Genomic DNA, 72,089 nt, shown 5'->3' on the forward strand with positions numbered 1-72,089 from the left:
CCTGTCTCTGCTACTCTCTCTCTCTCTCTCTCTCTAAAATAAATAAACACTAAAAGAATCTAAATAAATAAATAAATAAATAAATAAATAAATAAATAAATGCTAGACCGAAGCCTTTCCTGGTATAGGATGTAGCATACCTCATTTCTATGGCAAGAGCTGCCTTAAGGGTAAACAATTCTCATTTTGTAAGTAAAGGCTTATTTATGTTTTACAGAAATGGGAGAACAGGGTCTCAAGAGATAGGCAGAATTTTTAGATTATGAGTTTGCAGTGACTCAGATCACCTTTTCTGCATCAGTTTTTCCAGTGGGGTTTGAGATGCAGTCCTGACTCCTGTGCTCTGTCTGCTTGTGTTTTGCTTTATGCGCCTCTGTTTCCCAGGTTGTCTGTTGAAGATGTTGTGAGGTCTTTGTGTCAGGGAACACAAATGTCCGTTTTGATATTGTGTGCAATACTTTCGTGCCGGGTGCAGCAGTTTTCACATTCTATTGCCCACGAAAGTCACCTGAGAAAATCATTACAAATGCGCATTCCAGGATTCCTCTCCAAGGTGCTGTGATTTAGTAATTCCAGGGTGGAGCCCCGGAACATATATATTTTTTTAAAGTTTATTTTGAGAGAGAGAGAGAGTGCATGTGCGAGCTCAAGCAGGGGAAGGCCAGAGAGGGACTGAGTGCATGCACACATGTGCGAGTGCACACAAGTGCACACAGGGGAGGTGCAGAGAGAGGGAGAGAGAGAGAGAGAGAGAGAGAGAGAGAGAGAGAGAGAGAGAATCCCAAGCAGGCTCCATGCTGTCAGCCTGAAGCTCGACTCAGGGTTCCATCTCATGTACCATGAGATCAAGACCTGAGCCAAAATCAAGAGTCAGATGCTTAACTGACTGAGCCACCCAGGCGCCCCAGAACATATCTTTTTTAAAACCAGTTCTCTCTGGGGATAGTGATTATACTTTGGAAAACACTAGAGTCATCAGTAAGAGCTCAAAAGACACATACCAAGTGATTACTGATGCCTGGGGAGTAAATAGAAGAAAGAGCAAAGAAATTCAAGAGATGTGATTTAATTTTGTTTCCTGTAATAATTACTGGCTCTCTTAGTTACACATGCTGTTGAATATTGCTTCTGAAGTGGTAAAGTTCAAAATGTTCGTCAGTGCAAAGTCACCCATTCGCACAGTTAATACACCTCTTCACTCCCACCCCCATTTGCTTTCTTCACTCTTTCTTCTCTTTCAAATTTTGGCCGAAATGTCATTTCCTCAGAGACTTTCCCTAATTTCTTTAAACACTTTAAGAACCCGGTCCTTTTCTCAGCCCTTACTATGTGGCAGCACTTACTGTAGCTGTAATTTTTGTAAATACATATACACACAATACACCTACACAAATGTATGTGTGTGTGTGTAGTCACTTATTGTCTGTCTAACTTTGTTTATTTAATCAGTAACTTACCTGCAATGTGTAATACCATTAGCATCTTGTAGGTTTTGGCAACATTTAAGAAACAGATAAAGGAATGAATGAGTGATCCATTTGGCCATCCATATGTTATATGGATAACTTTTTTTAAACATTGATTCTGAAAACCAAAGCTTTTGAGAATGCATGTTGTTGTGTAGTTTGTTTTGGTGCGTGCTATTTTATTTGGTTACTCTGTTGATAAGGTAGATATCATTATCCTTTTTTTTTAAGTTTATTTTTATTTTGAGAGAGAGAGAGTGAGAGAGAAAGTGTGCTGTCAGTGCAGAGCCTGACTCGGGGCTCGATTTCATGAACTGTGAGATCATGACCTGAGCCGAAATCAAGAGGCAAACGCCTAACAGAGTCAATTACAAGTAGCAAGTGGCAGTGTCTCACATTTTCTGTCTCCAAATCCAGTGTGAGCTCTTTTATAGTACATTCTAAATGCAAGGTAATCAACCCTGCTATTGCAGGATAGTCTCTATTTCTCTAGAATCAAGGAAAGCATCTCAGGATCATTATCTCACAAACTCCACATTTCTGGAACCATGCGTTGGGAAAATCCATAATGTATGCGTTGTGTCTACATTATGCATTTTGGTGCTGCCGACAGTAGGCTGCACAGTGTGGTGCTTCTGTTGACTCTCCGACAAAGCAGTGAAGGGAGACTCTTTCTGCTTTCCTTCTCCTATATACCTAGGATCATGTGGGCAGAGTTTAATCTTTGGTTAGAAAAGTAGAGCAGAATGAGAGGACATACTCAAATAGAATTAATGTTTCTATTAACTAGCAGGCTGTGAGAAGTACTTCTTACTGACACTACCCCAAGTCTACGCTAGGTACGTAGTAGTGTGGGTTTCTCATATTCACCTCTGGTGTATATGTGAACAAAATAATTGATTCATTCTTCACAACCGACAGAACAACATTCAGACGAAATTGTTAACCTCTGTCAACTTGTTTATCACAATACTCTATGCATGCACTGTGATGAGTTTTGAAACAGAGTAGTTTTCTAGGTCATTTGTGAACATCTCTAAGGGAACTAAAATTTCTAATTATGATAATTTCTGTATATTATATGGCCTCGAATAAGAATTCTTGATTAAAATATTTAACAAAACACAATGTTACCAAAGCCTCTATTAGTCTTTCTGTTTAGAGTTTTGTTTTGTAAATGTTATTTTTTAGAAAATTTTTTGTTTGGCATGGTCATGAGGAAACGAGTAGGGGTCTTTCAAGGTCTCTGATCTACTACAGTAGTCTACATTAAAGACAAGATTGAAAAGCAATACTACAAACTAATGTTACCTTATTACATATGGATTTCATTTCTCTTCCGATGGTTAAAGGTTGAATTTTATAGCCAAATAAATTTCATGTGATGCATCCATGTGATTTAATATTAAATCCAAGAAAGAGTATTCTGATCCCAGTTCAGCACATTGATTCTGAATATAAAGCACCATATAAAAGCACCCACTTTTTTAGCAGGTAAGAGTAAGAATTGAAGAAATTACTCCAGAGCAAACTTATGAAGTTCTGGACCAGTTCAGAAAAGATGACATACACTCAAATTTAACCCTGTCCCTGGGTGAATTAGGGTCTGTGATCATGCAAATATGAACTCTGGTGCATGGCCCCACCTGGTTTCTGACTAGATGTATGGCAATCATTTTAGAGCTATAAAAATGACTTTATGAAATCATACAGTTAAGAGGGAAAGTTTGGTTGATCTTAATCATAAACTAGTAAGGCAGCTACCTGGCTACCTATCTATGTGATATTGCAGTATCTATGTAATAAATAAAAATGAAGTGTCAGGGCGCCTGGGTGGCTCAGTCAGTTAAGCCTCCAACTTCGGCTCGGGTCATGATCCTGCATGAGTTCAAGCCCCACTTCGGGCTCTGTGCTGACAGCTCAGAGCCTGGAGCCTGCTTCGGATTCTGTGTCTCCCTCTCTCTCTGCCCCTCCTCCACTCTCTGTCAAAAATAAAAACAAACAAAATGAAGTGTCAGGTCACTGAGTTCTCCAATTTTCAGTTTCTCCAATTGGCAGAATGAATCTTGGTTTTACTCCTGCCAAAAGAGCCAATTCCAAGCATGGATATTGAACAAACTTGTCCTCACATTGATCCACCTTGGTTTGGTATTTTGATGAATTATACACAGGAAATGGCCCAGTGCAAAAAAAGCCACCCCACTAGCTCTGAAGCCAGTCAGCTGAGAGTCACTCTGGGGAGGCAGTTCAGTGCACTGATTCTGAATATAAAGCACCATATAGCACTATTTAATGGGGTACAAGATGGGCTTTATTGCCTACGTATTTAAACCCATGCCAAGAATGTTACAAGGAATCACAGAGGGAAACACAGTAAAACATGAATTCTGAAATATGAGAAACAATTGTTGATTTGAAAACCAGAAAATTCCCAAGCAGTGAAGATATTCTACTTAGTAAATGTAACAAATCTATTTTTAATATTAAGTGGCATATACTCTACCCTAATAGAAAGTTTCTTCACAGCTTACTAAATACATACTGAAAATATGACTTAAAGAATATATTCACTTGAAGAAATGCCATATTATGAACCAAATGGGGCTCTCACGCTTCTCCTAATATACCTGGTCTTAACTTGGACTCCTGGTTTTTACCCTAAACATAATTTCCAGGTTTATTATATCACTTCGTTGATGAAAAAAAAAATTCAATGGCTCAACATTACCATGGAAGGGGGCTTGAACTCCTTGGGTTTGCATTTATGTTCTGATTTCAACCTACATTCTCAGCCCTGGCTCCACTCTTCTCCCAGGCTATCTCTGCACAGCCAAGTGAATCCAACCCCTATTTCCTTAACTTCCCTAAAGTTTTCCTACTCTGTGCCTTTGTTCCACTTCTGGTTTTCTCTTACAACACCTCATTCTTCCATTTTATCCTTTCCAAAGCTCACACCAAGTACAATTTCTCTCTAGATTGCTTTACCTCAAAGATATTGTTATCTCACTGTATACATATCTCTGATTATCAACATCAGTCATTTAGCAATATATTGCGTGTTGCCTTGTTTGGCTGTTCCTTTTTGCACTTAAAGTTTCTTCCCCCAATTGGATTGCAAATTCCTGAGCATCAGAAGCATATTTTACATGTCTTTTAATCTCTACAGCATCTACGAGAGTGCCAAGCAAATAGCAGGTATTCAGAATATAATTTCTTCTATAATCATTTTGGAAGTTTAATTTAAATAAAAAATTGCTGAATCATTTCCCCCCACCTGCCATAAGATTGTAATTTTAGATCTGAGATTCCGTTTGAGCCCAACATCTTTGACTTTGTTCTAAACTTTAACGGGTAGAGTCTGTATAATCAGTCAACAGAAACATGTCCTAAATTAATGTGGGTGACCTAAGGTCCTTTGCTGTATCTTGTACAAGTTTTATGTGCTGCATCAAGAAAAGCAAATGACTGCTGAAATGAGTAATACAGCTTCACTGGTTAGTCAATCTTCCTATTCCGGAAGCGAAGACTTCCACGCAAGGCTCGGTTACATCCGCACCCTGCAAAGGGAAGTTTTGGGCAGCGTCTGCAGTCTGTGTTCAGCATGCGTGTCCCACACAACCACATGGTCCTTATAAAACCACCTATATCCGTTCTCATACACCATGTCTCGCCATTGTGTTAATCATTGGTGACAGCTGCACTTTTTTTTTAAACTGCTGTGCTCTTTTGTGGCAATGTGGACGTGGTGGGTAATGAGTAAAGAATGCCACTTTAAAGGGGATCATCTCCTATATCACTTTTATATACCATCAAAAAGAGTCACTTTGTTACATATCCACTTCCTTACTTTAGACTTGGAGTTCTTGGAAGGGAGGAATTGTTTATTTCTTTCTCATCTCCAGCACAGGGCCTGAAAAATTGCAGGTGTTCAGTGAATGTTTATTGATAAATGTTTGAGGAAGGAATAAAGGGATCGAGTTAGTGTCCATAGAAGGTGGAAGAAATTGATAGCAGCCCCACAGGCAGTGAATCAATTCACAAATGTTTGCCAAGCTCCTGTTTGTGAGCTGTGAACTTCAGAGTACAAAGGGAAATATGATAGAACAGTCATTAAAGCTCACTTTTTAGGGGCGCCTGGGTGGCTCAGTCGGTTAAGCGGCCAACTTCGGCTCAGGTCACTATCTCGCGGTCCGTGAGTTCGAGCCCCGCGTCGGGCTCTGGGCTGATGGCTCAGAGCCTGGAGCCGCTTCCGATTCTGTGTCTCCCGCTCTCTCTGACCCTCCCCCGTTCATGCTCTGTCTCTCTCTGTCTCAAAAATAAATAAACGTTTAAAAAAATTAAAAAAAAAAAAGCTCACTTTTTACCTAATTTAAAATGAAAGCAAGTGGAAAGAGGAAGTAGGAGGAAAAGAATTGTTTATTCTCCCCTAATTCCTTTACTGAGTGCAGACCTTGTATAGTAAGCTGTATGGAATGCTATGAATGCTTGTTTCTTCACTTTATGCGTTATTATAGAAAGCACAAACAGGTTTGTTTAGCCTTCTTACGTTTTAAAAAATAGAAAAACTTACATCAATATTGACACGTATGTCTATTCTTGAAAAGTATCGAGCAACAGGGAGGACTTCTGCACAGCCATGCTTGTCTCTGAATGGCTGCCACTGACAAACAGGACACACAGACACTATTGCGGTCAGTCACTGTATATGTATGTTTGAGACACGTAGAGCTATACAATTGGAGTTGGCATCGCACGTGGGCGTTTCAGAAGTACTGATTAAGTTAGGATGGGAGGGGGGCATAGACAGTAACACATTAGCTGATTTTTAAGTAAGTTATGTACTTTAGGTAGGTATAATGGAAAAGACATTGAATTAAGAATTTTTTGTAAACAAAATTTGTCCCTGCTTAGCTGTGTCTACGTCTTGACACATTCTGGAACTTATTCTCTTCATTTGTTTAATGATGTCACTTGGTGCTCACTAAAGCTGCTCTCAGTTTTACCATTTTCTGATACTTTAGTTAACTATCCAATGGAAGTAGAGTACAACACGTGTAGGGAGAGAAAGAAGTAGAACTTAGAGGAAGCAAACTGACATCTAGTCCCTATTTCCCAGCTACTGTTTTGCATTGTATCTTTTTTTTTTAATCGTTTAATGTTTGTTTATTTTTGAGAGAGAGACACACAGAATGCCAGCGGGGGAGGGGCAGAGAGAGAGGGAGACCCAGAATCCAAAGTAGGCTCCAGGCTCTGAGCTGTCAGCACAGAGACCGATGTGGGGCTTGAACCCACAAACCGTGAGACATGAGCTGAAGTAGGACGCTCAACCCACTGAGCCACCCACACGCCCCAATTGCATTGTCTCTTTTAATCTTCACTACCGTATCATGAGGTAGTTGTATTATCTCCATGATATGGGTAAAAAACAAGGATTTGGAGTTCAAGAGCACACTATAGAGGCAAAAAATGTGTCCTGGTTTCTTTGATCTTAAATTTTGGTTGCTTCCAACTGGCCCTGTTGATTTGGGTGCCTTTTCTTCCTTAGAAAACTGGATTGGTGATGTAAGAGCTTTACCCCAACTCTGAATTATATGGTTAGATTTAGAATGCTGTGAAATCTTAAATAATATGACAGATATAAAGTACCTGGCATGAAACCAGGTAAATAATACACAATAAATAGAAATCCCATCCCTTTTTGATTGCCTTAAAATATCATTATATTTGCATATTTGAGTGAATTCACAACCTTAAACACTTACAGATTGAAAAAGTTTATAGCAATAAAATATGAGTTCTTTTCTTTATAGATAGTAAAATGTTCACTTATAGCCATATGTATGTATCTACAAGAGTCGATCTATCTGTTCGATCTCAGTTGAACTGAGTTGGGAGCATAGCTTACTTAAGTAATATAGTTATTATTTCATAGTCATTGTCAGGAATCAACCTCGATCATATGTATATCAGAAGGAATTACCATAACAAAGAAAATCTAATGTAAATCTTGGCATGGTGGTTACTAAATGTATTTGTAAAGAGTAATATAACAAATCTCTTTTGTTTCCAAGGTGCTAACACAGACTGAAATAACAAACTTTTCTGTTCTTGGAAACCAGAAATGTCTTGGGAATCCTGGAAAAAAAAAAAAAAAAATCTCTGTAAGCTGATCAAGCCCAAACTGTTGCCAAATAAAATTAACTCAAATAACACCAGCTCAACCCTATCATTTAGCCTATTTTGGGAATCATGAAACACATATTTTATTTTATTCTGGCAGCCACATAGCCAAAGTGAATTAATTATTAGTGGTTAATAAAAATACTCAGAAACAGAAAAAAAAAGTTTCGTATTTCATGATAATGAATAAACTTGATGATAGGCTCTGGGATGAAATGGGAAGAAAAAGACAAGTAGAAAAGATTACTTTAATTGGTTTGATGTCGAGTGTGTGGTCCTACTTCCATATTGAGAAGGGTCTGAACCAGCCCAAGAGCCAAGCTCCCTGCTTTGTGGATGTTAGGAAGGAGCAGTATGGGAGTGGCAGTCAGCAGCTTACTTTATACTGAAAGCAGCCTGTACAGAATAAATTCAAAAACAAGAGGCCTCTTGTTGTCATCACCTGCTTCTATTTTTTTGTCCTATAACGTAAGAAGAGTTCTTAAAATTTATAAAGGACAAATATCAAGAAAATGAACTTTTTCTATAACTTTAAATAATTTAAAATTAGATAGCATCAAATTTGATAATACTTCACCTCTGTGCCTGTATGTTAATGCTTAGAGAGAAATGCATATGGCTTTATTTTTGTATTTCATTTAGCCTGAAAGTAAAATGAAGTTAGCTATATTTCTTCTTCCCTTTCTCCTTCTCCTCCTCCTCCTCCACCTTCTCCTTCCCCTTCTTCTTCTTCTTCTTCTTCTTCTTCTTCTTCTTCTTCTTCTTCTTCTTCTTCTTCTTCATCGTCATTTCTTAAATCTATTGAAGCCCCATGATCAATGCAAAACCACCCCTGTGCCCTCCACCCACCCACCAACACACATACATATATACAGACTTCTTTTTCCTTTTGGAAAATATGTGTGTTAACTGAACTAGAGATCTAAAATATTTTACTATTCAAACAAGAGTATTTCTCACACAGTATGGGTATCACAAAGCTTTTGAACAAATTTTTTTTCTCCTATAATTTCTATAATTCTTCACTTTATAAGCCTGATATGGTCACAAACTAGAGAACTGTAGAAGCTTATTGTAAACAGTGTCAAAGAGACTTAAAAAAAATGAATTTTGGCAGTTAATTGTTAGATTCACCCTCCCACACATCAACTCTGTGGCCGCGTTTGGTTGTCAGCTTTCCCATTCACAGTGTTCTAAGATAGGGAGACAAAAAAGCAGATTTCTCAAGTTCAGATAAGAAAGTTGATCCTGACAGCACAATGATGAATTCTGTTCAGAGAAAATGCTATTGCAAGTGGCTCTTTCTAGACTAACCATTAAGAAGTAGAGTTGTTCCCTCTACCTCCTCCATTCTTATCATTCAAGCAAAATACAAATTGAGAAAGTAGGAATATGGAGTGTAGAAGATTAATGTTCTTTATTTTGTAAAACGGTAAGATTTTACTTAAAAGTAATAGGTTACAGACAAATAATATGGAGAAGGGCTGAAGGCCTGTCCTGTTGAAAGAGCTATTAAATGCTCTCTTGGTAGAAAAGAGAGCCTCCAAGCCTGGCATGCTTCCTTTGGGAATTGTGATTATTCTGCAGCTTTGGAAATGAGGAAAGCCCCAGCTGTGGGAAGTGGTTTCTCTTCCTTTTCCCCATGGGTGGTTCTGGGGGAAGAGAATCTGGAAATCCAGCATTAAAGACATTTAAGCTACACATTTCCCCAAATCAGTATTTCATCAATGCATCACATTGTGGGTGGGTGGAGGGAAGGTTATTTTTTTACATCAGTTCTAGCATGTAGGGAAAAGGTCTGGAAATAAAAATTACTGACAGATTAGAGATAGAAGAAGGGAATGCAAATTTGTTGAGTACTTCATTTGTGTCACACACCAATCTATTACCATAGTGTCTTGTTTACTTCTTATTATTTGTTTGTTTGTTTACTTTAGAGAGAGAGAGAGACCAGGAGCAGGGGAGGGGCAGAGGGAGAGAGAGAATCTGAAGCAGGATCCATGCCCAGTGTGGAGTCTGAGGCAGGGCTCATCCCAGAACCTTGAGATCATGACCTGAACCGAAATCAAGAGTCTGATGCTCAACCGACTGAGCCAGCCATTTGCCCCAAGACTGTATAATTCCAGACTTGCACGGGTGGGATTGAACCACCAGCATTTCAGTTCACAGCCCAATTCGCTAGCCAATTGCAATTGCACCACAGAGACTACCCTCCAGCTTACTTTTTAGATGAGGAATGAGACTCAGAGAGATTAGGCAACTTGACCGAGTTTGCGTGGCTAGAATAAGCAGAACCAGGATTCGAACTAGGATCTGTCAGCTCCCAAAGCCTGCATACAACCTCTCCACTTCATTGCTCTGAACATCCAAGAGCTGAGAAGCAAAGCCTTTACACACGATCATCTTTCCTGGTTAAAACAATCAAATAAGCAAATGAACAAATCTTGTTTATATTGTTTCACTTTGTATAATAGCTTGCTTAGAAAGATAAAAAGCAAAGCTTTCCCAATAGAGCTGCTTCTGTCTTTTGCTTCTTGAAGTCATTCTTAGAGTGCAGGGTATCTGGGATGGCTCAAAAGGTCTTAGAAGAACAAGTGTCATAGGTATAGCTTTGCTAACCAAGGCTGTCAGGTGACGGCCAGTCTGAAAGTATACCTGGGGTGATTATACACTCATACACATACACATATGTGTATTTATAAATTGCATGATTATATTATATATAAATTATTTAGTGATCTTTGGATTTAAAAATACCTTAATAAAAACTCTGGTTTTAAGTCTAGGATCCTATTCTGGGTAGTAATAAATAACTGAATTTGATTTTAAGGATAGTTGTGAACTGTTCTTCTTAAACTTCAGTGTTCCTAAGAATCACCTGCAAGGTTGTTAAGACACAGATTCTTGGGCTACCTCCCAAGATGCTGGTCCAGGATGTCTGCAAATGGCACCTAAGGTTTGCATAGCCAACAAGCTCTCACTTGTGCTGATGCTCTGGTCCAGGGGGCCACACTTGGAATAAGTCTGGCTGGGAACTTGAACAAGACAGTAGAAAAATAGGGAGAAATTCTGAACATTTTCTTTCTGATATTCAGGCTTTAGCCAGCTGCAGGCATGAGACTGGAATTCATTCTTTTTCTCTGATAATTTCTTAATTCAATTCAGTTCAATTCAGGATATATTTTTGAGCATCTTCTCTGTTTCAAACATGGTACCATGGGCTGTGAATGAAATTTAATCTTAATGACTTTAACAAAATAGTTGCTAAAAGCTTTCACATTGTTCTAAGCTAGAGTTTAAAAAACAAATGATTTATTCCCCACCCCACCCCCCACCTTTTTTTAGAAAATAATTTTGATGTTTTCCAGACTTTTTCTCCTAACTGAGCAGTTAACAATTTGATGATAGAGTCAAGAATCCAAACATTTCTTGCTATGCTCACCCTTGTCTAAGCCACCATCTCGCCTATTGCAATGATGATTGCTAATTACTTTCTCCACATCGGTGTTGTTCTCGCTGCGACACACTAGCCACGAAATACTCCACCATAAACAGATAATTGCACTTTCCCGGTAACAATCCTCCAGTGTTCTCACTTCACTAACAGTAAAGACAGTCATTAGAAGCATGGGCAAGCCCATGTCCACCTATGCCCTCAACTCTGTGACTTCATCTCCCGTTACTCTCCTCTCTCTCTTCTAGGTGCACAGCTCGCCTTGCTATTTCTTAAACATACGAGGCATTTTCTGCCCTGGGAAGTGCTGCTCATGTTGTTCCTTCTACATGGAATGCTGTTCCTCCAAATATTTACATGGCTTCCTTCCTTATCACCCAAATCTTAGCTCAAATACCATCTGTTTAGTGAGGCTCTCTCTGACCACCTAATTTAAATAATAACCCCCCTGCACATAATTTCTACCTACTTTCCCTGTGTTATGCTTCTCCTTAGTATTTCTCAACATATAGCATATTATATATTTTTACGTTTTTTATCAATTGCCTGTTTCCATATAATATGTATTTAAGGGTTTTTTTTAAGTTTATTTATTTACTTTGAGAGAAACAGAGACAGAATAAGTGAGGGAGGGGCAGAGAGCAAGGGAGAGAGAGAGAATCTCAAGCAGGCTCTGCACCGCCAGCTCAGAGCCTGATGTGGGGCTTGAACTCATGAAACTGTGAGATCATGACCTGAGCCGAAACCAAGAGTCAAATGTTTAACAGACTGAGCCACCCAGGTGCCCCCTATGTGATACTGTTTTAAAAACATTTACATTATTAGCACAAAACTAGAAGTACTGCAGACAGTCATCAAGCTTTTCATGTCTCTTTGTGTATGCATCCAGGTTGAGTTTTCTTACTTCTGGAAGCTTTTCCTCACCCAGCCCATTTTCATTTCTCATATATACAGTGGGTGCTTAATTGTTCTTATGTGTATATATTATTTCATGTAATCTTCAAGTGTATGTACAGATGCTATGTATGTGCTATTGAAATTTACTCAATATATGGAATGGCCTCTACTGGATTGAAGATGAAGTAGTACTTTTAAACAATTATCATTTTTATCTTTGTTTAGAAACTCAAAGGAAAAACCCTAATTAGAGGTGATTATTGATATAAAAAATCAATAAATATAGTACCAACTTTTATCCTGATTTTTAAAAGCCATTTGGAGAGATAAATGGTTATGTGTAAGAATTTGGAGGATGAAAATGAAATTTAAAAAAAATTTTTGATTTTATGTAATTGCCATTTCTACTTTTCTTCTTCTTCTCCTTCCCCTTCTTCTCTTCCTTCTCCTTCTACTTCTCCTCTGCTTTCTGCTCTTCATTTTCTTCTTTCTTCTACCATTTCTGTCTTCTTCCGACTGTATATAGTCTTAATTTTGTTTTATTTTTAAAACAAATATTCATCCTTTCTCCTTAGGAAAAAAATTTCACAATTAATTTAATGCTTCCAGAGAGCTAATATCAAAGTCATGGATCTGTTGGATGGGCAGGCTAATCCTGGGTGGATGGAGAGGATTAACTTTTTCCTGGGCAAAAAAAAAAAAGAATAGCTGATTATTCATTAATTAAATCATATATATCTAGGCTGTCTTACATCTTTTGGGAGACACAGAAAAATATTAAAACATGATCTTAGCCTATGAGGAATTTATAATCTAACTGGGAAATATGAACTAATTAGTTAGCAATATATGATAGCAGGTGGATATAATTAATGTGTTAAACTTTAACTGTATTGATATTAAAATGATGACATCAATTATGACTTTCACTTAAGTGAAAGTTCCCTGTGTTATCCAAGTATTGACTTTAATGTGCCTAATCAGGCTGAATTGATCACCAAACTGAAGTTGATGTCTAAGAGTAGAGTCATACTGGCTGTGTGAACTGAGGGGTCCCCCTAATGGTTAAACAGTTCCCCAGAGCTCAAGTGGGGTTTCTTTTCTTTTTTTAAATGCATATTTATTTTTATTTTTGAGAGAGAGAGCACATGTAGGGGAGGGGCAGAGAGAGAAGGAGACACAGAATCCGAAGCAGGCCCCAGGCACTGAGCTGTCAGCACAGAGCTGGATGTGGGGCTCAAACTTCCAAACTTGAACTCAGTGAGATCATGACCTGAGCTGAAATCAGATGCTTGGCTGACTGACCCACCCAAGCATCCCTCAAGTGGGACTTCTTAATAGACATAGGAACTTCTCTGGTACTTTGTCTGATCTTCCTGGTCCCATCTCTTCTATGAAACTAGAACAATGACTTTTTGAAGTTTTATAACTAGCAAGTCCTGTGTCCTTGATCTTCCCTTCTGGGCTTCTGTCTATAAATACTTGGAGTGTTGACTCAGGAGCAAATATGGGCAACCATTATTTTCTGTACCCTCGCAGTTCTTTTTTTGGTTCCAAAGACTGGCTGTGAGCTTTTTAAGTTGCTCACAGCACTTTTTGTTATGTGTTCACACTCTCAGCTTTCTGACTTTGGGGAGATCTCTTTCCTTCCCTCTTGCCTCAGCACCAGCCTTCAGTAGCAATTGTTTATATCCATTGAGAGCCTGAAAAGCCTTGGAAGGATTTTTCTTGGCTTGTCCCAGTCTTCAGTGCACTGCTTCTTTCAGGAAAGGCCATCTGTGCCTCAAGGAGGGTCTCTTAGTTCTCTTATCCCCATATTTAAGCCCATATACCTTGAAGGTTTGTAGGCAAATGGTTGGTGGAGCAGACTTGCTCCCAGGTCAGGGCTCCTAGGGATTCTAATTCATTATGCCAACCCTCATGTAGTCATTAATAGATAATTAAGGATTTAAATAGTTTTTTTCTTATGCTAACATATGGTAGATTCCTGCTCTTTCTTCACCATTCTGTCAGGGAAGAAAGCAGAATTTGGTTTACTTCTCTTCTAAGAAGGACTCACCGCTTTTTGGATTATGCTCCTTTAGGTTTCTTTCCATCGTCAACTCTCTGATTATTTTTGACCGTGGTTTTTGTTGCTTGTGAAATGTTTTCTCATTAGAGGGTGTGTGCCAGTCTCCTGTGACTTTCTGGGCGATTTCTTACAGCACAGGTCCCAATTCAATTTCATGGTCCTTACAGAAAAATTTAATAAATACTTTTACTTGAGTGGAGTGAAGGTAAAGGATGTTTTATACAAATCTTTGAAAGATGAAGGTTAATTTTACAGAAGTTCTTTATGGTCACAGAACATATTTTTGAAAACCTTATAGCTTGGTGCAGAATTAAAAATATATTTTTTAAACATTTGAAAAACATTTTTTTTTTTGTTTCTAGAGAAAGACAGAGAGAGGGCAAGCGGGAGGGGGCAGAGGGAGAGAGAGAGAATCTTGAGCAGACTCCACGTTCAGACCCAATGAGGGTCTCAATCCCACCATCTAGGCCAAAATCAAGAGTGGGATGCTCAACCAACCACCCAGGCACTGCTAAAATTTTTTTGATAGAGAGAAAAAGATGATAGAACAGATTATGAGAACTTACAAAACCATCAATGACATCCTTTTTTGAAATAAATATTTATACTTTATCTCATTAAATAAAAAAATACATTCAATTATGTATATATACTCATACTTAAGTATATATAGGTGCATATATTATATATAGAATGTGCATATTATATATATATAATTCTTATATATATATAATATATAATTCTTATATATATATAATTCTTATATATATATATAATTCTAATATATATATAATTCTATATATTAAATTCTTTTAAAAGGTATATTTATACTTCATCTCCAGTAAGATATATTCATTATTAAAAAGTCAAAAGACAGGGGTGTCTGCATAGCTCAGTCAGTTAAGCTTGGGACTTTCAATCTCAACTCAGGTTTTGATCTCAAGGTCTTGATCTTAGGGTCATGAGTTCAAGCCCCTCAATGGTCTCTGCTTTGGGCATGAAGCCTACTTAAAAAAAAATTCAAAAGATAAAAATAGAAAGTGAGTATTTCCTTAATGTTACCTTTAAAGATGATCGTTGTGACTTTCTTGGTATGTATATTTCTAGATTTTTAAATTGTCCATATACAGAACTATCTAGATTTTTAAAAACAAAATAGAGATCATGTTAAGAATTGTATGACATGATCTATTTTAATTGTTATATATGGAAAGATAATACTCTATTATGCACTTTCCTAACCAATTATTTTCACAAAAAGCATGCCTAAGTACATGTGTTAAGCAAAATTAAAAATAAAACTTGAATATGTAAATGATTTTAAAAATAATTGTGTTTTGCCCTAAATAATTTTTCATATATCAGTGAGGAAGGCAGATTTAATTAAATCTGAGGAAGGCATGTTAATTAAATTCAGACAAGTTAGGATGTTTGTATTAAACTGAAAGAAAAGCAAAACAGTCTGATATTACAAGAACTGTAAGTTACAAAATTGATTGTTTACAGTCAATATAAAAGAATGAAACTTTGAAGAGAAACAAGGACTTATGTAATGCTTTGATCTTCATGGATAGCTGAAAGATTAGAGTGTGAACATTGACAAAACAAATTTAAGAGTAGAGTATTTGTACCTGAAAATTATCTGTCAATATATATGCATACTTATAAACATGAGCTATACAAACAACTTAGTATTGGATTTTTTTTTTTTTTTGAGAGAGAGAGAGAGAGCGAGCAAGAGAGACAGCAGACACCTGGGTGAGTGGGGGAGCGGCAGGCAGAGGGAGAGAGAGAATTCCAAGTAGGCTCCATGCATAGCACGGAGCTCAACATGGAGCTCAATCTCACAACCCTGGGATCCCGACCTGAGCCAAAATCAAGAGTTGGATGCTTAATGGACTGAGCCAACCAGACGTCCCAGTTTTGGATATTTATTAAACAATGCACCACACGTGGTGAATGTGACAGCATCACTCCAAGATTCTGGCAGTTAAGTGCTAGATCTAGTTTTACCTTCCAGCATTGGTGAATATGGAATATGCTCATGAGTCACTTACTCCTTTAGTGAGACGGAGACCAAATGAATCTTGGTTATTCCAGTGGTGGGTGTCAAAGATTGGGTAGGTGAAGGGCGGGAGGGTGGACAGAGAGAGATTACATAATATTTCCAAACCAGTTAACTCATTTCCAGAGTTTGGCATTGTAAGCAGAAATAACATTTCTGGGGGCGCCTGGGTGGCTCAGTAGGTTAAGTGGCCGACTTCGGCTCAGATCATGATCTCGTGGTCCGTGAGTTTGAGCCCTGCGGCGGGTTCTGTGCTGACAGCTCAGAGCCCGGAGCCTGTTTCAGATTCTGTGTCTCCCTCTCTCTGACCCTCCCCCGTTCATGCTCTCTCTGTCTCAAAAATAAATAAACGTTAAAAAAATTAAAAAAAAAAAAAAAAAAGAAATAACATTTCTGGAGGCTACCGTTTCTCTATTGATTAGAAATAATTTGTTTTTTATTCAATTCACATGAAAAATGCATAATAAATGACATTTTCTAGCTATTTAAAAACCAATAATCTTCAAAATGGAGCGATTGTTATATGACTAGCAGAAAACAATTGAGTTAATAGCAATTTAACCAAAAGCAGTTTGACTCAAGTCTAACTGAAAAATTAAGTTAGACATGATGATCAAAAAAATTGTGTTGTGGTATTGATAACTTTGGTGAGCAATGGGTAGACTTGCAACATTTTGAGTACTTTTCCTACATTTTATTCATCTTGTAAATTTTTAAATTTTATTTAATATTTGTTTTATAATGATAGTTAATATTTTGATTATCATTTTTATATTATTATACTCTCTGAAATGCCAAAAGTTGAAAAAAATTGAAATATGCCAAACTGGTAGGTTAAATTCTTAACAATCTATTAATAATTTATCACCTATATTTAAAAAAAATTAAAAATTATCAATAGTGTTTATGCAAAAAGTGTCACAAAACTTTCTATAATGAACTAAAATTAAAAATATTTGAAACATAAATGTTTGGGAATAACTTTTTCACCAAACTATTCTTATAGCTAAGTGTCAAATTAATCAACTTGCTGTTAGTACATTTTTATTCTAATAAATTTCTATCAGACATTTAAAAAAAATCAAATAATATCATTGCATTCTTAAAGGGAATTAGTCTTTTTTGGGGGGAATTAGTCATTTTTATGTAAAGAGATAAAGTAGATATTTTATGATCAGTTATATATGTACTTATAATTCTTAATTAATTGTGAATATGTTAAAGTATTATATATAAGTCATTTGTTAAAGACTTAGTATGAGATTATTATAATTTCCCTAAAAATATTAATTCATATTTTTAAAAGTAACTTATCATCAAGTGATTAATATTTCACAAATTTCCATTAAACTGTATTACCTCATGACTTCTTAATTGAATGCATTGATTTGCTATCAAATATAAACTAACATTAATGATGTAAATAATTTTTAAAACTTTTTATTTAGAAAAAAATTGAACATATTTTAAAATTGAAATATCACAATGAATCCCTACCTACCCACTACCCAGCTCAAATAATTACCAACAATTTCCCATTCTTATTTTGTCTATTCCCCCTCCAACCTATGTGATTTTTCTGTAGGTTATTACAAAGCAAATAGCAGATATAGTATCATTTCACCTATAAGTATTCCAATATGAATCTCTAGTAGATAACAACTTTTAAAAAACATTACTTAGTAATATTTCATTGCAAATAATGTTACAAATAATGAAAAATAACATTACAAATAATCATATCATCTACTAATCTGTGTTCTATTTTCTTGTCTAAAAAAATGTCTTTTTAGTTATTTGAATTAGGATCCAATCAAAAGCCATGCTTTGTTTTTGGTCAATATGCCTCTAAACACCCTTTTATAATGCTATATATTTATTGAGATATTGGTTCATTTGTCCTGAAGCATTTCTCACGTTCTTGATGTGGCTGATTATATTTACTTATTCTTCTTTTCCCCGTATCTCTTGTAAATCAACAATGTATAGCTTTGATTAGATTGAAGTCAACTTTTGGGGAAAAAAATACTGCATAAATGTTGCTATAGGTATAGCATCTTCTGTCACATCAGGAGCATTAATAGTAGGTATCCCATTTGTAGTGATATTAAGATTGATCAGTGGGCTAATGTACTGCTAGCCTGATAAAGTTTCCCCATCAAACTTTGACTCAATGATTTTAACCATCAGTTATAGTGGTGGGCGGCCTAGATCTATTATTTCATTACAAGCTGCCATTGGTGATTTGCTAAATTTATAATTCCTTCCGTATTTATAAGAATTCTTTGATAAAGAAAATTCTCACACTAATCAACCATTTGGTTACTATTGTAGGTTGATTTTCTTGGGAGGGAAACACTAAGCTGGAGATTAATATGCAGGGCATTTATTAGGCATTGCTTTTGGAATCAGTATCTTTGGAAGGGAATTTAAAATTTCCAGGTACAACAAGCTAGATACCCCATCATATGTGTGAGAATCACATTCTCTCCCATATAGAAAACTGACATTGGTGGTGCAGATTTGTGTTGTCTATGATTTTAATCTTTGGAAGTTTGGCTACTTTTATGGACCTTATTTTTGGCTTCTTTTGCTTCTGTCTTCCCACTGTAGAAGACGAGACATGTCTCTATCTATCTATCTGTCATCTATCTATCTATCATCTATTTTCTATCCATCTATTTATCTATCATCTATCTATATCTATCATCTATTGTCTATCTATCCATAATCAATCATCTATCTATCTATCTATCTATCTATCATCTATCTATCTATCTAATCTATATCAGTCATCTATCATCTATCACCAGGGAGGCCTATAGCTGTTACAGCTAGCTTTTAACTGCAGATTAATCATTCTCAGTTTTTATTTTTTTTACAGCATGTCACTTGAGCTCACCCACTTCTTTTCCTTATCATTACTATTTCTCCCATGTTTCTCAAATGTCTGACACATTGCATGACCAAATGTGTTTTCTTTCATCAGTACACCAAACCAGTGAAAATATCATCAATTCCACTGCTACCTTGTGCCATAATCTGTGTTCCACCTGCCTTCAGTAAACAAGTTCCCGTGCCAAATGGAAAACAAATGATTCAGGTCTACAATCCTCTGTTAGTATTTGCTTCCTTACACCACACATGGCAATAACTGCTTGCAGCGGGTTGGGACTTTTGGGAAGCAAACTATGTGATGGATATTAACATCCAGGGCATTTATTTAGTGAGTCCTCTTTGGAGAATAAAGAGCAGGAGTGAAGTCTCAACAATGCCTCCAACTGGTGCTATGGAGAGATTTAGAGCTTTGATGGCCTTTTGAGTTGTCCCAAGTTGAAGCCACAGATTTTATACAATAGTTGCCCTGGAAAAGTGTATAGCATGAAATATACACAGAAAAAACAGAATAGATCATGCATAACCCCTTCCCTTTTTTAAAATCAATTTTTTGGGGAAACTTTTAGTAACTATTGAAGGTGACCAATGAATGTTTACAAAATTTTCTTTTGGTATAATTACTGACTCATGATTTTATAAATATATAAGATCAATTTCAGGCCTTTCCAGTCATTTCTATTGATGCTCAAACTGTTTCTTAAATTGGAAAGAGCCTCTTTAGTAGCTTTCTCTGCCTCTTTGTTATGACCTCTGTAAGCTTTGACTGCTATCTTGTTTTTCAGCACAAGATGTTGCAGTTTTATCTGACAGATTTTCCACTCAGACCTGGAATCAATCAGTTTCCCAAGGAGGAAAATATAGTTCAGAGACCAGAATCAGGGACCCAGAGGTGGTCATTGCTACTGGTGTGTCTCAGCTTCTGGAACTTTTCAGTGGACAGGTATTTATATAATACGCGTTTTTAAAAAGATAAATACATGTAGGTGTCTTAGCCAGCTCAGGCTACAAGCCATAGACTTGATGGCTTAAGCAACAACATTTATTCCTTACTGTTCTGGAGACTGGGAAGTACAAGATTAAAGTGCCAGTAGATTTAATGTTTGGTGAGAACCTGCTTCCTGGCTTGTAGACAGCCATCATCTCACTGTGTCCTCACATGGAAGAGAAAGAGATCATTTCTCTCCTGTCTCTTCTTATGAGGGCTCCACTCTTATAACCTAACCACCTTTCAAAGTTTCCACCTCCAATTACCATCACTTTGGAGATTAGGACTTCAACATAGGAATTTGGGGGGGAAACATTTAGTCCATAACAATGAGAATATAAATTTTTTTTAGAAAAAGAAAAAATCATGAATCCATAATGATACTTATATTTCAAATATGTGATTACTATGTATTAATTTACTTGGTGTTATACTTCTCATATTTTCTTATATTGAAAGTGTTGGTGACATGATATGTACATCATTTCTTATTTGATTATCCTATACCATAAATATACAATAGTTTCAAAATAATAATACCAATGTTATCATTAACAATAAGGCTACTGACTGCAGCTTATGATTTATTTGTGGTAAATTTTATCCGTAGGATATATCTCACTAGTGATGGACACGAAAAATATTTCAGTTTAAAGTCACTTGAAATAATTCTTCTCTGTGTATTTATGTCAAAAGTTAGTTATACAATTAGATTCTTTTTTTCCTTCTATTTACTACTTTTAAGAAATTCTTAGCTTTTTTATTTCTGAAATAATTATATTTTTTATTACAAAAGACATTTACAGGGTTCCCATGTAAATATATATATATATATATAAACATCCAGTTTCTGTTCCTGTCTCTTTCCCCATAGTACCATTTAAAAATAGCTTATGGTTTATCTGCCCATCATGTCAAAACATTAGTCAATTTGTATTTGTACTCCTTATCTGAAAGCATTTCTTTAAAATTGAAAATTAGAAGGATTTTCAAACATAGTCATATAGTTAGTAGCATGGCCTGGTCCTGTAGTTAAACTGTATCAGATAGAAGCTTGCTTCATCTTGTACTAGTGTAGAGAATAGAACTTCTTTAAAAATTTTTTTTTTAATGTTTATTTTTGACAGAGAGAGAGAGAGAGAGAGAGAGACAGAGCATGAGCGGGAGAAGGGCAGAAAGAGAGGGAGACACAGAATCTGAAGCAGGCTTCAGGCTCTGAGCTGTCAGCACAGACCCCGACGCCGGGCTCGAGCTCACAGACTGTGAGATCATGACTTGAGCTGAAGTCAGACGCTCAACTAACTGAGCCACCCAGGTGCCCTGAGAATAGAACTTCTAATCTGAGAAAGCAAGGGTTATAAATCCAAAAGGAAACATATGTGGGATATAATAAAAATAGAATATCAATTCATATTCATATAGTGCTTTTCAGTTTATATGGCAATTTTACTGTTAATTAATTAATTAATTAAAGTATAATTAACATAAGGTGTTATATTCTATTGGAATATAATGATTCAACAATTCTATACAACAATTCTATACTGTGAATTTATTAATTCGATTTTCACAATAAACTTATGTTTTTCTCTCTATTTTACAAACTGGAAACTGAGGCATGGGGACAAAATTCCTTTGCCCCAGGATTTGCTGAGTTTGCACAGCTAATTACTGACAGAGGTAAGAGGAGAATTCAGGTTGTCTGCCTCCAGCTCTGCATTATAATGACACGGACTCTCAAATTACTTGCAAACACATATGGAACTCTTGTGTTTTAACCCATGTCTTCTGTAGTCATCATACATTACTCCAAATAAGTTTTAGGAGTAGGAAATCCTCTATTCCCATTTTATAGATTCACAATACAAAATAACATTAAGTAAAGTCTCTGAAAATTTCTGTATTTTAAAAATCTGTTTAGTGTTGTATTTCTTAATGTTTCCTGATTTTACAAGACCGCAGAACATCCTCCCACCCACAATAAGCCTGAAAATGTGTCGAAGCCATAAGACTTGTTACTGTTAAAAGTGTGGGTTAATCCACTTACTGGCAGGTTCAATCAGCAATTGTTTTCTTGATATAAACCATGCTCCAGAATTATACTTGGTTTTGATAAACATTTATGGCTTCTCAGAGCCAAAGTTTGAAGATCATTTGTATTATAATTTGATTCAGTCAATCTTTTAGCAACTTGACAATCAGGTGACAATGAAAAAAAATAAACATTGGGAATATTTTTCTCATAAAAAATTCACCTATATTTAGTTAATACACTAACGAGAATTTTCAGCAGCTAGCAGTGTTTCTGTGTGTTCCTAGCAACAAGAAACCATGACAGAGCAAGGCCTGAAACCAGAGCCTTCTGCATTTTCTCATCTGTGATGACGTACATTGATGCTGGACGTTCATGAGCCTGAAGATATAAAGAAGTATTTACCATTGGAAAATGTGCTCTACACTAAAACAGAGACAAAAAAATAAAGGCAAACAGAATATAATATGCGGAGCTGTAAAGCATTGAGTTTTCTGTAAATTTATGTACAAAGTAATAAAAAATAAATACTACGATTACTTGAGATAGCTTATATGGTATTCTTATTGTCTCCATTTTTTGTTATTTTTATTATGATTATTTCAAGTCAACTGACTTATTTTTTTTTTAAATAGGAAATACTATTTTGAAGAAAGAGGAGACTCTTTTTAAACTGGATTTTTTTCTCCAGTAAATTTCTGAAAATTTTCATTGAGAGTTTAAACTTTTGAAAGAGCATAGTTACATACAGAGGTAGAGATAATCTCTGGGGATTTATAAGACCTTCAGGGTGTGTGGGGGGAGAGTAAATTGAAAATACTGTTTTCTTGGGTGAGTTCTTTATAACAGTGGAGCAATTAATTGTAAGATGGATTTTTCCAAAGGTAATTTTAATTCATTCATTCCCCAAGGACCACACAATTATGGTTTATTAATTGCTCTGGATCCTGATAGGCTCTGTGGGACATAAAATCCAAATGTGGAGAATTCAAGGTCCATGCTTGCTATTGGCAATGGAATGGTGATCTAGCAAGATTACAAGATATATGATTGTGATAAGATAGTATTAATATAAGGGGAGTTGCAAAGTAATTCTTTATGATGAAACACTGAGTGGATTTCAGAAAACTATAGGAATTTTGAATACATATGTGTGTGTGTGTGTGTGTGTGTGTGTGTGTGTGTGTGTGTGTGTCTGTGTGTATATATATATGAAGGCTGGAGAATTATAGAAAAGTTTTGTGGTAAGTGATGCTATTATGAAAACCTCAGGTAGTTGGAAAAGAACAGAGAGAGCTTCCTGTAAAGGAAGACTGACGGTGTTAGCAGAGATCAGGAGAAAATACCCATCAAGTTGGTTCAGGAGATGAGTAATAACAGAGTTTGACTATAGGGCACAAAAGTATGAGGAGAAAAACTGACATCAATTGTTGATGCATAAGAAGGACACAATTTCATCTGTAGAGCACTAATGTTCAGAATATTTAAACTTAATCTAGCCATTTGAAAATCTAGATTGCAGAACATTCTGGAAAACAATTGGTCTGGACGTTAAAAAATGTCAATATCATGAACAACAAAAATGACTGGGAACAGCTTCAGATTAAAGAGACGTGACAATTAACTGCAAGGTGTGATCCTTGATTGTGAAAATTTTCAAAGTAAAAAAGAGAAGTAAAATAAAATTTCTGTTAACATTTGGATGTTCACAATTTTTTGTTTTACAACTTCTTTTATTTACTTGATACTCATTGAACAACTGTTGTAAATGACCTCATGGTTATATCATTCTGAGTTTGTTGTGATCATTTTTGTGGAAATATTTGCTTTATAATCATCATTAAGAAATTTATTATCATAGTGTGATCTCATTGTAGAAATTAACTACTATGGGGGGGGCACCTGGGTGGCTTAGTTGGTTCAGCATCTGACTTTGATTCAGGTCATGATCTCACAGTTCATGAGTTCGAGCCCCACAGTGGGCTCGCTACTCTCAGCGCAGAGCCTACTTTGGATCCTCTGTCCCCTTCTCTTTGCCTCTCCCCTGCTTGAGCTCTCTTAAAAATAAATAAACATTTAAAAAATTGGAAGAAGAAGAAAATAACTACTATGGATAACTGTGTGCCAATTTTTTTCCTTGAGTAATAGTCTCATGCAACATAAGTAGTCTTTTAAAATGGTTCTAACATTTACTACCATTATAAAATATTTTCTTGTAAATATTTCACTTTTATTTTTTAAGTGTTCACAAAATAGTGTAGATTAATTTGTTATGAAATACATAATTCAATACATATTTGTTATACACATTTTCTTCGATTTACCATGAGGTTGAATCTTAATAAAACCATTGTAAGTTGAAAATGCGTGGGGTGCCTGGGTGGCTCAGTTGGTTAAGTGTCCAACTTCAGCTCAGGTCATGATCTCACAGTTTGTGGTTTCAAGCCCCACATAAGACTCTGCATTGACAGCTCAGAGCCTGGAGCCTGCTTCACATTCTGTCTGTCTGTCTGTCTGTCTGTTTCTCTCTCTGTCTCTCCCCACTTGTGCTCTCTCTCTCTCTCAAAACAAAAAAAGTTTAAGAAATACATATATTAAGAAAAGAAAATGCATTTCATACACCTAACCTACCAAACATCATAGCTTAGCCTATCCTATCTTAAACATGCTCAGACACTTTCATTAGTCTACAGTTGGGCAAAACCATCTAACACAAAGCCTATTTTGTAACAAAGTGTTGACTATCTCGTGTAATTTATTGACTGATGTATTGAAAATGAAAAAAAAAAAAACAAAGAATGCTTGTAAGGGTACAGAATGGTTGTAAATGTATTGGTTGTTGACCTTCGTGATTGTGTAGCTGACTAGTAGTTCGGACTCTTTGCTGGGAGAGAGTACTCTGAGAGAGTATCTACCAAACATCATGAACCTGGAAAAAGATCAGAATTTGAAATTTGAAGTATGGTTTCTACTGAGTGCATATCATTGTAAAATTGAAAACCATGGTAAGTCAGGACTATCTGTGTATGTATTATATGCCTACAACTTGACCAGGTGCAGTTCTTTCCCTCAAGGAATATATGACTGGCTGGTTTACTCCAGCAAATGTTGGGCAATGATGGGATGATGATTTTCATCTGCCCTAGGAATGATGAGAAACGTGGTGTGAATTTATAACAAGTTGAGATTGGAGAAAGAAACTTGGATAAATTGCATTGAGGTCAAAGATTTGAGTTGTTCCCAAGGAATTATGGCTTCTAGAAACTGCCAGCTATGGATAATTCTCCTTATTTAGAGTTGTAGTAAGGGCCTTCCCTTTAATCATTCTGTCAAAAGTGTTGGCCATTGCAGCTCTTTGGTAACCTGCTCTCTGCTGGCATCTGGAAGGAGTCACTTCTTATAGGCTTTCCATCTACTAAGATGATTAATACCAGATCAAAATGCTAGTAGTTGTTTTTCTTAACGGCGTTTGTGGGCGTGCACTGACTCATTCACCCTCTCATATCCTGTCTGCACCGTGATCTTGAGCATGAATTTTCAACAGGACTAGTCAGGTCAGTGCCAAACTATAACCATGAAACAAAACCAAATTAAATGTTTCACAAGCTAAAAACTTGGCTGTGGAAATGCCACACTCTAAATAATATATCCACCATTTTGTAAGAAAGTTAGCAGTTTACTTCATCTGGTTCTACTTTCCGTGGTGGGGAAGTTAACATTAACAGAAAATTCATCTCACTATTTGACTGGGTTGAAATAATGCAGCCACAACATTGAAGCAAAATTGGCATTATTGTAAATTGAAATCATGGTTCCCATTACAGTATAAATCTGATAACCAAAGAGGAATTGATTGGAAGGTAGATATGGAATTTATTTCTTTAAAACACTCAGAATCCTGATCTTCCCTAAGGTGTGACACAGAGAAATTCAAAACAAAAACCCTAAAACAAGACCCATAATTGTGAGGAAAGTTTTCATTGACATGATGGAATTTCAGAAACGAACAGATGATCAAGTGTTCTGTTCACTGCAGAGTATGGGGTTGACCCCAGACATGGCCATACTATGGAGTATTCCAAAGCTAGAATTGTAGCAAGTGAATCCAGTGTGTTTTAAGATGGCATGTCACACACTAAAGAGGAGAGTAGACATGGAGGATTAGGAAAGACAAGATCTATGGGTTTATAAGAATTATTTTAATCTACACAATATTATAAAAAATTATTAAAGAATTTAATTTCAGAAAGAAGATGCTGGGGAGATAAGTTTAAATAATTAAAATTGATTATTTCCAACTCACTTTCCATACTTATTGGAAATTTATATTGAAAGTCTTATATGCATATATTTAAAAAGAAAATATAAAAATCAGCGATGCCTTCATTTCAATGTTAGATATTAGAAAAAACCTAGAAAATTAAATCTAAAGAATATAAAAGGAAGAAAATGATAGAATAGCAGAAAAATGATGAATAGAAGAACACACAAGGGATTAATAAAGTCTAAGTAGCTATGTTAGAAAGATCAATAAAATTGTTAAATCTTTAGCAGATGTTATATGTAATGGTGAAATATTAAAAACTTCTCCATTCACATCAGGAACAAGGCTAGCATGATGTTGTCACTACTTTATTTTCTAGTATAATGGAGGCTCCAAGCAATGTAGTAAGACAAAGAAAAAAAAATTAATGTTAGCAAAGTAAGACATGAAATTGATATTATTTGCAGAAGACAAAATTATATGTATAGAAAATTCAAGAGATTTTACACATAATTACTAACAACTAAGAAAAGAACTTAGCAAGTTTGCTGACTCCATCCAGGGTATAGAAATCATTGCAGTTATATATATCAGTAACACAGAAAAAATTTAAGAAAAAGATACTATTTAAAGGAATACAAAAAATCCAAATACCTAACTCTAAATATGTGCAAGAAGTCTATGTAGAAAATTGTAAAATATCTTTTAGTGGAATTAAATGAAACCCATCAGTACTGAATTCATGGATTCTAAGATTCAGTTTTGTAAAATTGGCAATTTTAAGGAAGTTTGTTAATGCTTTTCAGTCTAAATCCTAGCAGATTTTTGTTGTTTCAGGGGTTTGGTTTGTTAGCTTGTGTGCATGTGTGTAGGTATAAATTAAAAAGCAGTTTTTATTTCAAGGTTGGGAGTCAACTTTTTTCATGAGTCTCATATATTTTTTCTAATACTTGAAAAATTTATAAGCCTCAAGCACTGTGTCTATAGCACCTAATGAGTAAAAAGTCCCCTTTTATGATCCCAGGCTCATGGTATTCTCACTAGGATACTACTGTGTACTTCTGCCTCTGTTGTAGAGACTCATGGACTGTTTAATTCTCTTCTAAATTAAAAAAAAATTATGCGTGTGTTGTTGAGTTGTTTGCTTTAAAATGCATATAGGTAGAGGGTGGAGAATTGTGCCTATTAATTTTAGGAAACTATGAAGTTAAAATAAGCACATGATATTTTATCTGACATTTGTGTGCTTATATGTTAAGCATATTTATTCTACCCTCTTCATTGGTTGCTGCAACAGAAGAAACATGTTAAAAAAATATGGCTTCTACTCATGGGCATTCAAAAAGCAAACCAAGAATATACTGCTTTTCCTGGTACTGATTTTCCACTGTACTTGTCTACCCTCTAGTGGTTGAACAGCAAAGTCCAAAATAAGATTCCACAGTCAAGAATCAGATGATTCATTTTTGAGAAACTATTATTATTATTTTTAAGTTTAGCCTAGTTCTCTGTGTAACATGTTATTAAATTTAGAAATCTACATGTCAATAGCATAGACATTAACATACACCTGTTCAATGCTGTTACAGGTGGTATTGTAAAGTAGGTAAGATATTTTAGCTTACTCCTAAGCTAAAAGACTAATATCAAAATGATGCAAAAATTGATAAAAATAACAAAAAATAACAATGGCATTAAACACAAATAACAACACAGATAAAATTTATTGAGCACTTACTCATTGTGGTATGCACTTTCCACACATCATCTCATTTTATCTACATAGTAGTTCCAGAAGCAGGTTATCATTTTACAGGTAGGGAAACTCAGGCTTAATGTATTTAAGCAACATGATTAAGGTCAAATATAAATACTGATAATGTCTAATATTTTAAAAGCAATTTTTAAGTATCAGAAACATTGTTAAGCAGTTTTTATGTCTGTGTTAGGGTTTAGAGTAGGAAATAGAAACCACTCTGGAAAGTTAAAGTGGAAGTAGGTTAAGACGGGTAATGAGGTCCCTACAATCAGAGGGAGGACAGGAGGGGTAGGTTTTTGGGTGGACCGTCTGGGATGACTGTTGAAACAATACAAAACCAATTCACTAGGAAGTTCCACCTCTGAGGCTGTCACTGTTGTAATGCCTCAAATCTCACAACACTGAAAAATCTGGAAAACGGACTCATTTCCTGCAGCATAAAAGCTTCCTATTTCTAATGCCTTTCTGCCAGCAGAGATCCCCAGCTTCTTGCTGACATCCAACTTCTGTCTCTGATTGGTAGAATACAATTCACATCCAGAATCCTCGCTGCCAAGGAGTCGAGGAAATGTAGTGTTAAGCTTCCCATATGGGAAGCTTATGGACCAGAAAGAGGCATAGAAAAGGGTGGGGTTGGGCGCTGGGGACAATTGACCACATCAGGCACAACATGTTATCCTGTGTAGTCCCCACAGAGATAAGTATTTTTGTTTCTCCATTTTGTAGATGAGGAAATAGAGGCACTAGCAAGTGAAATAATATTCTGGAAAGTCAGAATAGAAAATGATATCACTTTTATTCCAAAGCACAGCACATCCCACTATCTTGATATGATCGTACTATGTCATCATTAACTCTATGTTGGAATAACAGGGAACCTACACACACACACACACACACACACACACACACACACACTTTTCCTCACACTTTTTATCAGGATGAGAATCAGATTCGAAGAGAAGTGATTTAGTGCCTTTAGTGTCTCCTGAGTTGAGTGGGTTTCCTGGGCTTGGGATAAAAAGATGCAAAATCAAAATACAACTCTCCTGCTCATATTCTTTCAGGAAAAAGAACTATGTTCGTTAATACTTACAAATTTTCTAGGCAAAGGGAGCTAATGGCATTGCTGGCACTAGAAGGTGACTGTGGTTGGCATATTTGGAGGAATTGAGGGGTATTATCTACTTAAGCAGAAGAATGTTATGGGGTGGAGACAGGAGATAGCAAAGTAATAGATGCTGTTCTTGTCTCTCACCAAGTCACCTCTCCACTCCATGTGCTCACCAGACAAGGTTCTCCAGCTTCTGAGGTGGATATGGATCCACATCAGGCCAGTCTGATTTCTCTTGTTGGGAATGAGAACCTTGACAATAGACATATAGGGACAGAAGACAGTTATAACTGAAAAAATTTGGTGGCAATGTTTGACGCAGTCTTTTGATGACTACACCTCAAAGAAATGCCCATGATTCCTATGGAGATTGCCGATTTGTATATCTTCTGAGGTAGTTTTTCTGATATATATATATATATATATATATATATACACACACAAGCCAGAAGATGCTGGCTTGTATTTGCAAGGCAGTTTGAAATATTGGGCTTGTTCTCATCCAAGAGTGTATTAGAAGCACTCAAAAGGCTTTATAAAAACTCATAACCTAAGGCTATACCCCTGGCAGTTGTGATTTAATGCACCTGAATGGATAGAGTGGGGCTCAGAAAGGCATATTTTGAAAATTCTCTGGAGTGATTCTAAACCTCACCCTAGTTGTGAATTAGCCTAGAGTGGATTGTGCTGTGATCTCTTTATGAGAGAGCTGACAGAAGACAGCGTTGTAATAGCAAATTGAATAAGATAATGTCATGAGTTAGTAATGTCAGTTTCCTGGATTAGAAATAGCTTATTTAGGGGCGCCTGGGTGGCGCAGTCGGTTAAGCGTCCGACTTCAGCCAGGTCACGATCTCGCGGTCCGTGAGTTCGAGCCCCGCGACGATCTCGCGGTCCGTGAGTTCGAGCCCCGCGTCAGGCTCTGGGCTGATGGCTCGGAGCCTGGAGCCTGTTTCAGATTCTGTGTCTCCCTCTCTCTCTGACCCTCCCCCGTTCATGCTCTGTCTCTCTCTGTCCCAAAAATAAATAAAAAACGTTGAAAAAATTAAAAAAAAAATAGCTTATTTAAATTTTAGGAGTTGGAGAGTTAAAAATGTCAGAATCAAGAATGTTATATTCTTAAGGAAATTAATTCTAGTCCTTTTGAAGGGCACCTGGCATTTAAAAAAGGGGTGTCTACAAAACAGCAAAAGTGCCTCCAAGTGGCCAAAGTCTATATTACATTTTATTGAAAATAAGATACACATTTAAAAACTGAGCAGAGAGGAAAGAGTTTTTTGGAGTCTAGGATTTTAATTGAAGATGTTAGGAACTGCAGTTTGAAAAGGAGATATGTATACAATGAGATGTGTCTTTTAACTGAAATTGCCTGCAAAAATTGGTGATGAATTATTTTCATACTCAAACCTCAGGTGTGCTAAAGACATACATCACCTTCTAAGGTCCATGTTCCACCTTTAATTAGGTTTTCTTCTTGGAATCTGGAATGACCTCCTTAGACTTACTTGACATTGAAATTCACAAGAATTATACCTTTTGGGGACACTGAAAAATAATTACACATTTTATGAGTCTTTATTTGTTAATAATGAAAACTATTTATTGCTTTAGCCAATAAATATTAATTCAGCAGCTATTTTGTGCCATAATTGCTTTGGGCATTGGGATCATTGGGATCACAAGATTCAACTAAATGAAAAAGATCTCTGCCCTCAGAGATGTATGTGGTGTATATGTGAAGAGAAGACAAACGATACCAGGGCACCTGGGTGGCTCCGTTGGTTAAGTCTCCAACTCTTGATTTGGCTCTGGTCATGATTTCACAGTTGTGAGACTGAGTTCCGCGTCAGGCTCCTGCTGACAGCATGGAGCCTGCTTAGAATTCTCTCTCTCCTCCTCTCTCTCTGCCCTTCCCCCATCCGCAGTCTCTCTCTCAAAATGTAAATAAATAAATACAGGTTATTTGAAGTTCTCAGAAAGAAACTTGGACATGTGATAGAATCTGGTGGGAGTACTGGCAACTTTTGATGGGATTGGCAGTGACAGACTGTTAGAGTTGTTGTTTGAGTCAAGATATGAATAAAGAAAAGTGACTTCTATGGAAAATAGGGAAAGAGCAGGAGGGAAAGAACTGAGCATGTTTACAGCCGACACACATGAGAAATGGGGCAAATGGGTCAATATGAGGCAGACATGAACCAGATCTTGTTCACCGGACTTTATTCGAAGTTCACTGGGAAACAATTGAAGGATTTTGAACAGTGGGGTGTGAAATAAGTCAACTGGATTTGCATTAAAAAAATAACTCTTGTGCTGTGGGGAGTATTGCTTAAAGAGGGGCAGCAAGTGAAACAAAGAGATCAGCTAGGAAGCTATTGCAGTAGACAAGGCAGGAGAAGATGCTGGCTTGAACTAAGATGGAGTGAAGTGGACACATGCAAGATAAATATCTGAGGGGCAAATTTGACAGATCTTGTTAATGACCTAGGTGTGAAGGATAAAGAAAGGACAGAATGAAGACTGCTCTGTAATATTTGTCTTGAGTAACCGTGTGGAGGGACTTGCCCTTTATTGTGATACATAATACAGAAGCAGAGCCTGGGATAAGGTAGGAAAGAAAATTTTCTGTCTTGGACTTGTTACCTTTTAGATGCATGTGGTGTATATGCTGAAGTGTCAGTAGGCAGCTACCTACAAAAGTTAGCACTCAGAACAGCATTGAGAACTGGGGCTATCCATTTGGCAATACTAATCTAAGCATATGTGTTATTTAAAGCCATGGAAGTGAATGAAATCTTCCAGTAAGAAGTTAGAAAATCAAAAGTAACCTGAATTGAACCTGGAGAATTATAACTTTTTAGGTCAGGTGGATGAAGTGAAGTCATCAATGGTGACTAAGATGAGTTATGGTGAAAAGCAGAAGAGTATGATGTTGCAGAAATAAAGGATAGTGTTCAGGAATGAGTGAGTGGCCAATTACACAGAAGTTGTGTGTCAACTAAGACAAGAATTGAGAAATGTCTACAGAATTTGGCTACATGGAATTGTGAGACCTTTATAAGAACGATGTCAATAGAAAAAAAAGAACGATGTCAATGAGTGATGTGGAGGAAAGCCAGATTAGAATAGATTCAAGAGTGAAGATGTAATATAGAAAGAGATATCAAGCAGAAAACTTCAAGAATTTTCCTGTAATAGGGAGCAAAGAAATAGTGGCAACTTAAGATTTTTCAAGTAGTTTTTTTTCCCAAATGGTAGTTACAAAAGTATGTTTTTGCAGTTAATGGGTCAGCACCCCAACAGAGAAAAACATCCACAGAAAGTAGACGACGTAGAAATGAAGTCCTTAAGAAAGTAAAAGGGGATATCAACCAAAGTCACATGGAAGGAGGGACCAGTCCTTTTATGTAAGAGAGGCAGGAGAGACAGAGACCATGGCTTTAGACATGTATCGTATTTACCTTTAACAAATTCTGCTCGACCATCTTTAAAAGTCTGGTACTTCTGAGCTATGAGATCACATTCTTTGCCAAAAATTTTTTACACTTTCCAAAATTTGGGAAATATTTGGCTAAATGAACTTTCTGTACTGTGGGACTTTTCAGACTCTTTGATCTGCTCATCTGTATTGTAAAGAGTTTATAGATTGCAACAAATCCCAAACTGATTTGACATATAAGTCCTTTCTCATGAACCACCCTTTATGTCCAGGAAGAAGTTTTCTAAGGAACATACTTCAGGGGATTCTGAATAATCAAAAGGACTAGAGTTTTTTTTTTTTATTTTTTTTTATTTTTTACTAAAACTGATTTTTAAAAAGGTCTTTTTTTCTTTATATTCTTTTTCATAAAACCCATTTTTCTAGCACTCAAAAGGAAGAAGGAGATTATATGGTAAATATATGGACACATGTTATTTTTAGCTATTCCTTGACTTTTTCTTAATAAACAAAACCCTAGCAATGTAAGCATGACTTTTTACCTGATATAGTTTGATTAATATCTATTGCTTTTTGTTACTGTTTTGTATTTGTTTGCAACACGTTGCCCTTATTATTTGTTCTTATTTTTGTCTTCAACTCTTTTTCTGCCTTTTGTGGTCTTAACTGAGCATTCTATGAAAGTCCATTTTCTCTCCTTTTTAGCCTATCAGTTATACCTCTTTAAAAAATTTTTAATCGTTGCCCTAGAGTTCTCAATATACATTTGTAATGAATCCTAGCCTACTTTTAAGTAACACTAGATCACTTCATAGCTAATGTGAATACCATATAATAAAACAATTCCTGATTTTTCCCTCCTGTCCCTTGCATCATTGCCGCTATTCACTTCTCTTACACATAAACATCTTAAATGTGTATGTACATAAGATATATACATAAGCACATGTCCTTGATACATTGTTGCTATTATTTTGAACAAACTGTTACCTTTTAGATTAATTAAGAATAACATGGGGTGCCTGGGTGTCTCAGTCGGTTAAGCGTCTGACTTCGGCTCAGGTCATGATCTCAAGGTCCGTGAGTTCAAGCCCTGCATCGGGCTCTGTGCTGACAGCTCAGAGCCTGGAGCCTGTTTCAGATTCTGTGTCTCCCTCTCTCTCTGACCCTCCCCCGTTCATGCTCTGTCTCTCTCTGTCTCAAAAATAAATAAATGTTAAAAAAAAATTAAAAAAAAAAAGAATAACAGAAATAATTTTTTTAAGTAGGCTTCACACCCAGTGCAGAGCCCAATGCAGGTCTTGAATTCACAAACAGTTGGACACTTAATGAACTGGGTCACCCAGACTCCCAAGAGAAATAATTTTTGTGTTTGCCTTCACTTATTCCTTCTTCAATGCTCTTCCTTTCTTTATGTAGATGAGTTTCTGACCCATATTATTTTCCTACTCTCCAAAGAATTTTTTTTTTTTTTTGGCATTTCTTGCAAGGCAGATCTGCTGGCAACAAATTCCCTCAATTTTTGTTTATTTGAGAAAGTCTCTATCCTTCATTCTTGAAGAATAATTTTGCAGGGTATAGAATTCTAGGTTGGTGGCTTTTTTCTATCAACATTTTATTTCACTCCACTTTCTTCTTGCATGTTGGATGTAATTCTTGTCTTTTTTCTTCTATAGGTAAAGTCTTATTCTCTGATTTCTTTCAAAATTTTTTCCTTATCTTTGAGTTTTTGTAGTTTAAAATGATATGCCTAGGTGTAGGGTTTTTTTTAAGTTTATTTATTTATTTTGAGAGAGAGAGTGCACACACATATGCATGTGCATGTATGAGCCAGGAAGGGGCAGAGAGAGAGGGAGAGAGAATCCCAAGCAGGCTATGCACTAACAGTGCAGAACCCAACATTGGGCTTGATCTCACAAACAGTGAGATCATGACCTGAGCCTAAATCAAGAGTCAGAAACTCCACAGACTGAGCCACCCAGACACCTCCAGGTGTAGGTTTTTATCCTACTTGTGTTCTCTGAGCTTTCTCAGTTTGTGGGTAGGTGTCTGACTTTAATTTGGGGAATTGTCAGTCATTATTGTTTGAGGTTTTTTCCTGTTTCTTTCTGTCTTTCTTCTCCTTTTGATGTTCCCATTATATGTATATTAAACCTTTTGTAGCTGTCCCACGGCCTTGGATATTCTGTTCTGTTTTCTTCAGAAAACCTTCTTTTTGCTTTTCAGTTTTGAAGGTTTGTACTGAGATATCCTCAAGCTCAGAGATTTGTCTTCATCTGTGTCCAGTCAACTTATAAGTCCATTGAAGGCATTCTTCATTTCTATTACAGTGTTTTTAATCTCTAGCATTTCTTTTTGGCTATTTTGTAGGATTTCCATCTTGCTTCTTACATTGCCCATCTCTTCTTACATGATGTCTATTTTATTCATAAGGTCATTATGAATGGTATTCAAAGGTCATTAGAGACCTTTGCATATTAATCCTAATTGTTTTAAATTCCCAGTCTGATAATTTCAACACACTGCCATGTCTGGCTCTGATGTTTGCTTCGTCTCTTCAAATTGTTCTTTTCGCCTTTTTGTATGCTTTGTAATTTTTTTCTTGACAACTGGTCATGGTGTACTGGGTATAAGGAACTGCTGTAAACAGGATGCTAGGAATGTAGTGTTGAGGTGTGAGAGGAGAGGAATATTTCTCTAGTCCTGTGACTACACCTCAGTTTTTATTGAGACTGTGCCTCTAGACTGTGAACTTCACAAGAATTTCTGTTTTTTTTCCTTCCTCTCTTAGGTGGGACAGGATGGCTAGAGTGGGCTGGAGTTGGGTATTTTCCTCTCCTAGACCAGTTAGACTCTGATAATGTCCCATCAGGTTAGGCACTGATTAACTAGTTTCCCCTGAGTGCAGCCTTGTTAAGGAGAACAGAATGCAAGATGGTTCCCTATCCCTGCCCTCTGCTGGAAACCCAAGGGGATTTTTCTCTGATATTTACTATGGGAACCTGGTTGAGCTCCTGGAGATAAATGTCACAAAATTGTGGGGCTCCCTATGACTGTGTCTACCTGGCGTTTTTAACTCTCACAATTGTTCCTACTGAGTCTCCAGCAATTTGTTAATTAATGTGCAGGGATCCTGCCCCCGCACTTGTTCCCATAGGTGTTTCAGCTCTTGGGCTTCTGCCTCGGTTCCCTTTATTTGACTTTTGTCTCTTCAGTCTTGGGTGCATTGATTTGCCCTGTGTCCTCATCTCTCTCATAGATCCAAGAACAGTTGTTAATTTTTCACTCTGTTCATAGTTTCACTTGTTAGGATGGCATGGAAACTTCCAAGTTCCTTACACGTGGAACTAAAAACCAGAGTCTCACCCTTTCTTTTTCTTTTATATGATACGAAACTGTGAATGAAAATCCTTTTGTTTACAAAGAGAAATAAAAATGCATCACAATCAAATGTCACCTATGCTTTGAATATAGTAAGATTTAGGAACTCTCAAACTGCCTAATATACTGTAGCATCTTCCTGATAGAAGGCATTTCACAAATACTTTACTGAATGAGTAAATAAATGCATGAGGTTCCATTAACTGTGACCATATATTATTAAATGTAAAGAAATCCAGTTCACTTTCAGTATTTAGAATAGTTTGAATTATCTACCTATTCAATCTACTACTATATTGGAATGGTAGCAATGGTTTTACTGTTAGAATAGATTCTGGAATGGGGTGGTGGGAAGGAAATTGCATTTTCCCTTCCCTGGATGAATTAAAAACCTTACTTTTTAAAATTAATATTCTAATTAATTAAATAGTAGATATTTAACTACTCAAGGTCTCATTTTTAAATCCATGGTGGAAACTGGCAGAACAATCTGTACATAGTAAGGACTCAGCAAATATTTGTTTAATTTAATTAGATTTTTCAAAAGGACCTGCCTTGATTAAACTTAGTACAAAAACTACATATATTTGTTTCATTTCAGGAAACCCAGGAAGGCCCAATTACTGCAAATCATTTTCATATGGAGACCAATAATATCTGAGATTCTGCCTCAGAACATTGCTTATTTACTCATCAAATGTGGATGAAATATTTATTATGTGCAAGCCACTCTGCTAGGTGTGGTGAATGCAAAGAACAATAGTCTAGAGTCTGGTGCAGAGAGCCAAGACTGTAAATAATAATCACCTATCTTGTTGTCTATATTTAGTTTTTGACAAGTGATTTTTATCTGTATTTTGTTAGTGTGTTCCTCTCCACATCTTCCTCCTTCTCTTAGTTCTTTTTTTTCCCACCCTTATTGTTCTTAGTATTGTTTATTCTGGAAAGACAAACAGTTCTGAAGAGTTGGAAGAGGCATCAGAGAGGAGGGTGGGCTTGCAGTTTATTGAAATTCGAACAGCCTTTTCCAAATGTTTTCTCAGTCTCCTGTGTTCTAAGGTAGTAAGAAGGTCCCCTGGGGCTCTGGGAAATCTAATATATTTCTGTTTTAGTATGGTATGGTGTGTGTGTGTGTGTGTGTGTGTGTGTGTGTGTGTGTAGATGCATGTGCGTGCATCTGTGTGTTTGTCCACACGGGCCCACATAGAAGATCTTTTTTTCCTTTCCAGCTGTCCAAGATCAGAAGCTTTAGGGTTGTGTATTACCCATATTTTATTCTCTATGCTGTTACTCCTAATGCAAAGACAGCTTTTCTATATATTTCCTCTTTCAGTTCCATCTTCCTGGACACTTGTTCGAAACAAAGCTCCTACTGACCATCGCCCACTGGAACCTTGCTGTTTTAACAAGGAGGCCATTTTTTGCCCCCAGAGGATGAACTCAAGGCTGAGTACGCTGCCTGGATTTTGGAGAGATATTGTCCAAACTTTCAATGCTTTGGTCTAATTTTTGTTTATATTTTAAATTAAGTTTACTTATGTATTTTGAGAGAAAGAGTGAGACAGCAAGCTCACACAGTGGGGGGAGGGGCAGAGGGAGAAAAAGAGAGACTGTCAAGCGGGCTCTGTGCTGGAACCCACAAACCGGGAGTTCATGACCTGAGCCAAAACCAAGAGTGAGTCATTTAACTGAGCCACGCAGGCGCCCTCCTTGGACTAATTTTCATTGCAGTTTGGAGCTTTTCTTTATTTGTTTTCATCCAGGGGTATGGACTTTCATTACTGTTTATTGAAAATGAAGTGGTCTTTTGGCTGTTTTCTTTGTTATTTTTGGATAGTTTCTAAGAAGGAGAGGGGCAAAGAACCTTTTGCTCTGCCTTCTCTTCCTAAAATTCTCTTAGAAGGCTTAAAATATAGTTGTGATAAGGGGCACCTGGCTGGCTCATTTGGTAGAACATGTGACTCTTGGTCTTGGGCTTGTGAGTTCGAACCCCATGTTAGGTGTAGAGATGACTTAAAATGAACAAATAAAAACTTAAACAAAGTAGTTGTGATGAGACTGAGGGAGAAAAAACTGGAATTGTTTTAAAAATTGTTAGCGATAGAATATTAGAGTTTAAGATTTAAGAGGTGAAGTTTTAGATGGTGACAAATTCAAATATACTTATTGTATCAGAGGTAGAGTGGAGATGAAAAACAATGGAGATGAAAAGGTAAGGAAATTGTCAAGCTGGGGCATTGATTTCATCTTCCGTATGAGAGTTGAAGAATAATTCCAGTAATTGGGGTTCAAGAGGCTGTGCATTATATAATGAAGTTCTTAGAGAATGTGTGTGACTTGAAAACTATGGGACAGGAAATGAGTAAAAGTGCAAACATTGTATGCTGTGTTTAAGAGAGAAGCTACATCCTATGACAGTTTGAGAGAAAAATCACATAACAGATGTAGTAAGCAAGGACAGGCTTAGGGTGGCAATGTCTGCATGCATCAGCAAGAGCCGGCTGGAAGCTGGGAGGATGACATATTGCTGGAGGTGTATCTCTGTTAAAAGAAATGGCTTCTGCTTTTCCATCAGTCACAGGAGCATCAGCAGTGTCTGGGCTTCTGCCTTTCCGGGCATTTTTCATGATACAAAGAAACTGCTAAAATCTGTTGGGGGGAATTTCCGATTTCATTAAATCTTCACAGTTATATTTTTGCTGCTTCCTAAGTAATTACAGAGTAAGAAAAAAATATGATTAGAAACTAATTGTGGCCGCTGCTTCTTTCTAATGGAATTGCTGAGGTTATCTCTGGGGTAGATAGTTCTTTTGCTGATGAAAAGACACGAAGATAGACTCTTACCACATTTTTACTTAGAAATGTGATGCTATGCATGTGGTTTGGATTCAGTAGGCGAGAGAAAGACAGACATGAACTGTTGACAATATAAATGAGAGGAATTTTGACCTACTGGGAGTGAACAAGAAGAGGTCATTTAAGAGACAAGTTGAACTAAAAGGGATGAAAACCTCAAAAAGTGATGGGAAGCAGGGGATTTATGGTTAGTTATGGACAATGATGAATATTTCTGCAGCAGAGTAGTGATAACAAATGTCTAGAAATGGCGATGTCTTCCACTGTATGTAGTGTTTCATTTCCATTCCATACATCCCCATCCATTACTGCCAAGTTTCTATGGAAAGTTTTTTGTGTAGCACAGCCCTGTGTTATTTATAATTTGAAGATTACAGGCTAGTACTGGGTTTGGTCAGGACTGGATAAGGTTCTGTGTGGCAGAAAACTTGAAAGAAGATAGCTGAAATATGATGGGAAATTTGTTTACTTCACACATAAAGAATTCTAGAGGAAGGCGGTCTAAGCAGGTGTGTGGACTCCATGGTCATCAGGGACCTGTGCTCCTACATGTCTATCCTGCTACCCTGAGGGTATAGCCCTTATCCTTGCACTTGGATGCAGTTGCTACAGCAGCACATCGAATCTGCATTATTACTGCATTCCAGAGGCAGTATGGAGAAAGGGAGGAAGAAGAGCATATTTCCTTTTTCCTTAAAGATTTCTGGAAGTTCCACATAACACCTTTATTTACACAGAAATTTCTACAGATTTTACTTACCAGTACTTAGAGACAAGGAAGGCTGGGAAACCAAAACTTTCAGCAGTTTTTCTAGCTAAAAATGAATATTCTTTTATTTTGAGAGACAAGATGAGAATGTGTGGTTGGAAGGCAAGGAGGTGTTTCTGCTACAGAAAGATGAAATCCAGCAGGAAGGGGCAAGTGGGTCATCTGGGAACCATTGCTGGATGACTCAGTCCACAGTGGAGAACCAAACCATAAAGTGGACTGGCTCAGAAAAGAAACAGAACAATAAAACATGTTTATTGCAGCATTATTTACAACAGCCAATATATAGAAACAACCCAAGTGTTCATTGATAGGTGAATGGAGAAAGAAGATGTGATACACACACACACACACACACACACACACACACACACACACACACTAGAATATTACCCAGTCATTAAAAAAAATGAGATCTTGCCATTTGCAATAGCATAGATGGACCTAGATATTATAATAAATGAAGTAAGTCAGACAGAGAAAGACAAATACCATGATTTCACTTAAATGTGAAATCTAAAAAAAACAAAGCAAATAAACAAACAAAAAGCAGAAACAAACCATAAATACAGAGAACAAACTGATGGTTGCCAGAAGAGAGGGGAGTGGGGAGATGAGTAAAATGGGTGCAGGGGAGTGGGAGAGATAAACTTCCAGTTATGGAATGAATATGTCACAGGGACAAAAAGCTCAATGTAGGGAATCTAGTTAATAGTATTGTAGTTGTGTTGTGTGGTGACAGATGGTAGCAACATTTATGAACATAGCGTATTGTAGAGACTTGTTGAATCACTATGTTGTACACATGGAACCGATTTAACATTGTGTGCCAACTATACTTTGGTAAAAAAGGAAGTATTAGCTCCACATAATTATGCTATAGAGTATCATGGATTTTTATGTTCTTCCTCAAAAAATCAATGTGTTCTCTCATTTCTTTTGCTATAAAACCGGTTTAAGTATTTTTCTCAGTGTGATAACAGCTGATCAAATTTTCATTGAAAAAGTTTAGGCTAAAACAAGAAGCGTTGCCAAATCTCACATTTTCAGGATTGACTTAAGCAATTTCCTGGTATGAGTCAAGGTTCAGTCAGAAAAATAAATGATGATGGTGTTTCAGAAAGGAATAAATTTAATACAGTGAACTAGTGACTTAAAAATACATAGTGGGGCACCTGGGTGGCTCAGGCATTTGAGCATCTAGCTATTGATTTTGGCTTAGGTCATGATCTCATGGTCGTAAGATCAAGCCCTGCTTTGGACTGTGTGCTGACAGCGTGGAGCCTGTTTAGGATTCCCTCTTTCTCCCTCTCTGCCCCTCCATTGCTCTCACTGTCTCAGTCTCTCTCTCTCTGAAAAAAAAAATGTAGGAGGGCTTGGAGGAGCAGTGATTATGGGAAACACTCACTTACTCAGTTTTATCACTAACCATGAAAGGATTAGGAAGGTCCAGGAATCACAGGGATCTCCCACTAATGATCTCAGCTCACCACTGCACCAGATAAATCACTTACCAAGGCTCTGAAGAAGCTACAAAGAATCACTTCCATTGGAGCCCATGAAGTCTCCTTACTGGACAAAAAATAATGATTTCTACTTCTTTCAAACTTTGTGACCTCTGCTTAGTAAACTCTAACCCAGAAATCTGATTTCAGGGGATTCTTGGAAATGCATTTTCCTAGACCTCCAGTCACTTTGATACGAGGAAAGCAAGAAAAAAAATAAAGGTGCACATTGGTTGTTCTCAAAAAATAATATGCAATACAGTCACTCCTTTGACTATTAGGCATCCATATAGACCCTACTACATATATTTAAATTTTAAAACAACAATAAAAATAACCTCCTTAAAAAAATCTCATTGCATATTAACATAAATAATATATTTTAATGAAATAACTGTATTTCCCAGGTAAAAATTTAGTGGAAAGAGTGGCAGTGTTTTACATTTTGCAAATCTCTCTAATACTGGCCTAATAGAGGACAGTTGGGTTGTCATATCCATTTCTGCATTCTATCATTTGTAATGTGTTGCTCTGGTTGAAGAAAATGAAGAAAATACAGGTCTGCACATATATAGGTAGCTGAAAAGGGAGGAGACTTTATAAATAATTTTGAATAGTTTTCTTTGAGACTATACCTAAACTCAGTAAGGAGTAATTACTTCAAGGTTAACTGTAATGTGGAATCTGAAACTATATCAATAAACTTTTCATTACATTGAGATCCATTGGTGTACCCATTGGTCTATTATGTAACTTAAATGCAGTTTTTACCCATGCATGATTCTGTAATGATGCATGGGGCATTTGGAAAATATTATGAATTGTGCAGATCTTCCAAATGTGGATGAATTTCATTATACTATGTCATGAAATTTCACTGATACTACTCCCAAATTCATCAGAAAAGTCTGTATATTGGAAAGTTGGCAAGCTAATTGAAGCTTTCGCTTGAAGCTTAAACTGTGTTATTGGCAATGAATACCGTCAGTTGTTTTATGTGACAGGCTCACTTTGACCATTTTTGAGGAAATGTTAGCCATATATCCAAGTTTAAGTATTGATGTTAGATTTCCAGTTACTCTTTTCAGAAGAAGTGATGTTTCCTGAACATGGTATAGTTCAGCTCAGAACTCAAACAGTGGCACAAATGTTTTCCTCATGACAACCATCATACTTTGCTGTACAACAGAAATGCTTTATGTGTACTTCCCATTTGGTCTCACAGAGTATTATGTACTCAGAAGTTTAGATTTAATAATAATAATTTTTTGTGCTTCTGTGAGGATATTTTTAAATGAAAGTGGATGTATTGGCATTGAACAAAATGACCATTATACAGCTTGGTACCACTGCCTTGATTCCTTCTAAATTGCCAGCTGTTAGATCCCTCACTGTTCTGCACACTCAGTACAAAGGTCAACACAGTGAAAATGGTAAATAAGCTCTTAGTCTTGTTATTGAAATGGCTGTGACCTCGATTGGACCCACTGAAAGGGTCTTGGGGACCCTTAGGGTCTGCAGACCACATATTGAAAACGGCTAAAGCATTCAATGATACGTTTGACATAACCAGCACCTAATCACATTTTAGTGCTCAGTTCAATTTTTGAGATCCTTGAAAGTTGATAGTTTTGTATTCTTAATCTCAAAAAAATAGCTTATTGGACAAAATTGTATTTTGATGGTTAAAAATGTCCATTAAGTGATTGAATGCCTAATTTTATCCCTTTCCTGAAAATCCATTTCCACGGTGAATATAATTCATAGAGCAACAGACAGAAGACCGCACTCTCTGAGCTCCATTTGGTGAAAGATAATGGGATCAGACAAAAATAAAAGTTGTCATTTAATATACTATTTATAATGATATCTTAATGTTTATCAAATTTTCTTCATTGATTTCTGAATTCTTATTCCTTTAAAAAAAGTGTTTCAATTATTTATTGAAAGAGTTAGACCTCATTATCTGGTGAGATAGATTATTTTTGTGCAGTGAGTATATCTTACATAGAGTAGGAATTGGATTTTTTAAAAAATTTTATTTATCTGTTTTGAGAGAAAGGGAGACAGAGAAAGAGAGAGAGAGAGAGACAGAGACAGAGAGAAAGAACACAGAGGAGGGGCAGAGAAAGAATCCCAAGCAGCCTTTGCACTGTCAGCACAGGCCTGATGTGGAGCCATGAGACCATGACTTGAACCAAAACTAAGAGTCCAACACTTAACTGACTGAGCCACTCAGGCACTCCATGACTTTTTTCCTAAATAGTCTCCTGTGTTTCTCCCTTACTAGCCACAGGGAAGGATTTTACTGGGGTGCCCAGGAAGATCTCTTTTAGCAAATTTGTTCACCTTTTCTTCTTTCCTGGAAAGTCCATTGGCTATTCATTCTTTGAAGCTGCCAGCTTCCTTCTGACCCTCCAGTTTCTCCTCAGGTGTGTTTGCAGAGCACTCAAATCTCTCTTGTTCTCTTCTGCTTGTAGAAAATAAGCCTACAGACCCTTATTTATTTTTATATATTAACTAAAACTCAATATGGAAGATATTAAGAATTGAAAAGTCAATTCAATCATCCCGTCTTCCTTCTGTCTTATTTGAGCTGAATTGTTTCCGTTACATATGTTCTATCACCTGGGTTCTACCACTATTTCTCCACAGTAAGCCCAACTGGTATTCACTGCCTTTACCCTTCATTTTAGATTTTTCCGGTTCAGGTCTTGAACATTTTTTAAATCACATATTTAATTATCTTCCATTTTTTCCATCTGCTATGAACTGTATTGTGTCCCCCTCCCACCTGATCCCCCTAAAATCCATATTTTGAAGCCTTAACTCCCAATGTGATGGTATTTGGAGGTGGGGCATTTGGAAGGTAATGAGGTTTAGATGGAGTCGTAAGGGTGGGGCCCCATGATGGGATTACTATCCTTATGAAGAGATACCAGAGAACTTGCTCTCTCTCCACAATGTGAAGACACAGAGAGAGAGTGGCCAGCTGTCAGCCATCCAGAAAGAGAGCTTTCACCAAAATCTTCTCATGCTGGCACCCTAATCTCAGATTTCCAACCTATAGAACAGTGAAAAGATAAATTTCTGTTGGGTCAAACCAGGCTATGACATTTTGTTATGGCAGCCTGAGCTGACTGAAACACCATCTACCTGGAAAAATTTCTATCTGAGATCAGTTCAACTGCCTACTTTTTCCATGTCCACACTTGATGGAGCTGTTGAGCAAACTGAGATTTCTAAAGGACTGGTAACACAATTTATTTCTCCTTATTTTAGCACTCTCCAGCAGCCCTCTAGTCAGAACAGGAGAAGTTCGTGGCAATTGTGATCCTTTTTTAGTCATTTCAAACTTTTGTCTCCACCTCCCCCCTTCCTCCTCCCCCCTCCCCCCTCCCCGCCCTTACTCACACAGAAGAGAATTGCTTCTTCTACTTTACTGGAGGGACTGCAAAGAAACACATAATATGGAGATTCTGGATCATGTCTTTGACTCTGACACTTGCTGGTTATGTGATGCCGGACAAACTGTCTTCTCTGAGGCATTGTTTTTGTACCTGCAAACTGGGAGGATATTATCAATGTCACAGGAAATTCTGAGTGTTAGATGACCTCTGACCACCCTGGTTGAGATATAAAATATAATCAATAAATATTGATTACTATATTTGTTCATGTTAAGAAATGGAAACCACTTTGCTGGAATTCTCTCAGCTTCTTGCCACTGCACCTTTAAAATTGTTCATATTTTTGTTTATTCTTTCCTTCCATTACAGTGTAATAAGTCCTTCCTCAAACTCATTCCTCAGCTGCACTCTGCCTTCATGAGGTCCTTGCTCTATTAGTTATACTTACTTATCTCCTCTAACTTCATATTCTTCCTCCATGCTGCATATTTCCCATTAACCTTTAGACCTAGACAGATTTCTCTCATATTTTAAGATAAAGCTATTGCTTTGTCTCTCATTATTGTGCCTTCTCTCTTTCTTCAAACCATTCACTTTCCTGCATGTGGCTAATGGCTCACAACTCAAGATTCATCTAGAAATCCTTCCATAATTCCTGCAATCTGGTTTAGATGCCTTTTTTTTTTTTTTTTTTTTTATGTCATCCTTTAGCAAACTGCTCCTCCCTGTCAAACAAAGCACATGTCACGTTGGAATTGCCTCATTGCTTCTCTGTGTCTCCAAAATACTGCAAGCTCTCTCAGGGCAGGAAACCTATATTTATCCTATTTATTACCGTGTCTTTGATACTGTGCACAGTGCTTGGGATATAGTAGGTATTCAATGACCATTTCTTCACTGAATAAAGAGAAATAGACATAAAGCTTAAGGAAAAATAACAAGAAAAGCTGAAAGTGTTAGAGATATTTTAAAATTGTTGTCTCGACTACTTACTGGCTTACATATTATCCTGAGGCTCTGTTACAATTTGTAAGATATATTTAGAAAGTTAACAAAGTAGAGATTTGATGCTACAGAGGCTTAATGTTAATCCTTGTGTAAAATATAATTTAAGAGTAATTAAATGGTCAGTGCACTTTTGAACTTGCTGAATTGCTTCTCCATTTTTTTGTCTGTAGTTAGACTTAATTCCTCTCAAGGGTAATAATGGTAAAAGGCCAGAAATTTGTGTAAAGGCTTTACTTTTCTTTTTTTTATTGACACTACTATTCTTGAAATCCTCATATTCTGAATGGAACCAACTTTACTTAAAAGGGAATTTGGTATGTTCTGAGCATGGCACAGAATATATTGATGGTGTTATAAATCTTAGACCATTGAACGACACAATAGTCTCCTAAATGAGACACCAGTCACTCCCACTCCTTTTGTTTTATCATAAAGACTGGAAGGGCTACCAACAGGAAGCATCCTGGAGAACGCAGTGTACTAGTTTGGCTCATAAGATTTTATGAAAGCTGTGCTCTCTGAGTTAAATTATATTGCCTGACTCCGAGGACACAGAGGATGTCCGATAGCCAATAAAATATTTTAACATTCTTTCAGTCATGGTGACTGCTTCCTTTTTTGAAATTACGCCAGTCACAAAAGGCCATGATGACTACAATAAAAAAAGGGGTGGGGTTGACAGGTGTGTGTAGCCACAAACGGAGAGCTCTCTCTGCCTTTATTCCTGGGGCTGGACCTTAATTATTAAGACTTTTCCAACATTTAATCATTAATAACCTCAAAGTCAAGGAAAAGCCCTCTTCTAATGCCTTTCTAGACGTTAGAAAGAAAACACAGAAATGCTATATAGCTTGATCAGTACCCATAAAATGCTTTCTTGTTCAAGTGGGTAACTTATAATTCAGTGATCCACATCTCATCCCAATCTCCACTCCTACCAGATACTCTGATAATACCACCGTCCATTCTCCGGGGCCACATGTCCTTTCTCCCTGTCCTCTTGAGAAAGACTGAAGGAAAAGAGACACGTGATGCCTGTTATTGTGTTGCATGTGAAAGCTGCAAAGAAAAAAAGCAAAACGAACAAACCAAACAATCAAAAGGCTGGCCTGATGGCCACCTTCTTACGGCATTTCCTCACAGTTCTTCAGCCAGACTTGAAAATAAAATCAGAGGAAGATTGATAGTTCTTTTTTATTTAGTACAATATTTGAAATAAGGACATATTATAGCACTTCTTTATTTTTTTTTAATGCTTATTTTTGAGAAAGAGAGAGAACAAGTAAGGGAGGGGCAGAGAGAGAAGGAGACAGAGGATCCAAAGTGGGCTCTTCACTGACTGCAGACAGCCTGATGCAGGGCTTCAACTCACAAGCTGTGAGATCATCACCCAAGCTGAAGTCGGACACTTAACCGACTAAGCCACCCAGGCGCCTCTCTTTAATACTTTTTCTAAACTGAACACTTCTGTGGATCAAATTAAGGGTTAAGCAGGGTTCCCAATTTGCAACCCATGGACTTGGATATAAATGCATGCCTTGCTGGGAACATCAGTTTTTGTATATGTGAGCAAGTGTGGTTTTCTTAGGCGATTTTATCAGATTGCACAGGGAATTGAAGATCTGGAAAGGATTAAGAATTGCATATCTCTGTATATAGAAATATATAGATATAGCTATAGATAAAAATATAGATATATCTTACCAACTATATTTATAATGTAAGTATATATGTGCATCTATATATGTGTGAATACATATAAATACATACAAACATATACATGCTTACAATATTTACACATATGCATATAATATACACCAACACTTAAAGTTATTGACATTTAGAAATGATCAAAGGTTTTACAAAAAGAAGATGCTGAATATATTGAACATTTCATTCTAAGGAAACATAGATCATAACAGAGGTCACTAGGGTGATAAATTGCTTAGGGAAAGAAAAAGAGATACAGAGATGTTTTGTAGTAAAGTCGAAACACATGAAAGAATGAATAACATCAAGATCCTTTGTATAATTTAATTTTTCTTTTCATTTTCTTGATTTTCCTCCTTGGTTTGCTTTTCCCAAAATGACTATCAGTAAATGGTTATGTCAATGTTAACAAGAGATGCACTAAGCATAATTAATTTCATTAATGTCTTCTCATCACTCATCATGGGCACATATATTACCTTAGAACTAAGTCAGAACTAAAACAGCTCCAATGTAATGCGATTCGAGATTTAATGCTTTCCGCGCTTCATAGGTACATAGACAAAACGCTTAGATTATATTCTCTGTTAGAAGGGGCAGAGAAAATCTAGCATTTTCATCATGAAAACTTTAGTGATGGGTTCCACAAACACGGTTTTGAGGACCTAAACTGTGGCACTGGAGTTCTCTAACTCTTTTACAGATGGCTCCAATTCCTTTTGGCCACGATTTGGATTTAGTCGGGCAAAGTCAGCATTGCACAATGCAGAGAAAATGTACTTTAAAAGAATCTCTAAGCACAGTTTTGTTCACAGTCAGTGATGCACTTTAGCCAGCAAGTGTTTAACTTCTAACTTAATAAAATTACCAAAATGTGGATCTTAAAATAGAGAGGTATTTAAGAAATGTCTCTTTGGGGAGTGATTGCTATCAACGGCATGTAAAGCACAATTGGAGATTGCAATCGTACTTACTGTAAAAGAGCATCTGCTCCTGGGCCTATTAATCCTCTTGCTTATAAAAACTATCCAGGCCTGAGTGCACACGTGGAGGGGAGGGAGGCAGAGCCCGCTCGCTGCTGGGAGCCTCAGGTGGGGAGGAGGCCAGGGGCAGTGAGAGTGTCTCTGAAAGCTACTTTAGGGCACTAATGTCCAGCATCTGTTTGCTAATACTGTTTTATCACTCTGCTAGGCCATATCCAGTTTATTCAATCTAACATAGACAATGAACATGAAATCTTTAGGGTAGCTAAGGACATTTCCTAATGAATATAAGAACCTTAGAAAGGGAAATGATGATAATGGATGCAACAGTGCTCTTTGAATCACTAGACCAAGTAAATTGGACATGACATAATAGCTTCTTGTTCTTGCCAGAGACTCACTCTGGCTCCTCAGAGAGGAATTCAGTCATTTCTGTTTCGGTCAACTCTTTATCAGCTGTTTGAATCATTTGATGAATAGCTCCAGTGAATATCCTAGGGCCTGGAATTTTTATGAATAGCATAGGGTGCTTGTCTATGTAATAGAAGAATTTCTTCAAAAAAATTTTTTTACATTTATTTATTTTTGAGAAACAGAGTGAGACAAAGTGTGTGTGGGGGGCAGGGGCAGAGAGAGAAGGAGACCCAGAATCTGAAGCAGGCTCCAGGCTCTGAGCTGTCAGCACAGAACCTGATGCGGGGCTCGAACCCACGAACTGTGAGATCATGACCTGAGCCGAAGTTGGAAGCTCGACTGACTGAGCCACCCAGGTGCCCCTGTAATGGAAGAATTTCTAATGTTTTGGCTAAACATATTTTCCTTGCCAAATCTCATGTCCAGAGTTAAGTGTAATGAAGTGATGGGCCCAATTGGATTCTTTTGATAGTTGCCTTCATTTTCACCTTTATATTTTCAGTAGAATAATACCAATGAAAGCACAGTGGGGCTAAAGCACACCACCAGTTTCTACTAAAATTGGTCCTTTTTTTTTTTTAAGTAATCTCTATGCCCAACATGGGGCTTGAACTCACAACCCTGAGATCAAGAGTCATATGCTCTACACGCTGAGACAGACAGATGCCCCAAATGAATTCCTTTTTTAAAGTAGGTGATGCTGTTTAAAAATTGATATTCAACCTTGTAGAGTTTAAATTTTGCATTTAATTAATAACAATAATTAATAACTAGTTTTCATATGATGTTTATTTTCAGCTGAAGTTCTAAATGTTTTACATCTAATAATTCATTTAATTTTCACAAAAATTCTATGACGTAAAGACAACTAATATCTCTGTTTTACAGATTTGAACCAATGCCCCAGAATCTATCTATGCTCTTCAGCACTATGCTGTAATACCTCTCAAAAATTTATAATATGAATTAGGATTATTTAGTGTTGCTGATCAACTATGTGGTAACATAGAGGAAAAATTTAAAAATGCTTGTTTCTGGGAGCCTGGGTGGCTCAATCGGTTAACATCTGACTTTGGCTCAAGTCGTGATCTCACGGTTCCTGAGATCGAGTCCCATATCGGGTGAGCTCCAACCCTGCTTCAGGTGAGCAAGAGCCCCGCTTCCAGTAAAAATAGAAAAAACCCCAGGAGCCCCATTTTGGGTGAGCCCTGCTTTTCTCTTTCTCTCTCCTCCCCCCCTCCCCCCCCCCCCGCCGCTTTCTGCCCCTCGTGGGATTCCTCTCCCTCTCTCTCTGCCCTTTGCTCACTTGTGCCCCCCCTCAAAAAAAAAAAAACTAAAAAAAAAAGAAAAAATGTGTAATTACTAAAAACAGCAATTGGTATTGAAATCTATTGATATTTAACTCTATTATTGATTATGCTTAATTAAACATGTTTAATGCACTTGACCTTATGGTTTCTTGAGGCTATGAGGACTATAGAGATGTGCTCGGTTATGCTAAGTAAAGAGGCTTTTGATTAAGAAAGAATAGGAAGGGGCATCTAAGCATCCTATTCTTGGTTTCAGCTCAGGTCAAGAGTTTTTGTGAGTTCAAGCTCCAAGCTCCGTGTCGGGTCGTGGGCTAACAACCCAGAGCCTGCTTGGATTCTCTCCTTCTCTCTCTGCCCCTTTTCTATTCTCTCTCTCTCTCTCTCTTTCTCTCTCTCTCTTTCTCTCTCTCTCTCAATAAATAAATAAACGTTAAAAAAAAAAGAAAGAATAGGAAGTACTGGGTTGACCAGACCTGGGGGTTGGAGGGGGGAAACAGAAAATAGCTTGAACAGCTGCATATTCAGGCCCACATTCAAAATAAACACTAATTCTGCAGTCATGCTCTAGGGAGAAGTGGAACTTTGCTCAGCATTCAACACCGCTCTGATAGCAACCTGGTTCTCTGTGCTGCCTCCAGAAAGGTCCATTATTCTTTCTTCCTGAGCTTTGCTATTTTATGTCCCAGTTCATCTCTGTTTCAACTGCTTTTACTTCAGCTGCTGACTCTAGCTTTGCATGTTTCACGTTCGAACTCTTCAAGAGAAAGCATTTGTGTTAGTTGAATTGTCACCATCCAGTATAGAAGCATTTCTTATGGACAAAATCCTGTGACCTAGGGATGGCTGCCTTAGGGTCCAACACCCACCCCTGCTCCAAACAGCTGTGCCCAAGACTGAAATGTATGCATATGAAATTCCTAGGCCGATTCCCTCCAAAGAGAGCTAACGGCAGTTAAACATTCAACACATTGTGTCCAAATCATAACTCTGTGTATTTTCCCCTAAATTATGTAAATGTTAGCCTAAAAACTTTCCCCAATGAAGCTAAATATCCATTATATTTAATAAAGTTTTTGTTTAAAATGGATTAAAGTAGTATTTTCTAAACATAATTAAGGAAAAATTATTAGGTAAGTTCAATTTGAAGAAATATTATACAAATCCATATAAATTTATTTTATTTTATTTATTTTTATTTTTTTTTTATTTTTTTAATATATGAAATTTACTGTCAAATTGGTTTCCATACAACACCCAGTGCTCATCCCAAAAGGTGCCCTCCTCAATACCCATCACCCACCCTGCCCTCCCTCCCACCCCCCATCAACCCTCAGTTTGTTCTCAGTTTTTAACAGTCTCTTATGCTTTGGCTCTCTCCCACTCTAACCTCTTTTTTTTTTTTTTTTTTTTTCCTTCCCCTCCCCCATGGGTTTCCGTTATGTTTCTCAGGATCCACATAAGAGTGAAACCATATGGTATCTGTCTTTCTCTGTATGGCTTATTTCACTTAGCATCACACTCTCCAGTTCCATCCATGTTGCTACAAAAGGCCATATTTCATTTTTTCTCATTGCCACGTAGTATTCCATTGTGTATATAAACCACAATTTCTTTATCCATTCATCAGTTGATGGACATTTAGGCTCTTTCCATAATTTGGCTATTGTTGAGAGTGCTGCTATAAACATTGGGGTACAGGTGCCCCTATGCATCAATACTCCTGTATCCCTTGGATAAATTCCTAGCAGTGCTATTGCTGGGTCATAGGGTAGGTCTATTTTTAATTTTCTGAGGAACCTCCACACTGCTTTCCAGAGCGGCTGCACCAATTTGCATTCCCACCAACAGTGCAAGAGGGTTCCTGTTTCTCCACATCCTCTCCAGCATCTATAGTCTCCTGATTTCTTCATTTTGGCCACTCTGACTGGCGTGAGGTGGTATCTGAGTGTGGTTTTGATTTGTATTTCCCTGATAAGGAGCAACGTTGAACATCTTTTCATGTGCCTGTTGGCCATCCGGATGTCTTCTTTAGAGAAGTGTCTATTCATGTTTTCTGCCCATTTCTTCACTGGGTTATTTGTTTTTCGGGTGTGGAGTTTGATGAGCTCTTTGTAGATTTTGGATACTAGCCCTTTGTCCGATGTGTCATTTGCAAATATCTTTTCCCATTCCGTTGGTTGCCTTTTAGTTTTGTTGGTTGTTTCCTTTGCTGTGCAGAAGCTTTTTATCTTCATAAGGTCCCAGTAATTCACTTTTGCTTTTAATTCCCTTGCCTTTGGGGATGTGCCGAGTAAGAGATTGCTACGGCTGAGGTCAGAGAGGTCTTTTCCTGCTTTCTCCTCTAAGGTTTTGATGGTTTCCTGTCTCACATTCAGGTCCTTTATCCATTTTGAGTTTATTTTGTGAATGGTGTGAGAAAGTGGTCTAGTTTCAGCCTTCTGCATGTTGCTGTCCAGTTCTCCCAGCACCATTTGTTAAAGAGACTGTCTTTTTTCCATTGGATGTTCTTTCCTGCTTTGTCAAAGATGAGTTGGCCATACGTTTGTGGGTCTAGTTCTGGGGTTTCTATTCTATTCCATTGGTCTATGTGTCTGTTTTTATGCCAATACCATGCTGTCTTGATGATGACAGCTTTGTAGTAGAGGCTAAAGTCTGGGATTGTGATGCCTCCTGCTTTGGTCTTCTTCTTCAAAATTACTTTGGCTATTCGGGGCCTTTTGTGGTTCCATATGAATTTTAGGATTGCTTGTTCTAGTTTCGAGAAGAATGCTGGTGCAATTTTGATTGGGATTGCATTGAATGTGTAGATAGCTTTGGGTAGTATTGACATTTTGACAATATTTATTCTTCCAATCCATGAGCAGGGAATGTCTTTCCATTTCTTTATATCTTCTTCAATTACCTGCATAAGCTTTCTATAGTTTTCAGCATACAGATCTTTTACATCTTTGGTTAGATTTATTCCTAGATATTTTATGCTTGTTGGTGCAATTGTGAATGGGATCAGTTTCTTCATTTGTCTTTCTGTTGCTTCATTGTTAGTGTATAAGAATGCAACTGATTTCTGCACATTGATTTTGTATCCTGCAACTTTGCTGAATTCATGTATCAGTTCTAGCAGACTTTTGGTGGAGTCTATCGGATTTTCCATGTATAATATCATGTCATCTGCAAAAAGCGAAAGCTTGACTTCATCTTTGCCAATTTTGATGCCTTTGATTTCCTTTTGTTGTCTGATTGTTGATGCTAGAACTTCCAGCACTATATTAAACAACAGCGGTGAGAGTGGGCATCCCTGTCGTGTTCCTGATCTCAGGGAAAAAGCTCTCAGTTTTTCCCCGTTGAGGATGATGTTAGCTGTGGGCTTTTCATAAATGGCCTTTATGATCTTTAAGTATGTTCCTTCTATCCCGACTTTCTCAAGGGTTTTTATTAAGAAAGGGTGCTGGATTTTGTCAAAGGCCTTTTCTGCATCGATTGACAGGATCATATGGTTCTTCTCCTTTTTTTTGTTAATGTGATGTATCACGTTGATCGATTTGCGAATGTTGAACCAGCCCTGCATCCCAGGAATGAATCCCACTTGATCATGGTGAATAATTCTTTTTATATGCTGTTGAATTCGATTTGCTAGTATCTTATTCAGAATTTTTGCATCCATATTCATCAGGGATATTGGCCTGTAGTTCTCTTTTTTTACTGGGTCTCTGTCTGGTTTAGGAATCAAAGTAATACTGGCTTCATAGAATGAGTCTGGAAGTTTTCCTTCCCTTTCTATTTCTTGGAATAGCTTGAGAAGGATAGGTATTATTTCTGCTTTAAATGTCTGGTAGAACTCCCCTGGGAAGCCATCTGGTCCTGGACTCTTATTTGTTGGGAGATTTTTGATAACCGATTCAATTTCTTCGCTGGTTATGGGTCTGTTCAAGCTTTCTATTTCCTCCTGATTGAGTTTTGGAAGAGTGTGGGTGTTTAGAAATTTGTCCATTTCTTCCAGGTTGTCCAATTTGCTGGCATATAATTTTTCATAGTATTCCCTGATAATTGTTTGTATCTCTGAGGGATTGGTTGTAATCATTCCATTTTCATTCATGATTTTATCTATTTGGGTCATCTCCCTTTTCTTTTTGAGAAGCCTGGCTAGAGGTTTGTCAATTTTGTTTATTTTTTCAAAAAACCAACTCTTGGTTTCGTTGATCTGCTCTACAGTTTTTTTAGATTCTATATTGTTTATTTCTGCTCTGATCTTTATTATTTCTCTTCTTCTGCTGGGTTTAGGCTGCCTTTGCTGTTCTGCTTCTATTTCCTTTAGGTGTGCTGTTAGATTTTGTATTTGGGATTTTTCTTGTTTCTTGAGATAGGCCTGGATTGCAATGTATTTTCCTCTTAGGACTGCCTTCGCTGCATCCCAAAGCGTTTGGATTGTTGTATTTTCATTTTCGTTTGTTTCCATATATATTTTAATTTCTTCTCTAATTGCCTGGTTGACCCACTCATTCGTTAGTAGGGTGTTCTTTAACCTCCATGCTTTTGGAGGTTTTCCAGACTTTTTCCTGTGGTTGATTTCAAGCTTCATAGCATTGTGGTCTGAAAGTATGCATGGTATAATTTCAATTCTTGTAAACTTATGAAGGGCTGTTTTGTGACCCAGTATATGATCTATCTTGGAGAATGTTCCATGTGCACTCGAGAAGAAAGTATATTCTGTTGCTTTGGGATGCAGAGTTCTAAATATATCTGTCAAGTCCATCGGATCCAATGTATCATTCAGGGCCCTTGTTTCTTTATTGACCGTGTGTCTAGATGATCTATCCATTTCTGTAAGTGGGGTGTTAAAGTCCCCTGCAATGACCACATTCTTATCAATAAGGTTGCTTATGTTTATGAGTAATTGTTTTATATATCTGGGGGCTCGGGTATTTGGCGCATAGACATTTATAATAGTTAGCTCTTCCTGGTGGATAGACCCTGTGATTATTATATAATGCCCTTCTTCATCTCTTGTTACAGCCTTTAATTTAAAGTCTAGTTTGTCTGATATAAGTATGGCTACTCCAGCTTTCTTTTGGCTTCCAGGAGCATGATAAATAGTTCTCCATCCCCTCACTCTCAATCTAAAGGTGTCCTCAGATCTAAGATGAGTCTTTTGTAGACAGCAAATAGATGGGTCTTGTTTTTTTATCCATTCTGATACCCTATGTCTTTTAGTTGGCGCATTTAATCCATTTACATTCAGTGTTATTATAGAAAGATATGGGTTTAGAGTCATTGTGATGTCTGTATGTTTTATGCTTGTAGTGATGTCTCTGGTACTTTGTCTCACAGGATCCCCCTTAGGATCTCTTGTAGGGCTGGTTTCGTGGTGACAAATTCCTTCAGTTTTTGTGTGTTTGGGAAGACCTTTATCTCTCCTTCTAGTCTAAATGACAGACTTGCTGGATAAAGGATTCTCGGCTGCATATTTTTTCTGTTTAGCACACTGTAGATATCGTGCCAAGCCTTTCTGGCCTGCCAAGTTTCAAAGGAGAGATCAGTCCCGAGTCTTATAGGTCTCCCTTTATATGTGAGGGCACGTTTATCCCTTGCTGCTTTCAGAATTTTCTCTTTATCTTTGTATTTTGCCAGTTTCACTATGATATGTCGTGCAGAAGATCGATTCAAGTTACGTCTGAAGGGAGTTCTCTGTGCCTCTTGGATTTCAATGCCTTTTTCCTTCCCCAGTTCAGGGAAGTTCTCAGCTATAATTTGTTCAAGTACCCCTTCAGCACCTTTCCCTCTCTCTTCCTCCTCTGGGATACCAATTATGCGTATATTATTTTTTTTTAGTGTATCACTTAGTTCTCTAGTTTTCCCCTCATACTCCTGGATTTTTTTTATCTCTCTTTCTTTCAGCTTCCTCTTTCTCCATAACTTTATCTTCTAGTTCACCTATTCTCTCCTCTGCCTCTTCAAGCCGAGCCATCGTGGTTTCCATTTTGTTTTGCATTTCGTTTAAAGCGTTTTTCAACTCCTCGTGACTGTTCCTTAGTCCCTCGATCTTTGTGGCAAGAGATTCTCTGCTGTCCTGTATACTGTTTTCAAGCCCAGCGATTAATTTTATGACTATTATTCTAAATTCACTTTCTGTTATATTATTTAAATCCTTTTTGATCAGTTCATTAGCTGTTGTTATTTCCTGGAGATTCTTCTGAGGGGAATTCTTCCGTTTGGTCATTTTGGAGAGTCCCTGGCGTGGTGAGGACCTGCAGTGCACTTCCCCTGTGCTGTGGTGTATAACTGGAGTTAGTGGGCGGGGCCGCAGTCCGACCCGATGTCTGCCCCCAGCCCACTGCTGGGGCCACAGTCAGACTGGTGTGTGCCTTCTCTTCCCCTCTCCTAGGGGCGGGATTCACTGTGGGGTGGCGTGTCCCGTCTGGGCTACTTGCACACTGCCAGGCTTGTGTTGCTGGGGATCTGGCGTATTAGCTGGGGTGGGTAGGCAAGGTGCACGGGGGCTGGAGGGGCAGGCTTAGCTCGCTTCTCCTTAGGTGATCCACTTCAGGAGGGGCCCTGTGGCAGCGGGAGGGAGTCAGATCCGCTGCCGGAGGTTTGGCTCCACAGAAGCACAGAGTTGGGTGTTTGCGCGGAGCGAGCAAGTTCCCTGGCAGGAACTGGTTCCCTTTGGGATTTTGGCTGGGGGATGGGCGGGGGAGATGGCGCTGGCGCCTTTGTTCCCCGCCAAGCTGAGCTCTGCCGTCCGGGGGCTCAGCAGCTCTCCCTCCCTTCGTCCTCCAGCCTTCCCGCTTTCCGCGCAGAGCTGTTAACTTCTGACCTCCCAGACGCTAAGTCGCGCTTGCTGTCGGAACACAGTCTGTCCGGCCCCTCCGCTTTTGCCAGCCCGACTCGGGGGCTCTGCTTGGCCGGCGAGCCGCCCCTCCGCCCCGGCTCCCTCCCGCCAGTCCGTGGAGCGCGCACCGCCTCGCCGCCCTTCCTACCCTCTTCCGTGGGCCTCTCGTCTGCGCTTGACTCCGGAGACTCCCTTCTGCTAATCCTCTGGCGGTTTTCTGGGTTCTTTAGGCAGGTGTAGGTGGAATCTAAGTGATCGGCAGGACGCGCTGTGAGCCCCGCGTCCTCCTACGCCGCCATCTTCCGGACTAATCGAAATATCCATATAAATTTAAATATACATGACCAACTTCCTAATCCTTATACTTTTTTCTTACAGAGATTGAAGAATTGAGAGCAGATGTATCTTTCATTGATGAACTAGAAGTTTAATATTGAAATAAATTCTTTTAAATAAGTCTTCAGTCGTTTGGTTCTGTTGCTATCAGTTTCTTTTTATTTCACTGTTAATAAAAAAAAGCAATTACTCTGTAATTTCTTGGGTAGCATGTGCCTTTCAAACTTAAAGACTGTTGGTACAAGTAATAAGATATATTACACTGAAAGGATTCTGTTCCTGTGGATGAATGTGTGTCCTTCTATGTGTGTTATTAGCTTGACTTAGTGATGGCACTTCGCTGATGGATTATTCACCTAAGCTTTCCCCACTATCAGGAATCTTTTATCCCTGTATTCTTGTGACAGTTTAATATGGCAGACCTCTGCACTGATCCTCAGACAGTAAAAGTTCTGTTGGGAAGAGAGAAGGAACTAAAATGAGAATAAAAGCGAGTTGTAGTGAGCTGAGCTTTCTCAGAAAACTGAGACACCCATGTCTGAACATTTAAAAAATTTTCTTTCTTTTGCTACAGGATGATCTGTTTTGAAATAACAGGTTTTCTTTTATTATTATTATTCTTGAGGTAAAATTGGTCTATAATGTTACATAAACTTCAGGCATACAACATTACAACCCGATGTTTGTATATACTACCAAGTGATGATCACTGTAAGTCTAATCACTATCCATCACCATTCAGTTGAGCCCCTTCACTGGTTTTAACCACCCCAAAACCCCTCCTCCTCTGGGAACCACCAATCTATTCTCTGTATTTATGAGCTTATTTTCATTTTGTTGTGTTTGTTAATTTGTTTTGTTTTTTTAGATTTCACATGTAAGTGAAATCATCTGGTATTTGTCTTTCTCCATCTGACTTATTTTACTTAGCGTAAAATCTTCAAGTTTCATCCAGGTTATTGTGAACAGCAAGATTTCCTTCTTTTTTTATGGCTGAGTAGTGTTTCATTGTATGTGTATATCTATGTATCTATGTATCTATCTATCATCTATCACATCTTCTATCCATTCATCCATCTTTGGACACTTAGATTGTTTCCATATCTTGGCAATTAATTGTACACCGTGCTGCTGTAAACATAAGGGTGCAGATATTTTTTCAAATTTGTGTTTTCATTTTCTTTGTATAAATACCCAGAAGTAGAATTATTGGATCACATAGTTCTAATTTTTATTTTTATTTATTTTTAAAGCTTTTATTTTGTTTAATTAATTTATTTTTTAAAGTTTTTATTTATTTATTTTGAGAGAGAGAGAGAGAGAAAGAGAGAGAATCCCAAGCAGTCTCTGCACTGTCATCATGGAACTCCATGTGGGGCTCAAACTTACAAATTGTGAGATCGTGACCTGAGCCAAAATCAAAAGTCGGATGCTTATCCAAATGAGCCACCCAGGCACCCCTAGTTCTATTTTTAATTTGGGAGAAAATCTCCATATTGTTTATCATAGTGGCTGCACCAATTTACATTCCCACCAACAGGGAGCAAGAGTTCCTTTTTCTCTACATACTCTCCAACACTGGTTATTTTCTGTCTTTTTGATAATATCCAGCCAGTCTAATAGGTGTCAGGTGATACCTCATTGTGATTTTGATTTGTATTTCCTTGATGATTAGTGATGTTGAACATCTTTTCATATGCCTGTTGGCTATCTGTATGTCTTCTTTGGAAAAATGTCTATACAGATCCTCTGTCCATTTTTTAATTGGGTTGTTTGGTTGTTGTTTTTGTTGTTAAGATGCATGAGTTCCTTATATATTTTGGATATTAACCCCTTATTGAATATATGAGTTGCAAACATCTCCTATTCAGTAGCCTGTTGTTTCATTTTGTTGATGGTTTCCTTCACTGTGAAGATGCTTTTTACTTCGATGTAGTCCCATTTGTTTAATTTTGCTTTTTATCACCCTTGCCTTTGGCATCAGATCCAGAAAAACGTCACTAGGACTGATGTCAAGGAGCTTACTGCCTATGTTTTCTTCTAGGAGTCTTATCGTTTCAGATCTTAGATTCAAGTCTATAACCCATTTGCATTTCATTTTTGTGAATGGTGTAAGACAGTGGTCTAGTTTCATTCTTTTACATGTGACTGTCCAGTTTTCTGAGCACCATTTATTGAAGAGACGGTCCTTACCCTATTGTATACTCTTGGCTCCTTTGTTGTAAATTAATTGACCATATATGTGTGGGTAAATTTCTGGACTCTCTATTCTGTTCCATTGATCTGTGTGTCTGTTCTAAATATAGTATCACACTGTTTTGATTACCATAGGTTTATAGAACATTTTGAAATTAGAGAATGTGACACCTGCAGCTTTGTTCCTCTTTCTCAAGATTGCTTTGACTATTTGGGGTCTTAAGTGGTTCCATATGAAGTTTGGGATTATTTGTTCTATTTCTGTGAAAAATGCCATTGGGATTTTGATAGATGTTGCATTGGATCTGTAGATTGAATTTGACTAAAATGGACATTTAAACAGTGTTCTTGCAATCCATGAGACCAGACTATCTCTCCATTTATTTGTGTCTTCTTCAATTCCTTTCATCTCTGCTTTATAGTTTTCAATGTATGGGTCTTAGACCTCCTTGGTTAAATGTATTCCTAGGTATTTTATTCTTTTTGATGCAATTGTAAATGGGATTGTTTTCTTAATTTCTCTTTCCAGTAGTTTATTATTAGAGTATAGAAATGTAACAGATTTCTGTATATTGATTTTGCATCCTGCAAGTTTATTGAATTCACTTGTTAGTTCTGACAGTCTTTTGGTGGAGTCTTTAGGGCTTTCTATGTATAAAATCATGTCATCTACAAATAATGACAGTTTTACTTCTTCCTTTCCATTTGGATACCATTTATTTCTTTTTCTTGACTAATTTCTAGGACTTCAAGTACTGCGTTGAATAAAGTGATGAGAGGAGGCATCTTGCTTCTAAGAGTATAAACAGGTTGAGTTTGATATTCTGTGTGGGTTTCTCATTTGTGGCCTTCATTATATTGAGGTATATTCCTTCTATACCCATTTTGTGAAGAGTTTTTCTGGTAAATGGATGTTGAATTTTGTGAAATATTTTTTCTGCTTCTATTGAGATGATCATATGATTTTTATTATTCATTTTGTCCATGTGGTGTATCACATTAATTGATTTGTGTATGTTAAACCACCACTGCATCCCTGGAATAAATCCCACTTGATCATGATGTATGATCCTTCTAATGTATTATTGAATTTGTATTGTTAGTTTTATTGAGAATTTTTACATCTATGTTAATCAGGGATATTGGCTTATAAGTTTTTCTTTGTGTATGGTGTCTTTGTCTGGTTTTATTATTAGGGTAATGCTGGACTCATAAATTGAGTTTGAAAGCATTCTCTCTTCTCCAATTTTTTGGAAGAGTTTGATAAGGATAGGTATTACATGTTTGAATATTTGGTAGAATTTACCTGTGATGCTGTATGGTCCTGGACTTTTGTTTATTGGGAGATATTTGATTACTGATTCAAATTCATTGCTAGCAATTGGTCTATTTGGATTTTCTATTTATGATTCAGTTTTAGAAGATTGTATGTTTCTAGGAATTTATCCATTTTTTTCTAGGTTTTCCAGGTTGGTGGTGTATAATTGTTTGCAGTAGTCTCTTATGATCTTTTGTATTTCTGTGGTATCACTTGTAACTTCTTTTTAATTTATGATTTTATTTATTTGAACCCTTTCTCTTTTTCTTGGAGTCTAGCTAAAAGTCTGCTAGTTTTGTTTATCTTTACAAAGAACCAGCCCTTAGTTTCATTGACCTTTTTTGTTATCTTTTTAGTCTCTGTTTCATTTATTTCTACTCTGATCTTTTATTTCTTCCCTTTAATGGGTTTTCTTCATTGATTTTCTTCTTCTTTAATCTTTACTTGATAGTTGGAATTGAAGCTCAATATGTTATTTTTTTTTGCTACAAATAATTTTATTTTATATCTGTCATTAAAAAATTCTCCAGCATATTTTACCTTTTGTGAATGCAAAACCCTATTGTGTGGTTTTATTCCCCCGCCGATCTCTGGATATGTGTTGTGAATTGTCTATTATACTAAATTCTGGCTTAACTTTGGTTCCAAGTAGCTTAGAGATAGCTCTGTGCTACTCATTAGTGGAAATGTTTTTAAGCCCATGGTGGTAGGTGAAGGAGAGACTGATAAAATATTTATAAAAAATAGAATAAACTAAATTCAGAGTGGGAAGTATGGCACTCAAATGCACCACAACTTGAGGTGAGTCACTTAACCCCTCAACCCTCTGTTTCTGCACCGGCAAAAGGGTTATACTACTATTTGTCCTCGGAGGTGGCTGTGAATTTTAAATATTAATATGATGTTTGGTACATTTTGCCATTTCTAAGTCATTTGAAAATACTATTATTATTATTTTTTGGATAAATATAATTCCCTAAGAAATAGAAGCTCCATTAGCTGAATAATACATTATTGGAAGAGAAATAGCCCAATAATACAGCTAACATATAGATAACTCATCTTTCATTTATGGTACTATAGAACATCAGACTATTACAGACAGAAGGGGTTGATATAATATAGTATATTTAGGATTAGAACCTAGGTGTCTCAGAGGTTTCATGTAGGTCCTTGGGGGACCAGAGATGTAATGGAGGAAGGAGGCAATTTAATGGGATTTGATATTTCCCTCCTCTGTTTCCATAAAAGAAGTTCAGCTTTGTTTTTTATATATTTTTGGTGTGTCTCCAAAAGATTTTAAAATATTTTGCCAAAAAATGTTTGAAGATCACTAATGATAATCAACACCCTCATTTATAGATACAATCACTGATCTCCAAATCATGTTTGCCTGTGATTCTAATTGCTAAAAGAGCTGTAGAGTAAAGAAAAAAATATATATATAGTCAAGATCTTAGAACAATGTTTTCAACCCTGGCTGCACATTGCAATCACCTTGAAAGATCTAAAAATCTTGAAAGCCCAGGTGGTTCCCCAAACCAATTATATCAAGTCTCCACAGGTGATTCCAATGTGCAGCCAAAGTTGGAAACCACTGGCTTGGCAGGAGGGAGAGGTGACTTTGACTTAAGTTGATAGGGAAGTGTGTATGGAGAAAGTAGGCTCTGAGTATGATTTGACAGATGGGCTAAATTTTGATGGAAAAAATGGAGGAATTTAGGTGATATAATCATATTCATTTCAGAGAATAAATAGGAGTGAATGGAGATAGAAAAAGAGAAAGAGAGGAGAAAATAAGTATAAAGTGGCATTATGAATCAGCAATTACTTCACATGTCAAATTTGGGCTTTATCATTTATTACCTGTGAAAATATGGCCAACTTAATCAGATAAATCTCTGTTTCTTCATCAGCAAAATGAAAAAGAAAAGGGCCCACTGATGAGGTTTAATAGAGTCTACATGAGAAAATTAAAGCACTTCTCTCAATATCAAGTTATAGAAAACTCTTAATCTTTGTTGACCATTACCATCATCCTTATTACCAACAGATAGCATTGAAAGTTGAAGACTGCCACTCGATTGCCTTAGGGAATCAGGTTGGGCCCAGATTGCAGAAGGCCTTGAATTCCAAGATGAGCAGACTTTTCTTTTTTTCCTGTTATTGGAGCTTCAGTTTTTGAGCACAGGACAAAAGCAACTAAAATAATGTGTTAGATGTGTATCGTGGCAATGTGCTGGAATGATGGAAGAGAGTGGAAAGCGGGGGCTAGGAGACTGGCTGGGGGAGGTGTACTATAACCCAAGGAGGCTCCTAGATTATAGCAGTTGGAATTTATGAGAAAAATTTATAAAAGAGATATTGTTCAAAAAAATGAGTAGAGACTAGAGAACAGAAACTGATCTGATTTCTAGGACAGCAGGGAAATCTGAAAGAAAAAAAATAGTCAAAGTGACTTTAAGCTTGAAATAGTGACAGAGGAGCCAATACCTAGTTTGGAAGAAAAGAGGAGGAGTTCATTTTACACCTTTTCAGTCTGGAGTTAGGGTAGAACCATTAAAAAAAAAGGGGAGTGGAGAATTGAAAATGTAATACGGATATCAGGACAGGGGTCAGATATGACAATGGAGTTTGATAGTCACTCATGTAGAAGTCATAACTGATGGTGTGAGAATAGCTGAGATCTCAATGGAGGATTGTAAAATTAGAGGGGCAGAAGATTGTTCAAATTCCATAAGTGATTAAAATTCACCTTTACAACTATCAGCACCCCCCTTCCCATTCTCCATTTCCCTTTCCAACTACAGTTGACCTCTGAACAACATGAGTTTGAACTGCACAGATTCACTCATATGCAAGTTTTTTTTTAAATAAACACAGAACAGTACTGTAAATGTATCTTTTCTTTCTTATGATTTTCTTAAAACATGTCCTTTTTTCTCTCTTTATTATAAAAATTCAGCATACAATACACATACAAAATACGTGTTAATCAACTATATATGTTATTGGTATGGCTTCTAGTCAAGCTGGCTATTAATATATACCCCCTCATTCCCATGTTGTTCAAGAGTCAACTTTCCTCCCGTCAAACTATCTCAAAAGCCTGTTGTTTCAGTCACAGGGACGGGCAATCACTATCCCTCATTCTCTTTCACACACTTGAGATTTTGCATATTGTTTCCACTCACTAGAATGTTCTTTCTTTCTCCCTGGCTACTCTTATGTTCCCTTCCAAACAGAGATCACTTCTTTTTCCTCCTCTTTATAGCCTTCCCCATTCTCCCAGTCTTTTTATTCTTTTGTGTTCTATTAATACCGTGTCTATATTTTTATAGAAATTTAAGCTGAATTGTGATTTTATGTTTATTTTGTCTCTCTGATTAGTGAGTTCCCATTATGTTATGTGATTAATTACAGATGTTTGATAAACTCTTGTTGAATAAGTGAATAAGTATTTCTCTTGTGTCTACTTCAATACTCATCTATATGCTGTAAGCCTCTAGGGAGGATCCGAAAATGTATAGAAGTGCTATGCTTTGTAGCAAAGGCTGGTGAGCACTGCTGGTATTTGGTGCCTAAATCTCAGGAATGCTAAATATGCTGCAATGTGTGGGATGCTGTTTACAGTGAATAACTGTTTCTTTCCAAATGTCTAAAGGGGCACCACTATAAACACTGACCTAAACAGTGCGAAGCAAATAGTAGCTACTAGCAAGTATGGCTACTGAATGGGTGAAGGATCCCAAACTGAGGGGCAAGATCATGTCTGAAGTTGTTTTCAAGCACCGTGGGGCAAGAGAGAAAAGGATAGAGGGGAGGTGGAATAGGGGGTTCTAAGTAAACTGAGCTCTTCTTTTGACACTATTACTTATTAAATTAAACCAGAATGCTCTTCCCCCCCTCAAATGTAAATAGCACAATTTGATCAAATATTAGAAAAGACTGTTCTAGAGATTTCACAATAATCAACTACATATTTAGATTCTTAATCCCTTGACAATTGCATGAAGTGGTGGTCAATATAATTTTTAATGTCCCCAAAAGAGTAATCTGTCCCAAAGAAATGTTTTCTTACTAAAATTGTGTTGTATCCTTATGACACATAATTATTTTATATATTTTTGCTGTGACAAAATTGAATTGCACTCATGTCAGATGATCCTGAAGAGCCAAAGCAAAGCAAAAAAAGAAAAAAAAAGTTTTTCACTTCATAAGTTGCCTTAACTTGGGTAGGGTCATAGATTATTTAATAGAGAGTCATGATCTGTTTTAGAGTTGCTTACCAACCCTTGTCAGACCTGCATATTTACTATGGGGGTTCTTATGGGACCATTTCTTACCCATTCATTATGACTCTTTCCAAGCTCAAGGCAACTGTTATTCTCCATGGTCAAGTCATTTAGTAAAACCACTCTATGACCCGAAGCTGGCTATTTCTAAGGAGTTTATTATTTCTCTCCTTCTGTAAGAGGAAGCTGTTTTCTTGAGCTTTATGAGAAGTGGGATATGGAGTCCTGTGGTGTGCTTCTACGTGCCATCAAACTCCCAAGGTCTGGAATGCACATAAATTACCTGCCTCCTAACAGGGTAGTGCCAGTTTTGATAATGGGAATCAGAAAATTTACACATATTAGGCAAGAAAAATGGTTTATTGTAATAATAAACACTTTCTTCAGGATATATCTCTATAGTTTTCCCAAACAGATGAAATCATTCAAAGGGTCACCTACACAATCTATTATTTAATTATGACAGAAAAGATGATAAAGATACGGACGTGGGTCCACATTTATTAAAGGCACTGTATTATACTTATTTCCATGTCTATTCTAGTCTCTCCCTCAAAAAAAATCCCCAAAATTAAACCCCTTGAAAAAATAAACACTATTTGTTTTTTAAGCACAGTGACTAATTATATTTATGATACCAATATAATGCTTAATAGTAGTTGTTAAACAGATGCTTAAGTATAGTATTTAAAAAGTTTCCTACAATGAAATTAAAAAAATGATCAATTTATTAGTAGGATGTCATATGGAAATGAACCACAGGGTGGCACCAGAGTACTTGAAAGTAAGTGCATTACGTTGTACCTATTACAAAACAATGATGGGGCTACTGTTCTTTTAAAAAAATATTTTTAGATTTTTATGTAAATGACTCAATAAAAACATGATTAAAATTTAAAATTTAAAATATTTTCTGGGTACTATTTTGTTCTTAAATGTGAGAGCTCACTGAGTAAGCATTTTAAGAAACAAAACTGTGGATCAAGTCAGAAATGGAAGGCCAGAGAAGGTATATGTAATAAAGAGCATTCCATGGGCTGGCAAAAATGGCTACTTTGCTCTAAAGCATGCAAAATACATAGAAGTATCTATAGATATGTATATATACATATATACACACATACCATTTATTATGTATATTCATATTATATATATGTTGTGTATATGTATGTACACATTATACATAACATATGGTGTGTATTATACATGTGTGTCTACTTTATCTATTTGAGCTAACTTCTATGTATCTATTTATCAAAGCAGAATATTTTTTTCAAAGGAAGTAGGCTGGGCTGTTTTGTGCCATAGTGCCCTTTCTCGAACTGTTCTCTGTCTCATGTTCTTTTCTAGACTCCATGCAGAAACCCCTTCCTTTATAAAGCACTTCCCAACATCACTCCCAAGGAAAACTTGTTACTTGCTTTATCATTTGTGCCCCATAGTTTCAGTACACAATTTTATATCAGTATCTGTGCCTTGTAAGCACGCTTATTTACTTTACTACCTACTGTATTTTTTTTTTTAATTGTGACTCATTTAAGAGAAGAATTGTATCTCATTTGGTTTTCGCCCCCAGAGCCTGGCACATAATAGAAGCTTAAGAAATGCTTCATGAACAAATGTCAGACATTTTATGGTGAGAAAATGTGATGCAAAAAAAATGCACAGAACAGAGACTATACTTTAAATTGTGGTTTAAAATGTCAACATTTTCTGCTGACAATCACATTTAATCAATAACAGTGATCATGAATTTATAAATTCACATTATTTTACTAATATTAATATAAAAATTATCGTTAAATGGTAACTATTCTTCCTGTATTTTGGAGTATGGGGTTGAAGATACTGAAGGGGAGCAGTATTTATCACCTCAAAATACGTCTCTTTGGCATAAAGATTATTTTGAACTTATTATTTTTCAGAAATACTACACACAGGACAAACTGAAAAACCAAGTAGAAGTTACCCTTTGAAAGAGACATTTACATTTATAAGGGAAATTTCCATTTTTAATGGTGTCTCTCTTTCTGTACCAGGAAGAGGAGGATGAGTAAGTCTCTAGAAACTTAGATGACTGGCTCACCACCTTCCCCAGTCTTCTTTAGTCTTCAGCTTCAAATGGCATTTAAGGTGCTGGCTTGGGCCATTTAGGAGAGTTACTCAGTTTTCTTGGGGTCTCCCATGTAGTCCAGACATATATGTTATTAAATTTCTGTTTGTTTTTCTTCTGTTAGTCTGTCTTTTATTATGGGGGGGGGGGGGGAGAGTCTCAGCCAAGAACCTAGAAGGGTAGAGGGAAAATTATTTTTCCTACCCCACAAAGCTAAATTGAATAGATATGAAGACTAGACAGATCACTGTTTATGTCAGCCATTTTGCACATTAACTTGTGCCATGAAACTTTCTTACCTCTCTATTCACTGCATCTATAAACCAGATCAATTAAAACTAGACTCAACATTGATCCTTCCATATGCTGGTTGGCACTCCTTCAGCAGCTAGGAGTTTAGATTTCTAATTTTTTTTAAACCCCCTGTTTACAAACCTTCTGCTTATTTTCAAATAATGCAGCAATGCTAAAATCCTGAGCCAACAAGACTTAATTTTCAGAACCAAATGTTCAGCTAAATAAAGATACAGTATCTTGGAGATATGTGGATTAATGAATACCTTTGTGAGTAGTTTAATGTCTTTGAAGAAAAGAGTTTAAAATAATTAAGTTTGCATTATATAAAACTGGAATAGCATTTTCAATGGCAATGTTTGGTGAAAACACACACACACACACACACACACACACACACAGCATTTTAATTTCTGTTTTTAATAGTGGAAAATGGAGTTGACCAAGATCTCATTTCTGCTACATACCAGTACACTAAAGACACACATGCGCATTCACACACACACACACACACCTCAGTCTTCACTAATTAAGATCTTTAGTGATTTGAGATTAAAGATATGTGATAATGATGCATTCTGACCAAACACAAAGGTCTCCCAAGATGTTCACTGGGCAAACTGAAGTAGCATAGAATCTGGGGACTAGTGCTCTAACTCTGTCATTTTCTTAGATTTTTTTCTATTCTTTTCAGATTAAAAAAAAAGTAAATGTGAGCTTTTTGAGGTAGAAAATCTAGAAGAGATAACAATATTTTCTTTTAAAATGCCATCCGTATTTTCCCTAGTACTATGGACAAAACCTGTTTTTTATTCCTCAGAACTTCAAATGTAAAATTTGTAGATAAAAATTATATAGCAGAACCTTAAAACTATGCATGTAAACCATTCCTCTAAATATGGATAACTTCAAGTGTGACATATTTCATATCAATTTCAATTTATTTTAGTAGCAACCCTATGCATGCTTTCTTCTGTATCTTCCTCTTCCTTCTCCCACATAAGAACATATATACTTATTTTATTTATTTCTTCCATACTTTATGTAATCTTTTAGAATCTGTTTTCTGTGCATGATTCATGGATCACTTTGATGAACTATGTTCACAAATTTTCAATCCTTCTATGTTTTTTTCTTTTATTAGCAAGGTGTTGTAGATATCTTACTTGTAGGATAGAATACAAATGGGTGATGTATAAAGGTGTCCTCTCTTTCATTTCACTACTTATTGTTCTTTCTGCCTATACCATTCCCTGGTTTTCTGATTAATACAATGTTAGGCACCCAGTGGCCACTTATTGAATGCTTGATTAATGAATGAATGCACCATTTGCCATTGAATTACAGATTTTGAGAAGAAAGCAATTGCTACATATACGTGTCTTGACTCCTTATTTTGCTTATAGAAGTTTCAAAAACAGAGGTTATTTCATGTATTTATATCTTATTTCAGCGCTTAGCAGAGTTTTTTACCTGTAGCATATATCATAGTGCTGTTTTCAAAATGTCTAGTTCTGTAATTGTGGCAGTACCATTTATTAGCTGCATTAACAGTTCTTTAAGATTCAGTCCCCATTTTCCCATTGTAAAATGCAGACAATAATGATATCCAGCTAATAGATTTCTTTTGATAATTAAATGAGATAATGTGACAAAAATACTTAACATTACTCTTCCTGCCATTTATTTCTGCTTGATACACCACCCTTAGAACTCATTGACACAAAATGGGAAGTATTTTATTATGTTTATAAATTTGGATGGAGAATATTGAAACCAGCAGCCTGAGCTTGGAAGACTCAGATAGCTGAGAATGCATCAAATGCTGAGGGTAGAATAATATGGAGTATACTTTACTGACATATCTGATTGTAATGACCTGAAGAACAGGCTCCCCTGTGGTTGTTCACTGGAGCTCCTTCATATAGCTTCTCTATGTGACTTGTGCTTCTTGGAGTGTGGTGACTGGGTTTCAAGAGGGAGAGTCTTTTTAACTTTTTTTTTAAACATTTATTCATTTTTAAGAGACACAGAGATAGAGCGCAAGTGGGGAGGGGCAGAGAGAAAAGGAGACAGAGTGAAGCAGGCTCCTCTACTTTGTCTTCTATAAAATGGTTTTTTAAAGTTTATTTATTTATTTGAGAGAGATAGAGAGTGGGATAGGGGCAGAAAGAGGGGGACAAAGGATACTAAACAGGCTCTGACCTGTCAACACAGAGCCCCAGGCAGAGCTTGAACCCATAAACTGTGAGATTGTGCCTGAGCCAAAGTCAGACACATAACCGACTGAGCCACCCAGGTGCCCCTCAAGAGGGAGAGTCTTAAGAGGAATGTCTGGAAAGCAAGTGTTCTAAGAGAACCATGTGGAAGATGGTTAATTTTTCTTACTTAGCTTTAGTTGTCACACAAAGTCACTTCCTCATGTTCTTTTGGTTAAAAACCGGCCAAAAAAAAACCCGGCCATTAAGTCCAAACTAGATACCAAGAAAAGATGAATAAGAGTCCACTTGGGAATGGGCAAAATCACATTGCAGGAGAGCTTATGGGATAGAAGATGTTATTGCTGTCATCTTTATTTAATGCAATCTGTCTATATAGTGCTTGACATATACATTTTTTGATCAAAAAATTTTGCCATTATTGTAAAAGGTATTATATCATTATGATGTATACTTGTAACATTTTTGCATTTGTAGGATTAGCAATGGTCTCTGATTTAGTGAGCACTCTGAGTTCAGCACCGGGGACAGTAACTCACAAGGTTGGCTCTCAATCATTATTAGCTGAATGAATATGAAGGATTTGATGACTGAGCTAGTTCTACCTTCTGATTATACTTTTCAATTCTTGACCTCCACTGCTTCCTGACAGTTTTTCCTGGAATGAGCTACAAGAGTTTGACCACGAAGATGACTATAGATTCATGATTCTCATAGAGAGTGACTATAAATGGTAACTGGTTCTTGGCTGTGTGTTCTCCCTTCTCCTCACAAAAACATTGTGGAATTGGGATTGAGAAGAACAGAATGTCCTTGTTTAGACAATTTTTTAATATGCGTGTAAGGCAACTCCAATGCTTTTGCTGGTTCCTCTCTTCTCAACTTCCAACTGGAGTACCCCAGCACTCAATTCTTGTACCTGGTGTGTTTTCTACCTAAACTGTCTGCTGTTAGTGAGCTCATCCAGTGCCATGGTCTTAAAAAACATCTATCTGTTATCTATTATCTATCTAAAGCCTCACATACACAACATTTCTGGTCCAGGCCACCTACTCTACATCTCCACTTGACTGTCCAACAGCTAGCTCAAACTTAACATGACCCAGACTAAATTCCTGACATTCTGTTACCCTTTTGATCTGTCAAATACCCTTTTAGTATTATCCATTCACTCAGTTTCTCAGGTTAAAAATTAGTTCTCTTCCCCCTCTTTCTCCTACCATCTAATCCAATATGGAAGACCATTCTCTTGGCTTTGCTTTAAAATGCATTATCACCATTTCTATGGCCCTGATTCATTCCATTATCATCTCTCCTGCATTATATTCGCATAGCCTCCTCCCTGGTCTATTACTTTTGTATGTGTGACTTTCTTGAGTCTATTTTCAACAAAATAGGATAATTGTTTTAAGAATATAAAGTAGTTCATGTTTCTTCTTTGTTCAAAACTCTCCTGTCTTACTCAGTGTCTTCCTATCTTACTCAGACAAAAGTCAAAGTTCTTATAATGGCCTAAAGTGTCCCATAAGCACTAACATATATGCATGTGCATACTCACACAGCTGACTTCCTTTCTAGTTTTTTCTCCCTGTTCTCTTCACCATATCTATACTGTCTTCCTACCAGGCATGTTCCTGCTATAAGACCTTAACAGTTGCTGTTCCCTTGTCCTCAATTTCTCTCTTTCTATATAGCTACAAGACTGGTTTGCTCATCTTCAGGCCATTGTACCAATGTCACCTTTTCAATGACCATCCTTTTAAATTACAACTACTCCATTGACTCCCATAATTCCTCTATTCTTATTTTTTTTTTCCACAGCACTTCTTCACCATCTGACAAACTATTCACTTGTTTTGTTTATTTCTCTATTTTTTCTTTGTAAAGCAAATTCTATGAAGACAAGGGCCTTTTTTTTTTTTCCTATTTCCTGCCAACTCATAGCTAAGTGCCTCTCCCAGGCACTCAGGAAATATTTGTTGAAACAGTGAATACATTAATAATGTATAAATATTACAATATGTTTATATTAAAGTAAAATAAAGTTAAAATAATTTACTATTTATAAGGCATTTATCAAAAACAATACCAGAAGGACAAAGACCATATGATTTCACTTGTATGTAGAATTCAAAAAACAAATGAACAAACAAAAAAAGCAGAAACAGATCGATAACCACAGAGAACAAACTAGTGATCATCAGAGGGGAGAGTGGCAAAGGGATGGGCAAAGTAGGTGAAGGGGGGTTGGAGAATATGGGCTTCCAATTATGGAAAGTATAAGTCATGGGGATAAAAGGTACAGCATAGGGAATAAGGTCAATGGTATTAGAATTAAATAGTATTGTATGGCAACAGATGGTAGCTACACTTGTGATGAGCATAGCATAACATATAGAATTATCAAATCACTATGTTGTACATCTGAAACTAATATAACATTGTGTATCAACTATACTTTAATTAAAATATATAATAATCCCTTTCAAGAACACCCAATATGTTTTTTTTTTTCATTAACT

General features: G+C 36.9%; 1 long non-coding RNA gene across 1 annotated transcript; it reads right to left on the reverse strand.

The window, feature by feature from the left end:
- Positions 1–12,531: 12,531 nt before the first annotated feature.
- Positions 12,532–44,576, reverse strand: LOC107180427. Its single transcript, XR_001511213.1, has 3 exons — positions 44,550–44,576; positions 14,057–14,228; positions 12,532–12,681 (listed from the first exon to the last, which is right to left on the reverse strand). It is a non-coding gene; the product is annotated as an uncharacterized LOC107180427 (long non-coding RNA).
- Between the last annotated feature and the right edge of the window lie 27,513 nt (positions 44,577–72,089).

Source organism: Panthera tigris, chromosome F3 (assembly GCF_018350195.1).
Source record: "Panthera tigris isolate Pti1 chromosome F3, P.tigris_Pti1_mat1.1, whole genome shotgun sequence".
NCBI classification, from domain to species: domain Eukaryota; kingdom Metazoa; phylum Chordata; class Mammalia; order Carnivora; family Felidae; genus Panthera; species Panthera tigris.